We start from the raw sequence: 72089 nt of genomic DNA on the forward strand, positions 1-72089 counted from the left end.
TAAATGATCATTGTTGATGTTTAAACTAAGGTAATATGTGAATTATGTAAATACGCGAGTGAAATTGAATTAGTTAAATAACCTGTGAGAATGGAGTCTTCTCTGTAAAATAATAGAACGGATTTGAGATGCAGTGGTGTGATGTGGGAAGGTGAAGCTTGTGAAATGTTTGAGATGTTGGAACGATAAAGGATTATAATAATTATGGCTGTTGTGATATATTGAATTAGGCTGAATATATAGCCAGATAATAAATAATAAGAAGTGGTGGCTCTCAGATGAATGCGTACTTGAGAACGAGCCAAGATGACAGAAAGAAAGAAAGGAATACAAGATGTTTTTGTAGCCGCAGAGCAAGTCACTCAGCCATTGTCATAGAATGACGGATTTACGATGTAAGGATTTGCACGGTCTGAAGGGAGATTGTGTTGTTTCCAAGAGTCTTAACGTCTACCTGCAAGTCTTCTTTCATTTGCCAGTGCAGTATCGATTCCATGCTAATGATACCTTATGAGTAACGTTGATAATTTTATGATTTTGCGAAGGATGGATTACTCCCCATCTTTAAGTACTAAATTAGCTCGTGATAGGAGTTTCAGATTTTTTCCTCAGAAGCTGAAGTATGTGGGTTTGACTCACGTTGGAACCATGGATTTAACCTGATACTATGGCTTGATTAAGTCATATCTTCAAGATGTATTGTGTGTTATATGTTTGATATTTTTTCTTTGTGATGTGTTTACGTGTTTTATTACTCCCAAAGTGTTTTATGGTGATGGGTTCTATACCAGCGTTAGTTGATTTTTTTTTTTTTTTTGCTAGGGGCTTTACGTCGCACCGACACAGATAGGTCTTATGGCGACGATGGGATAGGAAAGGTCTAGGAGTTGGAAGGAAGCGGCCGTGGCCTTAATTAAGGTACAGCCCCAGCATTTGCCTGGTGTGAAAATGGGAAACCACGGAAAACCATCTTCAGGGCTGCCGATAGTGGGATTCGAACCTACTATCTCCCGGATGCAAGCTCACAGCCGCGCGCCTCTACGCGCACGGCCAACTCGCCCGGTTTAGTTGATTTTACTTTGAATATAATTTGTTAGGTAAACCCAGGATACGCGTATGTGTTCAGTGTAATATGTAATTGTTGTGGTCAAATAGACCATGTGTTTGATATACGGCGATGCAATCTCGTGTGTAAAAGAAAATGTACTAGTGGAATGCATACTTTCCACGACCATGATAGTTAATTAACGATATGATTCAACAAGATAGTGCCATTTTTGATCAGCCTATTAAAATAATAGATGCCATTTAGTATCACTGTTATAGATAAATCCACGTATCAGCGCGTATTAATCAAATGATTGAAGATATGCCAAGCGACAACTACAACTGTGAATAAACTAAAAGGACGCTAAGGCATACTATATATAATTATTGCTTCAGTCTTGATTATTTCTTTGTTTATGTGTTGTAATATGGCATCATCTCGTGTACTTACCGAGTGATTTTATCAGTATAATAAAATGTTTAGCAAATATTCTCAACAAAGATTCTTTTCATTTAATAATATTAGTGTATTCCTCTCAAATTATAGAGAACCCTACTTTCGTAATATTTATATAGTGCCTATTTTCTCTTGCGAACATTCCATTGCCCATATGCTTTCGAACTCTAGCCGTTGACGCAATGAAAGTACGGAGGACGAGACTTCGAGCCCGGAAAATGACTTCCGAAGGTTCTCATCCATCAATTCCATTTATACATCTGTTTGTGAAACCGAATTATATAATAGTTACCCTAATATGCCCGGGATGGGTACAATATGATAATGCAACAGTATTTTGTAAACACGTTAAATGAGTCGAGAGTAACACAACAGCTAAAGTATTTATTTCAGGAATTAGCTCATGCGACCTGCAGAAAGCGTTCACGTTTGAAGTAGCGCTACGCACGACCGCCCCTCGAGCTGGGTCCACTTGTCGAGAGACTGCGCCACTAATCTTCCCTTTCATTCCGTTGATAACAACATAGCACGTCACGAAAATGATGTAGCGTCCATGAATGAAATAATTAATTCCAGAATTAGTGAACTCGTGTCCTCGTCCCGAGGTGGTACAGCTCTATTCAAGCTCACCCCCCCCCCCCAATGAAGGCGTTATGTTGTTTTATCATGCAAATAACAACTTTTCATCATCCTTATCTAAAAAGCAATTTTACTCACATGTGCTAACCATCACGAATAGGACTTTAAAGGAAAAATAATTTGGAAATGTACCTAAATTTTGATAAATCGCCGTTGCGCCCGTGAAAATCTTTATGCGAAAAGTTGTGTGCTAGAATGCGAGAGGGAGCTAACCCACAAGTTGTTAAGAAATGAGTTATTGACATATTTAGTTATTACTATTATACACAATATATGAATAATTATTATCCACTATTACTCTCACACAGCAGAAAATAAATATTTTGGAATATCTCTAAATAGCAATCTTGCAGTGCGAGAGGGAGCTAAGCCACGCGGGTAACATTACGTCAGCTAGTGGTGGCCAATAGCACACGCGCTTGCTGTCACATGTTGCAGTGTTGACGTTATGGATGACTATGACAGATGACTGCTTAGTGATTTAAACTCCAGACACTATTAGAAAATCTTAAATGCGACAAGAAATTCATGTTGAAGTAAAACGATATCTAAATGCATTTTAAAACAAGTAATTGTTGATGAAAATTCGACTGTTGTAAAAGTAACATTTTTTAAAATTTCATTTTTCAGATTTGACTATTTGTGGCTGACATATTTCAGACAAATAATTGAAATTAGAAGGCAATTATGATTTTTCTATATTTTTGGACTGTAAATAATTGACTATGAATGAAAAATGTGATTGTTTATGTGCTCAGTTTCACGTAGTAAAGACAAACGCAAAACTGAAAATATCTCAGTTCCATGTATGTGTACCGTACGTTAGCTACCTCACGCATTCTAGAAATCAATTTTATCTTAGAACTTGAGCCGGTAAGGTTCTATCATTTGAGATTCAGTATTATGCGAGTAATATCAAAGACTTCTCGCTCTTGATGATGTATGTACTGCGGGTCAGTATTTCTCCCACACTATTATCACATAACGGCTTTCGCAGGCGCAACGACGATATAACAAGTTTCATAATTTTTTAAATTGTTTCAAAATTAAGTAAACTTTGTAGATCGCACACTTAGAACAAGACTGTCGTGACAACCAACTTACTATTTTGAGTAAACTGCGATACAATATTTCCAACGTATTTCAAAATTCAGGGTTTTATGATAGACACTAGATTAATTTTACTCACACTTGTGTATCAGTCTGGCATTCGGGAATGTAACTGTTCAGCTTTATTGTAAACAAATGGCCATACAATAAACAATAAACTACAGTTACGACTGTTTTTGTGTTGGTACATTGTTGAAAAGAAGAAGCTACATGTCATATCTTCTTCTTCTTAATCTGTTTACCCTCCAGGGTCGGTTTTTCCCTCGGACTCAATGAGGGATCCCACCTCTACCGCTTCAAGGGCAGTGTCCTGGAGATTCAGACTCTGGGTCGGGGGAAACAACTGGGGAGGATGACCAGTACTTCGCACAGGCGGCCTCACCTGCTATGCTGAACAGGGGCCTTGCGGGGGGAGGGGAAGATTGGAAGGGGCAGACAAGAGAGAGGGAAGGAAGCGGCCGTGGCCTTAAGTTAGGTATCATCCCGGCATTTGCCTGGAGGAGAAGTGGAAAACCACGGAAAACCACTTCCAGGATGGCTGAATTGGGAATCGAACCCACCTCTACTCAGTTGACCTCGCGAGGCTGAGTGGACCCTCTTCCAGCCCTCGTACCATTTTTCAAATTTCGATGCAGAGCCGGGGGTAGTAGCTAATCACACTAACCACTACACCACAGAGGCGGACTACATCAGTCATATATAGTAGGAATACACAGAAGCAAGTTGAGACATCACGCAATAAAAGAAAGTGTTATCAAAGTGAATATTATTGCAATTCAGATGTCCTCAGCACAAAGAGGCTATAAATACATAAACTATAAAATTAAAATAAATAGTATTATAAGAATGTGTTTTATCGTAATGTAGGCCTAACTTAGAACAAGGAATGCAAAGATACTGGTAAAATCTACTTGAAAGAAATGCTCAGTTACTAATAATTAATTTGAACAAAACCCTACTAAACTTGGTGTCTTTATAAACTGTAGCCAGCCCACATCTTCACCAAAGTGCACACTAATCACTAATCACTTTCCTTGTTGGAAAATTATATACTTCATGTGAAACTTGCGGTGGTTGGTAAAAAAGTATTATACTTCCTTCCTTCCTTCCTTCCTTCCTTCCTTCCTTCCTTCCTTCCTTCCTTAATCCGTTTACCCTCCAGAGTTGGTTTATCCCTCGTACTCATCGATGGATCCCACCTCTTCCGCCCCAAGGACAGTGTCATGGAGCGTAAGACTTATGGGTGGGGATACAACTGGAAAGGAGGATCAGTACCTCACTCAGGCGGCCTCACCTGCTATGCTGAACAGGGGCCTTGTGGGAGGGGATGGGAAGATTGGAAGGGATAGACAAGGAAGAGGGAAGGAAGGGGCTGTAGCCTTAAGTTAGGTACCATCCCGGCATTTGTCTGGAAGGGAAGAGGGAAATCGCGGAAAACCACTTAGAGGATCTCTGAGGTGGGAATCGAACACCCTCCCCCTCTACTCATTTGATCTCCCGATGCTGAGTGGACCCCATTCAGTCCTCGTACTACTTTTCAAACTTCGTGGCAGAGCCGGGAATTGAACCCGAGCCTCCGGGGCTGACAGCTAATCACACTAACCACTACACCACAAAGATGGACAAATACACTCTACGTATTATTTTCATCACGTAATGACGTTAGGTCTTTCTTCTTTTCATCCGTGATCGGCAGAAGTGTAGGCAGAAGTAAGTGGGAGTTTTTCAGTTGACCTTCCACCCCCAACCCCACCCCACATTTGACGGCGCCCAATACGAATGTACTTGAACTCTTCACACTTTTGGCCTTTAGTGCAGAGGGTCTCGGTTTCGCTTCTCGGCCGGGTCGAGGACTTTAACCTTCAGTGGTTAATTCCAATGGCTCGGGGGGGGGGGGGGTATTGTGTAGGTACGGTCTTCATAATTAGATTTCATCATAAATGAGACCCCATGCTCACATGCACGCAGGTCGCCTGTACGGCGTCAAGTCGAAACACCTGCTCCAGGCTTCTTCGGAGGCCACACGCCACTGTTCGATAGAGGACAAAATGTCAGTTTTAATGTTGGGAACATTTCTAAGCACAGTAGGGTCCCCATACTACGAAAAACGTAAATTTAAGCAATTTCCTCAATTTTACCGAACGTTGAAGGACTAAAGGGCCCGAAAAGGTTTCAAATTGTGTCATGGATAGCTCTATCAAACTAAAAAGAAATTCGAAAATCCCTCCGGCCTAAATGTAGTTCCGGAAAAACAGCCTAAAATCGCTTCTTTCTTTGTTTACGTTTTGATTAAAATCCTAGCCAAATTAACTTATTTACATAATTCTTTCTGTATGTGTTCCTTGGTTCAATACCCTCAGGCTTTTTTTTTAAGAAATGTCCGCACCGAATGTAGTTAGTTATAAGGGCTTAAGTGAAACTCTGCATTGACTTACATTAGCGCTCGTAGTGATGCTTAAATATAGATAGATAGATGTCTTTATTTTTCTTCCAGATCTACAGCAATGAATCCTTATTGATCTATTAAGGGAGAAAAATAATAATGCCCAACCTAGGCAGCATAAGCTGGCATGTACATATAATAACTCTCGTAAAGTAAACATAACTAACAACAAACAAACGAAAAAGGCAATATAATATAAATAATAAGAATCAAATGGCAATGGTGCAGTGATATCTTTTCAGATATAAAACAAAACCTCAAAAAATCTCAATATTGCTATTAAGAAAAGGTAGAACGAAAACAAATATAACTATTGCAACAAGGTATTCTCATCTGTTGGCAATATGGCAGTAATGGAGAAAGAAACTAAAACTGGCAACGTATTACTGAGCCGAGTACAATGCTGTGACCGACTGTATCTGCACTTTAGACAGAGAGTATGTCACTTCCGGCCGGGTTCGCACTCAGCGCATTCTTTCTTGAGCACTGCCCTCTCTTACATCCTACTTAAGTTGCAAACCTAGCTTCGTATTACCTCCATTGTAGTGCCGGTGTGCAATTTATTCACCTTACGTTGCGTTACTGTTGAGCACTATTCAGCCTCTATTATTTCACAATATTTATTAACTTTAGAAACCAGACAACTCACCACCTTAAATGAAACCATATTCACTCACAGTTAACTAGGACCCTCAACTCATAAGCATGCCATCCCCACATATTAGCGTTATCCTTAACACCTGTCCAATTTACAATCACTCTCTTCCTCATTCACTACGCATTTTACCGCTTGCTAATTTGTCTATTTAATCACTCTTATCATTTAGTCACTCTTGACATAGTTATGCGTAACACACACACACACTCAGCTATTCTCATATGTACAGCACTTTACTTTCTACTGCAAATTTCCTTTTTTGCTTCTTGTCACTATGCCTTCGTCCAATTTGTTCTTTTTACCCCATATCTCTCTTAGGCTCAGACTTCTCCCTTTCGCCAGTGCACCTCTTGCTTCTTCTTCCTGTCTCCCAGCCGTATTTTCACTTGGTTTGTGCGCTCTTGTCACATCTTGAGTTTCCGCCCCCACAATCGCTCCCTGTATCTTCCTTTCTTCTCTCACATGGGACTCCGTGGTCAGCTCCTTAATTAGTTCCCTTGTCACCCTGGTCTCCTTCCTCATCTCATTTACAGATTCTCTGGTTCCTTCTTCGATCGATTTGCAAATCTCATCTGTCAAGTTCATTACTTCTTGGTGCGAGCTTAGATCCAGTGCCTTGTTTTCTTTGGTTCTTTCTTTGCCTCCATGACCGTTTCCGCCCATTTTACTGTCTTTGACTTGCCTTTTTTCCACAGTCTTCCCCACTACCACTTCGTCCTTCCTATTCTCTTCCATTTCTCGTAATTTCTTCGTTGTCCACATTCTTGTCCAAAGTCCATTGGTTACTAATTGTTGGTCCTTAATATATGCTCTCAGCCCTTGTATTTTAGCCCGGACCAAATGCTTCTTCAGAGTGTTTATATTCTTTACCCCTTCTCTTCCCATGTCCCTTTTAATCCAAATTTTTGGATTCCGTATATTATCTGCGCCTCTTAACACTATTTCCGCCATCAGGGTGGAAAACAACTTCAGTTTTATCGGCCTATCACCCCGTTTTTTACCTATCCTTTCTACATCATCAATATCCACTTCACTGAAGTTAATTCTCATCATTTTCTGGATGACTATCACCACTTTGTAGGTTGTCAGCACTTTATCTTCTCCTTTGTCTTCCGGCACTCCATATATAAATAAGCATTTCTTCCTACGTTCTCGGCTACTGTCTCCAATTTCTGCTTTCAGCTTCATCACCTCTTCCTCCATCTCCTTTATTTTTGCTTTGAGTAATATAATTTCTCTCTCGCTGGTTTCCACTTTGTTCATTGTCTCTTCTGCCTTTCCCTGTATCCAACGCCTCATATGTTCAAATTCCTTCACTTGTTCTTTCATCATATTTTTGATCTGTTCAAACGGGCATACTTCTTCCACCACTTCTTTCACCACTCTTCTTATAACCTCCACGTCTTCCCAGTTCATGTTGCCACTGGGGGTTGGGCCGGGGTTAACCTCTACACCTCCTATGGTTAGAAGTACCATAATCACAGCTGCCACCAGTATCATCTCGCTCATCATTCTTGTTTACACTTTACCTCCTTTAATTTTGGCTGTTTCATTCTTCCATCTCCTCTGCCATCTTCCAATAGCTGCACGATATTGATCCACGCCTATCATCTTCCTCTTCCCTCTCGTCTTACTTTTCCACACACCGTTCACACTCCACGCCGGCTCACCCGGCACCTCAACTCAATACGTCTGTCACCGATCGCTGACTAGGTTAGACTGCAGTGATGCTTAAATGAAACCATTCATTGACTCACATTAGCGCTCGTAGTGGTACTTAAATGAAACAATTCATTGACTCACATTAGCGCTCGTAGTGGTAGAAAAAGGTAAACTGCTAATCTAATCGACCGGATAACTATGATTAAGGAAAGGATTGTAAGTTTAGGAATAAATAAAGAATATACTGTGTCTCACACTTTATTATATTTTATTTACCTAAAATTCGTAGCTCATATCCCTAGGATGTTTTCAACAATGAGTTGCTTGCTTGAAGGGCCAGAACTGTGGACATTTTATGTGTTCTTAACTCAAAATTCAATTTTTGGGAGTTATGCCAGTCTTGTTCTCAGGGTGCGACATCATTCTGCTTTTCCTGTAAATATTCGTCCGTGATCGGGAGAGATTATTCTAATCTTATTTTATTCCATTCATGAATTCATTTATTCATACATGATCTTCGTTATATTTCGTGCTCCAAATGTGTATATGTACGTTGGGTATTCAGCCCAGAGGCTGGTTTGATCCTCTACAGCTCCACCAACAGCTGTCATAGATAGCCTAGGTGTCACTGAAGAGGCATACTAGGGGAATGAGGAATGTGGTATTTTCCCGTTGCTTTCCTCACCGAGCCAGAAGTTGCTATTACATATGTCTGTCAAACCCCCTGAAATGCGTGCACCAACCGACCCTATGAGCGATAGTTTCACACCATTCATAACAGGGACTGGCTCCATAAGGAACGGTATTACTAGAATCGCTCATACCTCGCTCACTTTCATATTGTCAAAGCCAAGGATGAGACTGAGACAGGTCAATGAAAGTAATAAATTTATTCTAGCCCATACCATAAGACATAGGGCACTGTACACACTTCATCCTGCCAGCAAAGGCATCGTGCTCCATATACAGGCTGGAAGCGAGTTTATAACCACCTGTCATTCCGCCCAGCGAACTGTATTTCATGCTCCCAATTGCCAGAGCAATGCCTACAATTTAATTAACTAATTGCTCCTGGCCGGGAATTGACTAGTTTCTGTGCTGCTTGCACATAGCAGAAATCCTACCGTTAGCCAAAAGTCGCTGGAAATCTCCAGAATGATATTAAGAACGCCTGGTCGACCTGCGAATAATAAAGTACTATCCAGATCTTCGTACACATTTTTCAAATAATGTATTAATACCTTAATTTACCGTCAAAATAAAATTATAATTTCTGTTTGAATTGTCGACGATTAATCGGGCGGAGTAGCTCAGACGATAGAGTACTGGCCTTCTGAGCTCCAGTTGGCGAGTTATTTCCGAGCTCAGACCACTAGTACTTGACGAAGCTCAAATACGCAATATCGTTTGGTACAAAATTCAGGCACGTCGGCGTCTCCGAAAACCACAAAGGGACGTAACATCAATAACAGTATTGTTACTGACTGGACCGGATACTGCTGCATCTCCTTCTCCAGGATGGCTACCAGCTTGTGAAAGATACAGGCTGCTACTATTTTGTTCAAAGTAAGTCTCATTTTGTAGAATCTGTCCGAAGCCTTGTTAGTTGAATTGTCACCAAGATGTCAAAAAATCTATTTTTTTTATTATGATTTATTTTGCTACTGGATTACCGTCGCACTAACACATCGAAGGTTTTCGGCGACGGGAGGATGGGAAAGCGTTAGATGGGGAAAGTAGGGGCCGTGGCCGTTATTAAGGTAGAGCCCCGGTATTTTCCTGATGTGAACATGGGAAACCAGGAAAATCATCTTCAGGGCTGCCGACGGTGGGATTTGAACCCTCTGTCTCCCGAATGCAAGCTCACAGTTACGCGACCCTAAGCGCACGGCCAACTTGCTCAGGCTAGATCTTTTCAAGCCTGTTCAGACTCATAATTTCACAAAATATAGGCGTTCGAGTAAATTTCTTCGTGGTTCAGTTATCTCTCGTTGTGCATTTCCTTAGGTGATTCATAAAAAAATAATCATTGCTATAAAATAGGAATCTCCTCATTTATTTCGAATAATTATATTCTTTCAGTCTGCTTCTGTGTGTAGTGGTTATTGTGATTGACTGTCACCCCCAGAGGCCCAGGTTCGATTCCCGGCTCTGTCACGAAATTTGAAAAAGTGGCACGAGGGTTGGAATGGGGTCCACTCAGTCTCGTGAAGTCAGCTCCTCTCCAGTTGTATCCGCTACCCAAAGTCTCACGCTCCAGGGCACTGCCCTTGAAGCGGTAGACGAGGAAAGACTCGCTGAGTCTCGTGAGAGTAAAGCCAACCCTGGAGGGTAAACGGATTAAGAAAGAAAGGAAGGAAGGAAGGAAGGAAGGAAGGAAGGAAGGAAGGAAGGAAGGAAGGAAGGAAGGAAGGAAGATTTTGATCCTCTGCAGCTCCGTCATCAGCTGGTATAGATGACTTACATGCCGCTGAAGAGGCGTACTAGATTAATGATTGATGCAGTTTTCCGTTGCTTTCATCATCGAACCATAATTTACTATTTTAAATCAGTCTGCTAAGCCCAGTGATATGCACGTACCAACCGATCCCATGAGTGTCATTCCCACACCATTCATAGCAGGGACTGGGTGCATAAGGAACGGCATTGCTCATACTCAGTCACTGTCAAACTGTCAAAGCCAAGGATGATACAGAAAGAGGTCAATGAAAGTAACACTACGAGACTGTTATATCGACTATACCAGAGTACCTGTGTTCAAACTTTCTCTCCTCTTTCCATGGATTAAACCTGATCAGCTTCTACACTTACGATACCCATTAATCACTCTTCAATATACAACCGCTACTTTCTGATATATAGTTCTGGAATGTGGAATTATTTTCCTCTCATTATTAGAAATTACACGTCTACAGCCTCATTAAGGCAATATTGTCTTGATTTTCTCTTAAATACGTAACTATCTCATGTGCTTGCTAGAGTGAATTCTATGTAAATAACATCGTAAATTCCCTGTGCCTGTACATGACTGTTGTGGCGAAATTTCCGTACAGTTATCCTCTTCAGGTGTAATAATGTCCAGCTGAATATGTTTTACCTTTGGTATCTGTTTGTTTGTCAGTTTGTCTGTCTGTCTGTCTGTCTGTCTGTCTGTCTGTCTGTCTGTTTGTCTGTCTGTCTGTCTGTCTGTCTGTCTGTCTGTCTGTCTGTCTGTCTGTTTGTCCGTTTGCCTATAACTTGAAAACTGCTGGATATATTTCTACCAAACTTCATATTTCGAATCCATCTGTCTTTGGCAAGGCTTTAGTGTCAATTTTGACTGGCAATAGGGAAGGTGCCTGCTATTATAATAAAAGTTCCTCAACTGTAATCTGTCTGGAAGTAGGAAAGGGCGCCTGGCATTGTAACGAAAACTCCCCAAAATCGACTGTGGCCGCGTATTAGGTAATGGGTCCTCCCATTATAATGAAAATTTACCTATTCGATTGCGAATGGTAGTAGGCAAGTGAGCCTGTTGTTATCATCACAACTCCGCAACTCGCACTTTACATTGGAAACAACGTATGGGAACCTCCCCCTGCTGTTTCTGGATAACACTAAGAGACATGCAATTTAAAAAAATCTTATACACTGCATGTACAGTAATTTACTGGATATCCGTATACGATGTAGAATGCCGTATCGAAGCACAGGTACATTTGCTAGTATAAAGATAAATTTGAAATTAAAGAGGACAATTTGGAGCAAATATTAGTTTATGTTGTTGTTTGAGTCATCAGTCCTTAGACTGGGTTGATGCAGCTCTCCATGCCACCCTATCCTGTGCTAACCTTTTAATTTCTACGTAACTATTGCATCCTACATCTGCTCTAATCTGCTTGTCATATTCATACCTTGGTCTACGCCTACCGTTCTTACCACCTACACTTCCTTCAAAAAACAACTGAACAAGTCCTGGGTGTCTTAAGATGTGTCCTATCATTCTATCTCTTCTTCTCGTCAAATTTAGCCAAATCGATCTCCTCTCACCAATTCGATTCAGTATCTCTTCATTCGTGATTCGATCTATCCATCTCACCTTCAGCATTCTTCTGTAACACCACATTTCAAAAGCTTCTATTCACTTTCTTTCTGAGCTAGTTATCGTCCATGTTTCACTTCCATACAATGCCACGCTCCACACGAAAGTCTTCAGAAACATCTTTCTAATTCCGATATCAATCTTTGAAGTGAGCAAATTTCTTTTCTTAAGAAAGCTCTTCCTTGTTTGTGCTAGTCTGCATTTTATGTCCTCCTTACTTCTGCCATCGTTAGTTATTAGTTTATAGGAAGAGGAATTAGGGATTGGAATAGTTTACCAAGGGAGATGTTCGATAATTTTCCAAGTTTTTTGAAATATTTTAAGAAAAGGCTATATGAACAACTGACAAGGAATCTGCCACCTGAGCGACTGCCCTAAATGCAGATCAGTGGTGATTGATTGATTGATTGATTGATTGATTGATTGATTGATTGATTGATTGATTGACGATCGTATCCGTGCTGGTGCGACGTATAAGGAAATAAATAAATAAATAAATAAATAAAGAAAGAAAGAAAGAAGGAAAGAAAGAAAGAAAGAAAGAAAGAAAGAAAGAAAGAAAGAAAGAAAGAAAGAAAGAAACGAGCAGTCGTATAGTAATGAGCAATTAACTAGTATCGTAAGGGTGTAATGCTCATCCTCAGCCGTATTGCTTGATTTCAGTGACCGGATCCACTGCTTCCTGTATCAGACAGCTCCTCAGCTGATCTCATGAAGTTGAGCCCTGTTCCAGCACTCAGACCAGAATTAAAAGAGCTGGACTGGCCGGTGTCCGAATCCAAGTCCTCCGGGTAAGAGTTTTAAAATATGTTTAAATACAAAAATGCTATTTGTTCGGGGCGTCGACCTAGAAAGATCTTTTGCCCCTACTTGTACGACATGTGTGGAACCTGCGTGTAATTTGTAAATGGCGGAAGTGTAAAGCGTTGAATGCTAGGAAAGGAACGTTAAGGACAACACAAACACCCACCCTCCAGGCCAGGGATATTAATCATTTACAATTAAAAGCCCCTGACCCGGCCGGGAATCGAACCCGGGTCCGCCGGGTAACAGGCGGACGCGTAGCCCCCTACACCGCGGGGACGGACAGCGTAAGAGGTAGTCTAGCTACCCCTTCACGATAGAGCATCCATTCTTCTTCTTCTTCTTCTCAGCCTGTCGTAAGAAGCGAGTAAGATGGGCTCTAGGGGCGCTTAACTGGAAGCGTGTGTTTGCGACCACGGGGTCCTTAGCTGAGTCATGGCATTGTTTTCTACTTCCTTGTGCCAGGCTCCTCACTTTCATCTGTCCAAGTCGACCTCCCTTGGCCAACCCTTCTTCTTTTCCGACCCCGGCGCGGCGGTATCAGGTTTTCGAGGCCTAAGGAGTCATTCATTTTCACGTCCTTCGTGGTCTTTTTCCCTCTGACTAGTATTAATAGAGGCTGGTTGCCCAGTTTTACTTTCCCTTACTGGAGTGATCACCACCACCTCTCTTTTTTTTCTTCTTCCTCTAATTCTTATTATTCTTTCCTTCTCCGTTAGATTCGTCTAGGCACCACGTGTCAATTTCAGTACCTCATCAGTCATCACTTGTTCCTTCTTCTTCCAGTGCTCCTTCATCTTCTCACTATGTCTCCTTTTCCTCCCTTCGGATCATTTTGAGCCTGTTTTCTTTCCCTTCCGACCTTGGAACCCTTCCATTTTTAACACTTTCTTTTTATAACTCTCTCTCTCTCTGTTGCTTCTTCTTCTCCTGTATTGTTCCTTTCCAAATCATTCCTGCATTCATGAATCTAGGTTGTTGTTGACTTCTTGTTCCGAAGAAATTTGAAGATCTGTTTGGTTAATCTGTTGTCATCCTAACAGTATAAATGCCCAACAAACATCAACCTTCCGTATATTTTCAGTTATGTTTTCTATGTGCCGATATATTACATCATAACTTCTTGATTTCCAGAGTTTTGTAGTTCTTTTTCTTGCTAGTTGATCTGCGTCGCACCGACACAGATAGGTTTTATGGCGACGAGGGGATAGGGAAGGAAGGGGAAACCACAGAAAACCATCTTCAGGGCTGTTGACAGTGCGGTTCGAACCCACTACCTCCCGGATGAAATTTTGTAGTTCTAGCGGACCGAATATTTTCCGTATAATTCTTCTTTACAGAACTTCTAATTTATTCAGCTTGTAATTCAGTACTAGACATTCACTCGCGTATAGGCATTTCGGTTTGACTGCTGTGTTGTAGTGTTGTATCTTAGGGTTTTTAGATAAACCAGTTTTGTTGTAGATATTCCTTGTTTTACCGTATGCTCGTTCCATCTTGTGTATCCTTTCTCTACAGTGGATTTTTCAAACCATTTTCTTGAATTGTTTCTCCCAAATATCTAAATTTTTATACGTTATTAGACCAATTTCTGTTATTAGAAATTCTGGAGCATTATTATTATTATTATGATTATGACTTTTTTTTGATTCGTTGTGCCCAGCTGTGGAGCGCGTTTGAACTTATTTTGCACAATGTTTCTTCTTCTTTTCTTCCCAATATTTCTTCATTTTTTCACTGTGTTCCTTTCTGCGTGTTTCTGTCCAGCCTGTATTTTTTCTTGTTGGTTTCTCTGCAAATTTATGTTTGTTTACTAAGCTTCTAAATTTCATTCTATCTTGAATGGTTTCGTTCTCAATACCCATTTCTTGTAGATCTTCATGAATTTCTGCTAACCAATTGTTGCGGATTTTCAGGGTTAGAGCTAGATTTAGAATTTTCTTTGTCAGCCTGTTGTTATCCATTCTGTGTAGGTGTCCGTAGAATTTTAGTCGTCTCTTTCTGATGGTATCTGTGATTTTTTCTGTGAATTGAAAAATTTCGTGTGGTTTCTTTTTCATCCAAATTCCATTTTCGAACTTTGGTCCTAGGATTTTTCTGAGAATTTTCCTCTCTTGTTTCTCAATGCTTTTCATTTGTGACCTGCCGCCAATGATCAGTGTCAGAAAACATCTTGAGGCAACCTCTGAGGCTCAATACCTTAGTTGTAACTATGAGATTGACAAAGATCAATCTCCCCATTATCTTCAACTTACTAGCATGATGGTAACGTCAGTTAATGATTATGATTATGATTATTATTATTATTATTATTATTATTATTATTATTATTATTATTATTATTATTATTATTATACATACATACATACATACATACATACATTGTCATTAAATACTGTTATCCCTTTCAGCGTTCAGTCTGCAAGCCTCTGTGAATTTAATAAACATCGCCACAATCCTAGTGCTAGTGGCCTCATTTAGTTCTATACCTCTTATCTTTAAATCGTTAGAAAATGAGACTAACCATCGTCGTCTTGGTCTCCCTCTACTTCTCTTACCCTCCATAACAGAGTCCATTATTCTCCTAGTTAACATATCCTCCTCCATTCGCCTCACATGGCCCCACCACCGAAGCCGGTTTATGCGTACAGCTTCATCCATCGAGTTCATTCCTAAATTAGCCTTTATCTCCTCATTCCGAGTACTCTCTTGCCATTGTTCCCACCTGTTTGTACCAGCAATCATTCTCGCTACTTTCATGTCTGTCACTTCTAACTTATGAATAAGATATCCTGAGTCCACCCAGCTTTCGCTCCCATAAAGCAATTTTGGTCTGAAAACAGACCGATGTAAAGATAGTTTCGTCTGGGAGCTGACTTCCTTCTTACAGAATACTGTTGATTGCAACTGCGAGCTCACTGCATTAGCTTTACTACACCTTGATTCAATCTCACTTACTATATTACCACCCTGGGAGAACATACAACCTAAATACCTGAAATTATCGACCTGTTCTAGCTTTGTATCACCAATCCGACATTCAGTTCTGTTGAATTTCTTACTTACTGACATCAATTTAGTCTTCGAAAGGCTAATTATTATTATTATTATTATTATTATTATTATTATTATTATTATTATTATTATTATTATTATTATTATTATTATTATTATCAGTAATTGAAAGCGAAAGTTTCACATCCCTTGTCGATTTTTTTGGCTGTTAGGTTAAATTCCCTCCCCTCCACCTACCGCTAAACGAATGTGAGGGCAGAGAAAGTGGACGTCCCAGCAGTTGATGTTCTTTAGCAGCCCGTAATACTTATTTAATCTCCCCGAATTCCTTTCGACCCGCAGCCCCGCGCGCCAGTACCGTTATTCTACTGTCTATCCAGCCATGTCCGTCCCATTTCATCTTGTTTGTTTTCCTCTCGCACTTCCGACCAAAGCATTTTTGTGTCTCGCGGTGGGCGCCAAGCAAACATTAGACAAACCGTAGTGAACTCCTTACTGCCGATAAGAAATAAGCTTCTCGTTCATTAGACCACTCCTAGCATTGGAAAGAGCGCGATTTAAATTTAATTAGGCAGACATTGCAACACAGAAAGGAACGTCGTAATGACACCAAAACGAAGGGTCGAGATGCTTGGAATAATCACTTCCGCATGTTGGGTGTGTTCCTAAACTTTTATCTCATTATGGGCCGAAGTTGTTGTTCTCTCATTACTCACTGTCGTGTTTGCTGTCTCGCCATGCACAGAAATATTACCGCAAGCACTTAAAATTAAAAACTGGACGTAATCATATCTGTATCAGATTATCTGCCAGTTATTCTCGCCAAGTAATGCAGAGAGGGCATCATAAATGACATTTCTCTTTTTGGGATGTTGTTGTTGTTGATGATATAACAATTTCGTGTGGGTATTGCTATCCACTGTAAGGCAAACCCTCCGACGAGATTAGGTGACATCTGTCGTCTGTGGGAACCTGAGTGTTTTAGTAGCAGAGTTTAGTGTTACGTGTGGTATAGAAGTTGTAGGACTGTTGAGGGAAACACACAGACAACGAGTCTCCTAGCCAACGAAATGAACCATTCAGATTAACATCCCTGGAGCGTTCTCTCCTGTTTGGGCTTTTCTCTTCTTGCTCCAAGTTATCCTGGACGTTTATACTCTCAGTCAGCTTGCCATTTGTGAATTTTGGATCAAAAATTCTTGTTTTTCCTGCCAATTTAAGGTCGTTTTTGATATCGCCAATCCTATTGATAATGTCTGTTTTTTTTGTGTCCGTAAAATTTTAGTCTGCAATTATTATTTTTTTTTTGCTAGTTGCTTTACGTCGCACTGACACAGATAGGTCTTATGGCGACGATGGGACAGGAAAGGGCTAGGAGTAGGAAGGAAGCGGCCGTGGACTTAATTAAGGTACAGCCCCAGCATTTGCCTGGTGTGAAAATGGGAAACCACTGAAAACCATCTTCAGGGCTGCCGACAGTGGGGTTCGAACCTACTATCTCCCTAATACTGGATACTGGCCACACTTACGCGACTGCAGCTATCAAGCTCGGTCTCTGCAATTTCTAATGTCACTGTGTACGTGTACTTCTTGTTTCTTTTTGAGTCTGTGACAGTTCGCCTGTGAGTTTTGGATCTAGAATTTTACTTCTAATTCTGCGTTCTATTTGACAATATTCAAAACGTCTTAATTATTTTGTTTCCATGTATTTTTGGTGACTGGAGAATTTCAAATTTGGAAACATATTTAACATATGGCGATTCCGTTCCCATATATTTTGATTATCCGCGAATTTCAAATTTGCAAACATTTTTAACGTACTGTATAGTGTATTTTATTTCATGTATTTGGATTATTTGAAAAAGTTTGGTCATTCACGAATTTCACGAATTTCAAACCTATTTAACATATCACATATTTAGGTGATTCGCATAATTCAACTTTGCAAATATTTTCATCGTATGACGTATTTTGTTTCCATGCATTTTGGTAATTCTTTGTTCCATTCCGTTTCTTCGAATGATACCTGGCTCCGCTATTTCTCGCAGGAGTTATATATCTTTCAGTGCTGTTCGATCCGACTCGTTGGCTAAATGGTCAGCGTACTAACCTTCATTGGTTAATTCCAATGGCCCGGGGGCTGGGTGTACGTGCTGTCCCCAACATCCCTGCAACCCGCACACCACACATAACACTATCCTCCACCACAATAACACGCAGTTACCTACACATGGTGCCTTTGCTGGCGGGACCTAGTGTTTGCAGTGCACTATGTATTCTGGTATAGGCTAGAGCAATTTTGTTACTTTCATTGATCTCTCTCTGTCTTATACTTGGCTTTGACAATATGAAAGTGACTGAGGTGTGAGCGATGCTAGTAATGCCATTCCTTTTGCGGCCTGTCCCTGCTATGAATGGTATGAAACTGTTGCTCATAGGGTCGGTTGGTGCATGCATTTCAGTGGGCTTGGCAGACTGATATGTAATAACAACTTCTGGCTCGGTGAGGAAAGCAACGGGAAACTACCTCACTCCTCATTTCCCTAGTACACCTCTTCAGTGATGCCTAGGCCATCTATGACAGCTGATGGCGGAACTGTTGAGGATCCAACCAGCCTTCGGGCTGATGACTAAACATACATACCTACACATGGCAGATGCCGCTCACCCTCATCGGAGGGTCTGCCTTACAAGGGCTGCACTCGGCTAAAAACAGCCACACGAAATTATTTTTATAGTGCTATTCGGATGTCGCGAAGTAATATTTCTAGGCCGTCTGGGAATGCAAGGCAATCTATATCTAATTTCCCCTCTGCCGAATGTGAGATTGGCTGATTCATTTTGAGGATTAACATTTTCGTCTGCAACATTTTTGCATTACTTTCCCAAGTACAGAGTCAGAAAGCAACGCAACGAGTCGGCCACCTTGTCTTACTCTTGTTTTAATTTTGAAGGGTTATGAGATTTCCGCTATGAATTTCACTTTGGATTTCGTGTCTCTTCTTCTTATAATTACTATTCTTCCTCTTGCCTTACGGATGGGCTACAGTGCAGGACAGCAAAGAGAGAGAAGAAACTGCTAGGTTTGACCTCTTTAAAATGTCAGTTCTCCGTTTATAATAAAGCCTGAATTAGAAAGAAAAATAACCGAAACCTATGCATTAGATTTAATCCTAACTGGAGTGGAAGTGGAGAAACTATACTTAGAGTATATGATGGCTGAGAGTAGAATGCACCCGCTCCATACTTTAAATTGGCGCCGACTTTGGAGGTGGGGGTGGGGTGGGGGTGGGGGGGCACTTGCCTCCCCAAAAGTTCCTCCTAGATGTTTAGTCCCCTCAAAAGGTGGAGTTTGATAGTCTTCGGAAGCCGCCAAAACGTTAAATATGGAGAAGATGGTAGATAGTTTTATATCAAGAAATGATATTAGAAAGCGGCATTCCTTCAGAAAACTACATTTCCCAATGGAACTGTACAAGTGGTACGTCTGGTGGTAGAACTTTTCACATCTCGTATCAGTACCATGATGGGATATTTATTAAGAAAATGTGATTATGAAGCAAGTTCTAAATTATTTTACTTGTGATTATTTTCAAAACATTCCTTCAAAATATTTTTTTATGAATCAAGTTCTAAATTATCTTACTTGTGATTATTTTCAAAATACCGAGCTCGATAGCTGCAGTCGCTTAAGTGCGGCCAGTATCCAGTATTCGGGAGATAGTAGGTTCGAACCCCACTGTCGGCAGCCCTGAAAATGGTTTTCCGTGGTTTCCCATTTTCACACCAGGCAAATGCTGGGGCTGTACCTTAATTAAGGCCACGGCCGCTTCCTTCCAACTCCTAGCCCTTCCCTGTCCCATCGTCGCCATAAGACCTATCTGTGTCGGTGCGACGTAAAGCCAATAGCAAAAGAAATGTAAATACATAGCAAAAATAAAATAGAACACACAACTGGTGCGGCCTCCATTTGTTTAGGGTATCGCTAAGAACCTGTATCAATAAATAATTGCATACTGTAGACCCTAGTCATTGGAAGAATTCATGAAACTTTAGACAAGTATCCCGTACTGATTTACTTTGGGTCTTTTCTAGTTCATAAATCAAGTAATTCTGGTGTGGGTCCCATACACTGAAACCGTCCGGCTCCTTGACTGAATGGTCGGAGCAGTGCTCTTCGGTTCGATTCCCGCCAGGGTCGGAAATTTTAACCTTAAATCGTGGTTCGGGGACTGGGTGTTTTTGCTGTTTGCAACATCCCTACACCACGCACAACAATGCCCTCCACTGCAATAACACGCAGTTCCTATATTTACATGGCCGATGCTGCCCACCCTCATCGGAGGGTCTGCCTTACAAGTGCTGCACCAGGCCATAAATAGCCCTACGAAATTATTATTATTATTATTATTATTATTATTATTATTATTATTATTACACTGGAATCGTACTCTAATTGAGGTCTTACCAGTACCAGGAAACGAAACCGGACCTCTGAACCCGGTAGCTAATAACGCTAACCATCTATTTTTGCTATTTGCTTTACGTCGCACCGACACAGATAGGTCTTATGGGTTTGAACCCACTATCTCCCGGATGCGAGCTCACACGGCCAAGTCGCCCGGTACGATAACAATCAGGCTACGGAGGAGGGTATCTTTTTCTAGTGAGACTATAGTAAATGAATGTTATGAATGAATGTATGACTGTTAGTGTGTATGAGTGCAAGTATGATTTAGAGCTGGGTGATGTAAATAGATAATATTAATTATTAAAAAAAGCAATTATAATAAGTTATAGGCTAATATTACTCCTTTAATTTAGGTAGTTTTTAGAGACTGTTAACAAAGCTATTTTTCTAATTCATGTGACTATGTACTGTGTGTTGTAGTTAAGTGTAAGAGAGGGCCGTGAGCCCTAACTTTGCCACATACAAAGGCGTAAAATAAATAAATAAATAAATAAATAAATAAATAAATAAATAAATAAATAAATAAATAAATAAATAAATAAATAAATAAATAAATAAATAAATAAATAAATAAATCTGTTTTCGCATTATCTATCTCTTGTTCGCTATTTTTCATAAGGAAAATAATGTAATGCCGTATCATGGCGCTGGATGAGACATACTGGGATGGTCAAAGGAGGAGTGGGGTCGGTAGACGAGTGTTCCTGTCAATGTGACTTACTTCCTTCTTCGAATTTAACTGAAAAGCTTTCCAGTCTGTTGAACACTCAAATTCATTATGAATATTATAACCTGTAAACAAACACACTATTAAACAAAGAATGACATATTTCGTTTTTAAAAGAACATCATCAGATTCTATCAAGTCACACTCAATATTTGGAAAAGTTAATTTCTGTCTTAACACCTAGGAACTTGAAATTAGGAACTTATCTTAACGAAGTCCTGCTTTGTCCTTACTCGAGCATACAATGCCAGGCGTTTAAAAAACCGTTATTCTTTCATTGGCTTGTATCCAACCACCTGCCAGTCCCCTGACCCTCCATTACGTCACGCCTCTCACACTGGTCAGGTCAACGTAACGCTGCACTTCTCCATCAGTTGCTTTACCCTTAATGTTCGCTTAGTTGTTGCTATCCTTATTATTATTTTTTCTCGTATTACAATTTTTTTGAAATTCTGCAAGGTTTCTTAATGAGCATTTAATGGTCTGCCTATTATAATAGTGGTGATTTATTATTACTTTTTAAATTAGAGAGTTCTTGTACTATGTTATTTAATGATAAATGATGATCTGAAAGATCGTCTCGAGTGGCGAACACGGTGCGTAAATTAAGAAAATTTACTGAGGATAAGAATATCCTAAACCCACATTCCAGGCCTTTATTCGGGTGATCTTCTTGACAAACCGATCTTCGAGTTCATCGCGCACTCTCCAATCCAGCCGATCAAGTCTATTGATACTTGGCTTTTTGCGCCAGTGAGTATTATTTCGTATTAAAATGACCCCGAGTGTTTACAGCTGTACCCTTATTTTGTTGGAAGCTGGAAGTTTGTCGCCAGCTGTTCAGAATTCAGATGTACCTCTGAAGTCACCTTTCCGCCAACAATAGGTACAACAGTTAGTTGTTATTAATTAAAAAGAACCTTCCGCGTGTACTTTTATCGCCTCCGCTAGTCAGCTCCCGAAGAAGTAGCTCTGCTGTAAGATAGCTCTCGTGTTGGTATATTCAATGCATATTAATGGATGAAAGAAGCGTGCGTTATGGAATGCACCCCTCCCCCAGGTTGTCGGTGAGTGGTTAGCGAGTTGAATATCGATCAGGGAGTGGTCACGCTGCCAGCCGCACTCAACTCCCCCGTGATGCACCAAGGCCGTCTGTCTGTCTATCAGTCTGTCCTTCCACGAATGAATGGCTCAATTACTATGTCCAGTGTTTATGCGGCGCTGTATGAAATGTACCCGCAAGTGAGAACACATTCTAGGAAACAATTCGCTTCCATAATGCTCTCCCCAGGGGCTGCCCTTTAGAGTGCACAATGTGGTGATCACAGGGCCGACAGATGTGTGCTTCCACTTAAATAGCGCCAGTCGGGGGCTGCCTGGCCGAGACCGTAAAGGTGTGATCGTTTCGCCAGGAGGGACGTGGGTTCGATTCCCCATCAGCAAGTCGAATAATTTAAGAAACAAGATTTCCAATTCCGCAGGTGCACATGGCTCTGAGGCTCACTCAGCCTACACTAAAATGAGTACGAGATTAATTCTTGGGAGCAAAGACGGCCGGGCATAGAGCTAACCACCCTATCCCACCAAGTGCCGAGGTTACGGATAGTCGAAGGCTGTATTCTCCATCCCTCCCGGGCCTTCATGGCCTCTACGGAGATAACTTTGACTTGACTAAGGCCAGTCTCTTTACTTTCGTCTTTCCTATTTGATCCCACTTCGCCAAATCTTGCCCTTTTCCGACCCTGACAGTATCAAGTTTGTGAAGCCTAATTTCTCATCCCCCTGGTGGTAGAATAACACCCACGGTTCCCCCTGACAGTCGTAAGACCCGAGAAAAATGGGCCCCATGGGCTCTTAACTTGGAAATATGGGTTAGAGCCCACGGGGCTCTTAGCTGAGTCCTGGCATTGCTTCCACTTATTTTCATCTACTCTACCCGACCTCCCTTGATCATCTCTTGTTCTCTCCCGACCGCGACGGTATTACAACACCCGAGGCCTAGGGAGTCTTTCATTTTCACGCTCACCGAGGAAGTGGCCGCGCGACTTGCGTCACGTAGCTATCAACTTGCATTCGGGAGATAGCGGCTTCGAACCCCACTGTCGGCAGACCAGACGGCTTTCCGTGGTTTCTAATTTCCATGCCAGGCAAATGCTTGAGCGGTACCTTAATTAAGGCCACGATCGCTTTCTTCTCACTCCTAGGCCTTCCTTATCCCATTGTTGCCATAATACCTACTCATGTCGGTGCGACGTAAAGCAAATTATTTAAAAACATGAAATTTACGCCCTTCGGGGCCCTTTCCTTTCTTTGGCGAGACCTTCAATTTTCGAAGTGTCGGAATTCTTCCATTGTTTCTCTCTGATTAGCGTTAAGGGGACAGTTTGGAGATAAACATCTATTTTTACATAATGCATGCGTTTTCACGAAACTTTGTGGGAATGTCACCTGAATAAACTTAGGTATATCAGGAAAATTTATTTCATATACAATTAATAATTTTGAAAAATTGAAAATATCTTCTGAAAATTGTTAATTCCATTGTTCATGAAATTTAATTGAGATGGTAATGAAAATTTGGAATTAGGTAGATAATACTTCTTTAAAACCCACTATATATTGATCTTTCTGTACATAATTTATATAAGGAGATATATTGCACTAAAATTTGTGTAAATTTTATGTCCTAACATTTCGGATTCAAAGATCCCTACTACTTTAAAAATTTCTGCTATCAGAAATTCCATTCACAGGTTTGGTAACATAGCTGTGGCACATATACCATACAAATTTTGTTACATTTGACAGAATATTACGGGAGAAAAATGGGAATACATGTAAAATTATAATTGGTGGGAAAATGAAGGCAAAGCAGACGCCACGCCCATTTCTTCTGTGTCCAGACTGGCAAACAGAGCATTATTAAAATGAAAAAAATGTTTGAATTGAACGTAATAACTTCGTAACAAGAAAGAACAAACACAATCCTTTCAATTTCAACCATAAATTGTTTTTCGGCAAAATGTCCAAAATATCGATTTTTATCTCGAGGCTGTTCCCTTAATAGAGGATGGTTGCCTAGTTGTACTTCCTCTTAATTATCAACACCACCACCTCAGTTTCTCAGTTTTCGCCTTGACTAGGCCTGCATTGCCCTTTACTGACATTTTCATTCTACGAAGGTAGAGGTGATCATATATTTATGGGGAGATATAATCACTCACACTTAATTTTTTTTTTGCTAGTTGCTTTACGTCGCGCCGACACAGAGAGGTCTTATGGCGACGATGGGACAGGAAAGGGCTAGGAGTGGGAAGGAAGCGGCCGTGGCCTTAATTAAGGTACAGACCCAGCATTTGCCTAGTGTGAAAATGGGAAACCACTGAAAACCATTTTCAGGGCTGCCGGCAGTGGGGTTAGAACCTACTATCTCCCGAATACTGACACACTTAATTAATATTTGATCAGACATAATTTTAATTATTAGCGAAACATAATCCAACTCCCATTTAGATACACACGGCAAACATTCTTTCTGAGAAAATTGTACCAGCGAGGAACTTATTTCTTTTGAGCGACTGTACATTCATTCCCTCTTAACTCTACTGAAAGGGTAAAGAATGGAAAATTCTCGATCCTTTGAAAGATGTAGGTATTGTCATAGTAAAATGAAACACTCTCTAAGTCTCGCAAACGTATTACCGGCAGGGTCAGAAGGGAGGAAAGGCAGACCGACGTACGTCGGGTATGAAAGATAAATTTAAGGAGGCTGACACAAGAAAGAGGAAACAATGACAGACTCGGTTAGGAACCCCGTGGTCGCTGACCCACACTACCAAGGTCTGAGCACCTAAGAAAGGTCTCGTTTTACTTCTTCTATGACCAAGCTCGATAGCTGCAATCGCTTAAGTGCAGTCAATATCCAGTATTCTGGAGATAGCGGGTTCGAACCCCACTGTCGGCATCCCTGAAGAAGGTTTTCCGTTGTTTCCCATTTTCAAACCAGGCAAATACCGGGGCTTTAATTTAATTCAGGCCAAGGTCGCACCTTCCCACTCCTAGCCCGTTCCTGTCCCATCGTCGCCACCTATCTGTGTGTCGGTGCGACGTAAAGCAACTTTAAAAAAAGAAAATGCTGCTTCTATGGCTAGAATTAAGATTAATTTTTTTTAAAAAATTACACTGAAACGAATGGCTCAGATGGCTGAGGCGCTGGCCTTATGACTCCAACCTAGCAGTTTAGATCCTGGCTCGGTCCGGTGGTAACTGAAGGTGCTCAAATACGTCAGCCACGTATCGGTAGATTTACAGACACATCAAAAAACTCCTGCGGGACAAAAATACGGCATCTCAGCATGTCAAAAAACCGTTAAAAGTACGAGTTAGTGGGACGTAAAACAATAACAATATATTATTAATTTTCAAAATTGCTATAGTCGTTTAATGTTGCACGAACCTCCGGCTCCGTGGCTCTTCGGTTCAGAAGACCCCGAGTTCGATCCCTGGCTAGACCGACTGTTTTATCTGCGTATGATTAATACCCCTAGTTCGGGAACTGGGTGTTTGTGTTCGTATAGACACACTACACTACTAACTACCACAGAAATACTCAATAGTGTATAAATCCATCGATATAGGAAGGGCATCCGGACATAAAACTGAGCCAATTCCACATTGGATGCCAACACCAAGAAATTGTGTTTTAGGCCAGAAAAAACGTATTGGTTTACCGTTGCACAGACACATACAGGTTTTCAGCGATGCTATAATAGAAAAGGGCTAGGATTGGGAAGGAAGAGGCTGTGGCTGTAATTAAGGTGCGCTCCTAGCATATTCCTGGTGTGAGAATGGGCAGCCACAGAAAACCATCTTCAGTACTGTTGACGAAGGGTTCGAATCCTTTCGTCTCTCAAAAACAGTCTAGTAGTGTACACGATCCGTACCGCAGTAATCAAAGTACTCAAGGGATTAACACTTTCCTTGAATAGTTGTGATGAAAGGAAGGAGACTCAGGTAGGAACCCGATAGTCAGCTAGGTATACCGGGTGGCCCACCCGCCCCTTGCGATCTAGCTATACTCAACCCGCCGCGTTTACTACAGTTCTGAAGAACATCGGGCCCTCTCCCCAACCGGGGTAATATAACGAGATGTGTGGTTACGGGCTAGAAAACACCATGAATCGTGAGCACCACAATTAATTCATTCAGTGTACCCAGAATGAATCCGTAAAGCGAGCACAGATACGAAGAACACGTGTTACAACAGGAGGTGCACACAGAGATCGGGAACAAGAATATTATATAGGTTGGGAGCTGCCCGCTGCATCCTAATCCTCGCAACAGCTCACTTGGAAGGGGCTGTTTCTTATTCCCAGTTGCATAGGAGGCGGTAAGGTTGCAATACTTATTAGTTTCCACAGACTGATTTGTTCATGTTGCCATGAAAGGGCCTGTGGTATCGTGACAAATGGTTGGACGAGGCTAGAAACCATGTGACAGGAGTTCAGTTACCTATGACGTTTAACGCAACTACTCGAACCGACAACCTCCGTGGTCGATACCGGAAACGAAAAACAATCGAAGCAATGGAAGCATCGGGGCAGTTCACCGCCAAAGAAATGTCGACTAGTGCCGGGAACGTGTTCGGGAACATGAATAAACCTCTACGTGGTCGCCGTTTTGCGGATTTTGCCGAACTGGACACAGCTGTCAAGGCATGGGTACGCAGCATTCAAAAGAATGGTTTCAGGAAGGTCTGGAGAGACTAACACACCGATGGCAAAAGTGCATGCATTTACAGGGAGATTAAGTTGAGAAGGTGGAAGTAACAACTGATGTGTAATGTACTTCATTTGGGTAGGAAAAAATAAAGTGTAGAACAATGTAGTACGCCCTTGGTACTTAGAATTCTTTCCTACACATTAGGCATGCGGAATACGCCCTGAAGCCGCAGTGAAGTGATGTACTTAGAATTCTTTCTTATGCATTAGGCATACAGAATACGTTATGAAGCCGCAGTGAAGTGATGTACTTAGAATTCTTTCTTATGCATTAGGCATACAGAATACGTTATGAAGCCGCAGTGAAGTGATGTACTTAGAATTCTTTCTTATCCATTAGACATGCAGAATACGCCCTGGAGCCGTAGTGAAGTGATGTACTTAGAATTGCTTCTTTAGCATTAGGCATGCAGAATACGTCCTGAAGTCGTAGTGAAGTGATGTACTTAGAATTCTTTCTTACTCTTTAAGCATGGAGAATACGTCCTGAAGCCGTAGTGAAGTGATGTGCTTAGAATTCTTTCTTACACATTAGGCATGCGGAGTACATCCTGAAGCCGCGGCGAGGCTATTTATTTAGAATTCTTTCTTACGCATTAGGCATGCGGAATACATCCTGAAGCTGCACCGAGGTGATGTACTTACAATTCTTTCTTACACATTAGGCATGCGGAGTATATCCTGAAGCCGCGGCGATGCGATTTACTTAGAATTCCTTCTTACGCAGTAGTATAATTGGATGGTTCGGCCGCCACCGCCACCTCAGGCTCTCGGGAGAGGCCTCCACCTCCCGCGGGAAATTTGAATTTTGGCGGGAGATTTGAATTTGTAAACAAAGCCACGTGCTTTTTGACAGCTGTCATCGACAACAACGCATCGCTAACCTCAGTACTGCCATCTTGACGGGCCTAAACCTCACTAGTGCCAACTTAACCTCACTAGCGTGAGGTAAACAAAGCCACGTGTTTTTTGACAGCCACGTGCTTTTTGACAGACAACAACGCATCGTAAACCTCAGTACTGCTATCTTGATGGACCTAAACCTTAGTGGTACCAACTTAACCTCACTAGCGCGAGGTAAACAAAGCCACGTGCTTTTTGACAGCCACGTGCTGTTTTGACAGCTGTCATCCGCCATCTTTAAACCACAAAGCACTGTGCTGCCCTCTATATCGCAGTAGCTGCAAAATTCGTCACCTGTCATCGGCAGTGCTGCCATCTTGACGGGTCTAAACCTTAGTGCTACCAACTTAACCTCACTAGCGTGAGATAAACAAAGCCACGTGCAGCTGTCATCCACCATCTTTGAGCATCGTGCTGCCCTCTTTAGCTACTTACCTTTGAAATGTGGTACGTTATCCGCCATCTTGCATCGCAAACCTCAGTGCTGCACTCTATGTAGTGGCGGCAAATTCCATGTGCTCTTGTTTGGAAACAAAGCCACGTGCAGCTGTCATCCACCATCTTTGAGCATCGTGCTGCCCTCTTTAGCTACTTACCTTTGAAATTTGGTACGTTATCCGCCATCTTGCATCGCAAACCTCAGTGCTGCGCTCTATGTAGTGGCGGCAAATTCCATGTGCTCTTGTTTGGAAACAAAGCCACGTGCAGCTGTCATCCGCCATCTTTAATCACCGTGCTGCCCTCTTTAGCTACTTACCTTTGAAATGTGGTACGTCACAGCTGTCATCCGCCATCTTGCATCGCAAACCTCAGTGCTGCCCGGTGGCGGCAAATTCCACGTGCTCTTGTTTGGAAACAAACCTATGCGCTTTTTTGTCAGCTATCATCCGCCATCTTTGAGCACCGTGCTGCCCTCTATGTGGTGGTGGTAAATTCTACACGCTTTACAAACCCATGTGCTTTTCTGACAGCTGTCAACCGCCAGAGAGCACCGTGCTGCCCTCTTTATGCCGGTGGCAAATTCTACATGCTTTTTGACAGCTGTCACCCGCAAGAGAGCACCGTGCTGCCATCTTTAGCTAGATACCTGTGGTGGCGGTAAATTCCACGTGCTCTTGTTTAGTAAACAAAGCTACGTGCTTTTTTGACAGCTGTCATCCGCTATCTTTAATCAATAGAGCACTGTGCTGCGGGTAATTTCATCAGCTGTCATCCGCCATCTTTAATCTACACAACACCATGCTGCTCTCTGTAGTAGCGGGCAATTTGAAAAGTTCTGTTAGCTATCATCCGCCATCTTTAATCAAGAGAGCACCGTGCTGCCATCTATGTGGTGGCGGCAAATTCCACGTGCTCTTGTTTAGTAAACAAAGCCACGTGCAGCTGTCATCCGCCATCTTTGAGCACCGTGCTGCGGGCAATTTCGTCAGCTGTCATCCGCCATCTTTAATCTACAGAACACCGTGCTGCCCTCTGTAGTAGCGGGCAATTTGAAAAGTTCTGTTAGCTATCATCCGCCATCTTCGAGCGCCGTGCTGCCCTCTATGTGGTGGCGGCAAATTCCACGTGCTTTACAAACTCACGTGCTTTTTTTGACAGCTACCATCCGCCCTGCTCTCTGTAGTAGCGGGTAATTTGAAAAGTTCTGTTAGCTGTCATCCGCCATCTTTGAGCGCCGAGCTGCCCGGTGGCGGTAAATTCCACGTGCTTTACAAACTCACGCGCAGCTGTCATCCACCATCTTACATCGCAAACCTCAGTGCTACACTCTATGTGGTGGCGGATAATTTAAAAAAGAAAAATTCTACATCAGTCCTCTCTCGACGCTAATTGCACAAGATGGTGGCTATACATGACTCCTTAAAGGTGCTTATGCGAGATGATCGCTATACATAGACGCCCTTGGGATGCTTGCGCAAGATGGCGGTTATACATGGCTCCTTATGAGGGATGCTTGCGCGAGATGGTGGTTGCTCTTATGAGGCGGCTTAAGGATCCTTGGCTAGAGCCTCCCTAAGGATGCTTGCGCAAGATGGCGCATGCAAGATGGTGGCTATACATAGCTCCTTATGAGACAGCCAGTACAACATGTGATCAGAACATTGATTGATGTGTTCAGAACACAAAATAAGTAGAATCGAACACTGTACTCGATACAACATGTGATTAAAACATTGTTTGGTGTGTTCAGAACACTAATCGAACGCTGTACAACATGTTAGGGGATACCTTTGTTTAGATTGAAACATAACAAGACTAGAATTGAACACTGCACATTGATTGATGTGTTCAGAACACAAAATAAGTAGAATCGAACACTGTACTCGATACAACATGTGATTAAAACATTGTTTGGTGTGTTCAGATCACTAAACAAGTAGAATCGAACGCTGTACAACATGTTAGGGGATACCTTTGTTTAGATTGAAACATAACAAGACTAGAATCGAACACTGTACTAGATACAACATGTGATTAAAACATTGTTTGGTGTGTTCAGAACACTAATCGAACGCTGTACAACATGTTAGGGGATACCTTTGTTTAGATTGAAACATAACAAGACTAGAATTGAACACTGCACATTGATTGATGTGTTCAGAACACAAAATAAGTAGAATCGAACACTGTACTCGATACAACATGTGATTAAAACATTGTTTGGTGTGTTCAGATCACTAAACAAGTAGAATCGAACGCTGTACAACATGTTAGGGGATACCTTTGTTTAGATTGAAACATAACAAGACTAGAATTGAACACTGCACTCGATGTCGTTACATGTGATCAGAACAATGATTGATGTGTTCAGATCACTAAACAAGTAGAATCGAACGCTGTACAACATGTTAGGGGATACCTTTGTTTAGATTGAAGCATAGCAAGCCTAGAATCGAACACTGTAAGAACATTGTTTGATGTGTTCAGTACAACTTCAATGATTTACCTAGTGTAAAACACACACACTGTGCACATATCGCATAGCTATCTCGCCTATCACGAAAATCAAAAAAAACACACTGTGCACATATCGCATAGCTAACACTTCAAATGATTTGCTTAGTACGAAAATTTAAAAAAATCTATACCGCGTAGCTAACTCGTTCATCGCACTGCTATTTGATGTGTTCAGTACAACTTCAATGATTTACCTAGTGTAAAACACACACACTGTGCACATATCGCATAGCTATCTCGCCTATCACGAAAATAAAAAAAAACACACTGTGCACATATCGCATAGCTAACACTTCAAATGATTTGCTTAACGCGAAAAAAAAATCTATACCGCGTAGCTAACTCGTTCATCGCACTGCTATTTGATGTGTTCAGTACAACTTCAATGATTTACCTAGTGTAAAACACACACACTGTGCACATATCGCATAGCTATCTCACCTATCACGAAAATAAAAAAAACACACTGTGCACATATCGCATAGCTAACACTTCAAATGATTTGCTTAGTACGAAAATTTAAAAAAAAAATCTATACCGCGTAGCTAACTCGTTCATCGCACTGCTATTTGATGTGTTCAGTACAACTTCAATGATTTACCTAGTGTAAAACACACACACTGTGCACATATCGCATAGCTATCGCGCCTATCACGAAAATCAAAAAAAAAAACCACACTGTGCACATATCGCATAGCTAACACTTCAAATGATTTGCTTAGTACGAAAATTTAAAAAAAAATCTATACCGCGTAGCTAACTCGTTCATCGCACTGCTATTTGATGTGTTCAGTACAACTTCAATGATTTACCTAGTGTAAAACACACACACTGTGCACCTATCGCATAGCTATCTCGCCTATCACGAAAATAAAAAAAAAACACACTGTGCACATATCGCATAGCTAACACTTCAAATGATTTGCTTAGTACGAAAATTTTAAAAAAAATCTATACCGCGTAGCTAACTCGTTCATCGCACTGCTCAGACGCTTAGTAATTGTGAATACACTCATACGAAAATCAAGAAAGCACACTGCGTAGCCAACTCGCTCGGCTCACTCGCTTAGAAATTGCAACACTCACGTATAAGAATGTTCTGAGATACTTACATGTTTTTTAAGGGGGGGGGGGTGAAAGATCATAAATTATATGTACACATGTTGTCTCCTCCAAGTTGTAAGATGAAATAGACGCAGTACTGCGAGTTTCCGCTCTAGCTGGCGAACGGAAGTAGCATGATATCTCAGCAAAAAATAATACGCGTGAGCTTGCAAGTCAGACACAATGATGGATACCGCGATTCAAATCCTAGCAACTTATGCCGTCGGGAAGGGCATCTAGCTAGATCATGTAATGACGATCGCGCAGGCCCCTCGCCTAGCATTTGCAGCTTCCAGTTCGAACCCGCTATCTCCCGAAGTAGTGTGAATGATTGAAGAGTGTTGAGGGTGATTCATTCGTCGGATGGAGGCGTTAAGCTGGCTTCTTCGGTAGGAGAAGGCTATGTCGGGACATCGATTTAAAAATCCTAGTCAGGAGGGGTACGCGATTCAAATCCTAGCAACTTATACCGTCGGGAAGGGCATCCGGCTAGATCATGTAATGACGATCACGCAGGTCCCTCGCCTAGCATTTGCAGCTTCCAGTTCGAACCCGCTATCTTCCGAAGTAGCGAGAATGATTGAAGAGTGTTGAGGGTGATTCATTCGTCGGATGGAGGCGTTAAGCTGGCTTCTTCGGTAGGAGAAGGCTATGTCGGGACATCGATTTAAAAATCCTAGTCAGGAAGGGTACGCGATTCAAATCCTAGCAACTTATACCGTCGGGAAGGGCATCCGGCTAGATCATGTAATGACGATCGCGCAGGCCCCTCGCCTAGCATTTGCAGCTTCCAGTTCGAACCCGCTACCTCCCGAAGTAGCGAGAATGATTGAAGAGTGTTTGAGGGTGATTCATTTGTTGGATGGAGGTGTTAAGCTGGCTTCTTCAGCGGGAGTAGGCTATGTGTCGGTACCGGGATATCTAGTTATAAAACCCGCTACAACAAATTTATCACGTATACTGCGATTTAAAATCCTAGTCAGGAAGGGCAGCCGGTCGTAAAACTATGGTGTGAGGCGGGGTGTGCAAAAAAGCTAGCTATAAGTAAGGGCTGTTGATGGGGACGTTAAATCTTGTGCAGACTCCTTCGAAAATTATTTTTTGAGTACAAGAGTGTTGATGCTGATTCATTTGTCGGATGGAGGCAATAAGCCTTGTGCAGGCTTCTTCAGTGGAGTAGGCTATGTATCGGTACCGGGATATCTAGTTATAAAACCCGCTACAACAAATTTATCACGTATACTGCGATTTAAAATCCTAGTCAGGAAGGGCAGCCGGTCGTATAAAACTATGGTGTGAGGCGGGGTGTGCAAGAAAGCCAGCATTAAGTAAGGGCTCTTGATAGGGGGCGTTAAACCATGTGCAAGCTCCTTCACCAGGAGAAGCCTACATGCCGGTACCGTGCAGGTTCTTTCGATAGGAGTAGGCACTGTGTGTGTTTTAACCTCTCCGTACAATCATGATAGTTTACGTTAGGAACTTTCATAGGCTAAATGCTACACATTCCGTGGCAGAGCCGGGAATCGAACTCGGACCTCCGAGGGTAGCAGCTAACTACTACACCACAGAGGAGTACTATTTCAGAATATTTTACAGCCTTAATTAGTACTGTGTTTTAAGAGCTTACATGGGACTCAGCTAAGAAGACGTTCGCGAGTTACAAGTCGCTTATCAGTGTCCTCGCTCAAGGTTGAGCCGGAAGATACGTGTACAATTTCAGCTAACACATGCATTCCACACAACTCGCTCAGAATGACTGTGCCGATACTTCGAGGACTGTAGAACAAACCCATAGCCTACAGTATGCATGCCTCTCACCCAGTAGTCTCGGGTTCGATTCTCTTGGGAATAAAAATGTGTTTAAATCACATGAATGTGTTGAGTTGTCCTTCCTGATGCAAAACTAGCAGTATCTAACCTCTTACACTATAGTTTGCCGGGCTGAGTGGCTCAGACGGTTAAGGCGCTGGCCTTCTAACCCCAACTTGGTAGGTTCGATCCTGGCTCAGTCCGGTGGTATTTGAAGGTGCTCAAATACGACAGCCCAGTGTCGGTAGATTTACTGGCACGTTAAAGAACTCCTGCGGGACTAAATTCCGGTACCTCGGCGTCTCCGAAGACCTTAAAAGTAGTTAGTGGGACGTAAAACAAATAACATTATTACACTATAGGTGGCTCAGACGGTTAAGGCGCTGGCCTTCTAACCCCAACTTGGTAGGTTCGATCCTGGCTCAGTCCGGTGGTATTTGAAGGTGCTCAAATACGACAGCCCCCGTGTCGGTAGATTTACTGGCACGTTAAAGAACTCCTGCGGGACTAAATTCCGGTACCTCGGCGTCTCTGAAGACCTTAAAAGTAGTTAGTGGGACGTAAAACAAATAACATTATTACACTATAGTTTTCAACCGGTTGCCCTTCCTGACAACTCAGATTAAGAATCTGTTTTGTTTTAAGACTAGTTATCCTTCCTGACGCAAAACTGGTAGTATCTAAGCTCTTACATCATACGCTATTGTTTTCAACCGGTTGCCCTTCCTGACGTCAAAGAACTCGGATTAAGAATCTGTCGAGAATCGGGAGTTTTACTGCTAGATTTTAAATCACGAACTATTGTTTTACTGCTGGATGCCCTTCCTGACTAAGATTTTAAATCGCAAGATTTTTTGTATTAAGACTCAAGTCTTGTTATGTTTCTTTTCGTAATCTGCAAGTCTAAACAAGCATATCGCTGCACACTCTTGCCTTCACGATGCGTGTTCGATAATTGTTTTCAACTAGTTGCCCTTCCTGACGTCAAAGAACTCGGATTAAGAATCTGTCGAGAATCGGGGGTTTTACTGCTAGATGCACTTCTTAGATTTAAAATCACGAACTATTGTTTTACTGCTGGACGCCCTTCCTGACTAGGATTTTAAATCGCAGTATACGTGATAAATTTGTTGTAGCGGGTTTTATAACTAGATATCCCGGTACCGACACATAGCCTACTCCCGCTGAAGAAGCCAGCTTAACACCTCCACCCAACAAATGAATCACCCTCAAACACTCTTCAATCATTCTCGCTACTTCGGGAGATAGCGGGTTCGAACTGGAAGCTGCGATTGCTAGGCGAGGGGCCTGCGCGATCGTCATTACATGATCTAGCCGGATGCCCTTCCCGACGGTATAAGTTGCTAGGATTTGAATCGCGTACCCTTCCTGACTAGGATTTTTAAATCGATGTCCCGACATAGCCTTCTCCTACCGAAGAAGCCAGCTTAACGCCTCCATCCGACGAATGAATCACCCTCAACACTCTTCAATCATTCTCGCTACTTCGGAAGATAGCGGGTTCGAACTGGAAGCTGCAAATGCTAGGCGAGGGACCTGCGTGATCGTCATTACATGATCTAGCCGGATGCCCTTCCCGACGGTATAAGTTGCTAGGATTTGAATCGCGTACCCCTCCTGACTAGGATTTTTAAATCGATGTCCCGACATAGCCTTCTCCTACCGAAGAAGCCAGCTTAACGCCTCCATCCGACGAATGAATCACCCTCAACACTCTTCAATCATTCACACTACTTCGGGAGATAGCGGGTTCGAACTGGAAGCTGCAAATGCTAGGCGAGGGGCCTGCGCGATCGTCATTACATGATCTAGCTAGATGCCCTTCCCGACGGCATAAGTTGCTAGGATTTGAATCGCGGTATCCATCATTGTGTCTGACTTGCAAGCTCACGCGTATTATTTTTTGCTGAGATATCATGCTACTTCCGTTCGCCAGCTAGAGCGGAAACTCGCAGTACTGCGTCTATTTCATCTTACAACTTGGAGGAGACAACATGTGTACATATAATTTATGATCTTTCACCCCCCCCCCCCTTAAAAAACATGTAAGTATCTCAGAACATTCTTATACGTGAGTGTTGCAATTACTAAGCGAGTGAGCCGAGCGAGTTGGCTACGCAGTGTGCTTTCTTGATTTTCGTATGAGTGTATTCACAATTACTAAGCGTCTGAGCAGTGCGATGAACGAGTTAGCTACGCGGTATAGATTTTTTTTAAATTTTCGTACTAAGCAAATCATTTGAAGTGTTAGCTATGCGATATGTGCACAGTGTGTTTTTTTTTTTTTTGATTTTCGTGATAGGCGCGATAGCTATGCGATATGTGCACAGTGTGTGTGTTTTACACTAGGTAAATCATTGAAGTTGTACTGAACACATCAAATAGCAGTGCGATGAACGAGTTAGCTACGCGGTATAGATTTTTTTTAATTTTCGTACTAAGCAAATCATTTGAAGTGTTAGCTATGCGATATGTGCACAGTGTGTTTTTTTTATTTTCGTGATAGGCGCGATAGCTATGCGATATGTGCACAGTGTGTGTGTTTTACACTAGGTAAATCATTGAAGTTGTACTGAACACATCAAATAGCAGTGCGATGAACGAGTTAGCTACGCGGTATAGATTTTTTTTTCGTACTAAGCAAATCATTTGAAGTGTTAGCTATGCGATATGTGCACAGTGTTTTTTTTTTTGATTTTCGTGATAGGCGAGATAGCTATGCGATATGTGCACAGTGTGTGTGTTTTACACTAGGTAAATCATTGAAGTTGTACTGAACACATCAAATAGCAGTGCGATGAACGAGTTAGCTACGCGGTATAGATTTTTTAAAATTTTCGTACTAAGCAAATCATTTGAAGTGTTAGCTATGCGATATGTGCACAGTGTGTTTTTTTTTTTTCGTGATAGGCGAGATAGCTATGCGATATGTGCACAGTGTGTGTGTTTTACACTAGGTAAATCATTGAAGTTGTACTGAACACATCAAACAATGTTCTTACAGTGTTCGATTCTAGGCTTGCTATGCTTCAATCTAAACAAAGGTATCCCCTAACATGTTGTACAGCGTTCGATTCTACTTGTTTAGTGATCTGAACACATCAATCATTGTTCTGATCACATGTAACGACATCGAGTGCAGTGTTCAATTCTAGTCTTGTTATGTTTCAATCTAAACAAAGGTATCCCCTAACATGTTGTACAGCGTTCGATTCTACTTGTTTAGTGATCTGAACACACCAAACAATGTTTTAATCACATGTTGTATCGAGTACAGTGTTCGATTCTACTTATTTTGTGTTCTGAACACATCAATCAATGTGCAGTGTTCAATTCTAGTCTTGTTATGTTTCAATCTAAACAAAGGTATCCCCTAACATGTTGTACAGCGTTCGATTAGTGTTCTGAACACACCAAACAATGTTTTAATCACATGTTGTATCGAGTACAGTGTTCGATTCTACTTATTTTGTGTTCTGAACACATCAATCAATGTTCTGATCACATGTTGTACTGGCTGTCTCATAAGGAGCTATGTATAGCCACCATCTTGCATGCGCCATCTTGCGCAAGCATCCTTAGGGAGGCTCTAGCCAAGGATCCTTAAGCCGCCTCATAAGAGCAACCACCATCTCGCGCAAGCATCCCTCATAAGGAGCCATGTATAACCGCCATCTTGCGCAAGCATCCCAAGGGCGTCTATGTATAGCGATCATCTCGCATAAGCACCTTTAAGGAGTCATGTATAGCCACCATCTTGTGCAATTAGCGTCGAGAGAGGACTGATGTAGAATTTTTCTTTTTTAAATTATCCGCCACCACATAGAGTGTAGCACTGAGGTTTGCGATGTAAGATGGTGGATGACAGCTGCGCGTGAGTTTGTAAAGCACGTGGAATTTACCGCCACCGGGCAGCTCGGCGCTCAAAGATGGCGGATGACAGCTAACAGAACTTTTCAAATTACCCGCTACTACAGAGAGCAGGGCGGATGGTAGCTGTCAAAAAAAGCACGTGAGTTTGTAAAGCACGTGGAATTTGCCGCCACCACATAGAGGGCAGCACGGCGCTCGAAGATGGCGGATGATAGCTAACAGAACTTTTCAAATTGCCCGCTACTACAGAGGGCAGCACGGTGTTCTGTAGATTAAAGATGGCGGATGACAGCTGACGAAATTGCCCGCAGCACGGTGCTCAAAGATGGCGGATGACAGCTGCACGTGGCTTTGTTTACTAAACAAGAGCACGTGGAATTTGCCGCCACCACATAGATGGCAGCACGGTGCTCTCTTGATTAAAGATGGCGGATGATAGCTAACAGAACTTTTCAAATTGCCCGCTACTACAGAGAGCAGCATGGTGTTGTGTAGATTAAAGATGGCGGATGACAGCTGATGAAATTACCCGCAGCACAGTGCTCTATTGATTAAAGATAGCGGATGACAGCTGTCAAAAAAGCACGTAGCTTTGTTTACTAAACAAGAGCACGTGGAATTTACCGCCACCACAGGTATCTAGCTAAAGATGGCAGCACGGTGCTCTCTTGCGGGTGACAGCTGTCAAAAAGCATGTAGAATTTGCCACCGGCATAAAGAGGGCAGCACGGTGCTCTCTGGCGGTTGACAGCTGTCAGAAAAGCACATGGGTTTGTAAAGCGTGTAGAATTTACCACCACCACATAGAGGGCAGCACGGTGCTCAAAGATGGCGGATGATAGCTGACAAAAAAGCGCATAGGTTTGTTTCCAAACAAGAGCACGTGGAATTTGCCGCCACCGGGCAGCACTGAGGTTTGCGATGCAAGATGGCGGATGACAGCTGTGACGTACCACATTTCAAAGGTAAGTAGCTAAAGAGGGCAGCACGGTGATTAAAGATGGCGGATGACAGCTGCACGTGGCTTTGTTTCCAAACAAGAGCACATGGAATTTGCCGCCACTACATAGAGCGCAGCACTGAGGTTTGCGATGCAAGATGGCGGATAACGTACCAAATTTCAAAGGTAAGTAGCTAAAGAGGGCAGCACGATGCTCAAAGATGGTGGATGACAGCTGCACGTGGCTTTGTTTCCAAACAAGAGCACATGGAATTTGCCGCCACTACATAGAGTGCAGCACTGAGGTTTGCGATGCAAGATGGCGGATAACGTACCACATTTCAAAGGTAAGTAGCTAAAGAGGGCAGCACGATGCTCAAAGATGGTGGATGACAGCTGCACGTGGCTTTGTTTATCTCACGCTAGTGAGGTTAAGTTGGTAGCACTAAGGTTTAGACCCGTCAAGATGGCAGCACTGTCGATGACAGGTGACGAATTTTGCAGCTACTGCGATATAGAGGGCAGCACAGTGCTTTGTGGTTTAAAGATGGCGGATGACAGCTGTCAAAACAGCACGTGGCTGTCAAAAAGCACGTGGCTTTGTTTACCTCGCGCTAGTGAGGTTAAGTTGGTACCACTAAGGTTTAGGTCCATCAAGATAGCAGTACTGAGGTTTACGATGCGTTGTTGTCTGTCAAAAAGCACGTGGCTTTGTTTACAAATCTGTCAAAAAGCACGTGGCTGTCAAAAAACACGTGGCTTTGTTTACCTCACGCTAGTGAGGTTAAGTTGGCACTAGTGAGGTTTAGGCCCGTCAAGATGGCAGTACTGAGGTTAGCGATGCGTTGTTGTCGATGACAGCTGTCAAAAAGCACGTGGCTTTGTTTACAAATTCAAATCTCCCGCCAAAATTCAAATTTCCCGCCAAGATTCAAATTTCCCGCGGGAGGTGGAGGCCTCTCCCGAGAGCCGGAGGTGGCGGTGGCGGCCGAACCATCCAATTATACTACTTTACGCATTAGGCATACAGAATAAGTCCTGAAGCCGCAGTGAAGTGACGTAATTAGAATTCTTTCTTACACATTAGGCATGCGGAATACGACCTGAAACGGCAGTGAAGTGACGTAATTAGAATTCTTTCTTACACATTAGGCATGCGGAATACGTACTGAAGCCGCAGTAAGTAAGTAATCTCGTGTCCTCATCCCAAGGTGGTGCACCTCTTTTCAGGTACACCCCCAATGGAGGTGAGCTGCTTGTACGGTACCATTTAAACCACATACCAGCCCTCCTACCATTCTGAACTTTCTGGCAATACCGGGAATCGAACCTGGGCGCCGAAGTCGGCAGCTTATAACACTAACCGTTATGCTACGGAGGCGGAGGCCACAATGACGTAACGTGATTAGAATTGCTTCTTACACATTGCGCATGAACACATCCTGAAGCATGGTACGGCGGGTGATTTAAGCCGAGGGGCAAACGAAGCTACTACCTACCTCACGAACATCGCACTCTAATTCATGCTCCTCTGTCCAACAAATCATTATTAAATCTGAAAGGAAAGTCATATCTTACGAGATGTGAGCATTCACTCCTACCTTCCGAAAGACTATTTGTACTTAACTCCCAAACACTCTATATTGGTCTTTCTTCTTCACAATGAGATATTGAACGGTGTTGTCTCTCGTGTTGTCTAGAAGTTATTTCCGTTCAAAAACTTTCATGTTGACGTAAATATGTCTTACGTCTGGGTGTTATCTGAAAATTTGAGTTACGGAAATTAGCGTGACGGAAGTGTAACCCTAGCAACGGTGCAGGTATTGTCGTAAGGTATGGATGAATCGCCAGACAATGTTACCCAGTAACCATGCAGGCTATGTCTTATGGCGATTAACAGCCGTTGGTGCTGATTATTGTTTTAAGAGGAAGTACAACTGGGCAACTATCCTCTATATAACACTAATCAGAGATGAACAGTGGAAGGGATCCGACACTTCGAAAAATAAACTATCGTCCAAAGAAAGACAAAGACCACGAGAGCCTGAAAATGAAAGACTTCCTACTCCCCGAGTGCTCTAATAGACTACCGTCGGGGTCGGAAAAGAACAAGATTTGACCAAGGGAGGTCGAATAGAATAGATGAAAATGAGGAGCCTAGCACAAGTAAGTGGAAGCAATATCAGGACTCCGCTATGGGCCCCGTGGTCACCAACCCACTCTCCCAATTAAGAGCTACAGGGGCTCCTTTTCGTCGCCCACAAGGGGAAGACCGAGAGTCATATTTACGATCATTTGATTTACACAGGAAAAAGTGGATTCTTTATTTTTGTAACGTTCACAGAATCTAGTTCAGTTCAGTCACCAGTCACCGCTAATTTGCATTTAGGGCAGTCGACCAGGTGAAACATCCCTTATCAATTATTTACCTAGCATTTTCTTAAATGATTTCAAAGAAGTTGGAAATTTATCGAATATCTCCCTTGGTAAATTATTCCAATACCTACCTCCTCTTCATATAAACGAATATTATTTTGCCCCAATTTTTCCTCTTGAATTCCAACTTCATCTCCATATTTTAAAGTTTTCTACTTTTAAAAGCCGGCCTTTGAGAGAATTCATGGATTTGAATGAGATTCTCTCATGTATCGACCAACCAAGCGGTTGTCATGACAAGCAAATCCATCGTCTCAAGGGGAGGTGTCAATGAAAAGTCATACCAATGGCATTTTGAAAATTTCAAGTGTCATTACACAAAGAATAAAATGTCTTAAATTCGTATTGATATTGTACCTGTCCAAGGCTTTAGTACATAAACAAGTTACCGTGGTTCATAAGTATGATATTAGAATGGAGCACCTCCGATGAGCTTCGAACTCAGCCTGGTTATCGAAGTCACACCCTCCCCTACTAGAATGATTCGCTAGCTGAGTCGGTATCGCATTTCAGGTCTGACTGGTGCGTCCGATGGGGCTATAATTTTCTAATAATCTCTATATTAGGGGAATATTAATTATGAGAGGAACACTATTTCATTACTAATGAGAAGAGAAACAATATCTTGTATAACAATTTTACTGTACTAGTGAATCACATCTTATGAACATGGATATGCCATACACCGCACTTTACAAATATTATCTAGATTGATCTTGACGTCGTTAGTCTCTCTCTACACCTCATTAGACGCTAAATTATTTCAAATTCAAAGAAGCTTTTCATCCTGAATTATTTACACTATTTTAAACTTAGAGAGGCGTTTCCTCTCGAATCATTAACACTTATCACTTTGCGCACACGTTTAATTAGTATGGACATACCCTGTTGTAATCCTGTTTAACTGTTGAGAATTAATGTATTCTAATTATATCAAGTTACGATATCCTATGATCGGATGAACTGAAGTAGGCGTATGTTACTTGTGTATATATTCCCAAATCTTTGAAAGTCGTATCACAACACTTCCATAAATTAATCATAGCTGAATATGCAATACAATACACACGCTCGTTTCATTAGGATTTTTATCAATACACATAACACGACATTATTTACACGACGTTGCTACCTGCGGACAAAAAAAAATAAAGCAACTCAAATACCCTAACATCATAGACAGAGTATCATAGCACTTCCTGCAAGAGATGGGCAAGAACAAATACATTTCAAGCACACAGGATGAGTCACAGATGGTACAAATCATCTGTTGCTGGTGGCAATGAGTAGAAGCTTTCACTGTCTCCTGGAATGAACTCAGGATCTTCTGAGAAGGGGTATATATATAACCTGGAATTCCCTGCACGCTGTAAATAATTAAGGAAAGAGAATGGAGGGACCCTTCCTTTAATGCACATTGAAATCTTTGCGACGTTGTTAATATTTAAATTGATGCATATAATCGCTGTGCCGAGAGGAATGAACGATCTACTTGTATTCTGTTCCCCTTTGAATGGAGCAAACACTTTCCTTCGTCCCTTTGACGGGCTGGTAAATCTCCCAGCTGGGAGTCACCCACGACCCACTTCCAACAGCGGCCACTGGGCCCTCTCATACAATTGCTTCACGGCAAATAATCTCGCTTCTTTTCTTTCTTGCCACAATGGCAGCACATTAAACATTGGCTCTAAATCCGGCCGTAATCGTCATCTTCGTAGCACGGTATCCACTTCGCGCAGATTAATAACAGACTCCAGAGGAAACTTTACATTTCTACTTCACAATATACATTAGGGCTACAGCCTGCCTAGCTACCTCGTTCATCCTCTCGGTACCTCGAATACAATGCTATTTATGATGAACACCTGCCACACGGGTCCAAATTACATCACGCACTCACGAGCTAAATAATTCGACGATATATATCCCAATGTCGTGTCTCCATCCGTTGTTTCAGCAGCCTTAATTACTAGTTGGGAGAACTTCTTACCAGGTGTGAAGTGCAAAACAAAAAAAAAAACGTCAGTCACTGAGAGATCTTTGATGACTTATATTTGCTGTAGAGAAAATGATAACTGGAGTCATTTTTACAGAATATTTAAGCCCTCTTTACTCGACAGCGCTTCACACTTAATTAATCCAAGATCCTTAGAATTACGTCATGCATTACCAAAAACCCTTATAAAAACTGAAGTAAAATATGGTTATTCCAAACCATGAAGGTATTCCATAAAAAAACCTAAATAAAATGAAATTGTTATCCCTCTGAAATGGCATATTGGCGATCTACGTTACGTCTACATGCAAATTTATTCTATATTTACAATAGGATATGACTTTCAAAGCTACTAATATTTGGAAATGTACTCATCCTTCTGGATACCACGAACACAGCATTACAGGAGGGCACGCCCATGTATTTACTCTGCCCTCATGACGTCATCAGCGATGTGAAGTCCTTTGATGACCAACTAGCAAGTCACGAACATGGTGGCTTGATCTCGTGCGAAGTTCCAGACGATCTCTGCTACACCAGGCGAAATTCCTGCAGGCAGCTAGATGTCTCGTTCTCTCTGCTACACAAGGCAAAATTCTGGCAGGCAGATAGATGTCTCGTTCACTGCGACGTTCTTGTAGACTCCTTATGTAAATGAGGGGAAGTTATCTCATATGAATGCGTTAGTTTATATTACACATCACAGATTAAATATATGGTTGGGTCTGCTCAGTAACACAAGCATCCAAGCCTAACGTCGTTTGTGTCCCTGAAGCCCGACATTATTCCCTTCTCATCCACCTATCTTTTTAATTGACAGCGCCCTTTTGTCTCTGTCGGTGAATGATGACGAGCGCCAGGGGAATCCTTGAGTTGGATGCCGCGGTCGCGACCCAATATCTGGTAACCATTTAGACGGGTCCTTGTTACGGCGTAGCTACCGTTTTTTCAATTAAGTAGAGCACTTCTCGGTCTCATAATTATTTATACAATTCCCTGATTCAAATGAATGTTTGCACGTAACTATACGTCGAGTATCTTGCGATTTATAAAAGTTATCAGGGGAAAAACAGTTGAACTCGATGATTTGGCAGTGGTGAATGAATGAGGGAAATAGGGCATAATGTTAGTTCTCACGTTGGGTATACTCCCTGAACTCTGCTAGTGACCTAGATTCTCTGTCACGTGATAACGCGTCTCTTTCTGTCTTGCTCGTGGTTGGAGTGAGAAAACTTCGAGTACCAGCACTCCGGCAATGCCTCGCTGCTAATTACCGACAACGAGAGTTGGGTCGCGCGAGCCAGCATACTGCAAATCGCATCGCGGAGCGGGTGGATAAATCCTAACTTGGACAGTTTTTACCGCAGAATGACACGGAAAACGGCATATTTCATCTCCTGGGTATCATGGCATACTATATGTGACGTTGTGAACGGTCACAATATCTTACTGGGAAGTGTCTAAAAACAGTAAAATATTGGTTGACAGTGGAGAGAGTCACGCCACCTTTTTGGTAATGGCATACGTTAGGACTCATGATATGGTATTCCACTAGACTTTCTTCTAATTTTGCATGGACGGTTTTAAAATAGTGTTTTTCCCATCCACATTGTACATGCAGATAATAACACTATACGTATAGAAGTCAGTGACTTGTGTTTACAAAGTCTCAATTGCTGAATTCGGAAAAAGCAATATTTTACTGTTTTTACAGTGAAATTACTTCTTTGTTAATATTTATAACAAAGTGGAGGTCACCTAGAGTGTTTAGGGAGATAAAGAGGTCAAGAATATATAACATACAATCCAGAAAAGAAGAACATGTTCCCGTAGACGTTACGCTAAGAAAGGATACGAACAATTCTACTCCATATGTGTCTAAAGAAAACCATGACGAGGATTATTTACTGAACTTCCAAGTGAGAATGGAAATAATATATCAATACTGGATTTCAATTTATTGATACTGAACCTCTTTGTAAGGCCATAAATTCTGATGCTAATTATCCTCATTATTCGTATAGAAGCCTCAAAATGCCAAGTGAAACCGTTTATGCCGGATTCATAGCAGCACTTCAATTTTATTCTTAATTTCCCAAAACTTACACATTTTGAACTATTTGTGCACTTTTCTCCAAAATAATGTGGTAAGTTTAGTTGAAATTTCGAACACTTACTCAACTATGATAAGCTTTCATTTCTCTATAACCAAGTCTCAGTATTTTAGAAACTTGTTCGATGTCACTATTTTTAACTTTACAACCGTAAGAGAATTTAGTAGTGTAAATATTTAAAAAATCATAACTGTTGTATAGAAAAACCTAGAGAATATTCTTTACATAGACTTTGTCTTGTATATGAGGCAAAACAGAATAAAATATATCATTGTTATATCTTCATTTGTTTCCTCACAAAAGTAAGATATTTTTAATTTCAAAATTCAAGGGACCAAAATACACTCAAAATTGTTCTCAGAATGTTCAAAATAAGATTGAGAAAGTACTGAGATTAAACGCACCAATTTTCATACCAATAGCTTTAAAACTTATTGACTTATTTGAGTTTTAGTTAAGCACTACATTTACATTGACATCTTCCCTTTTACTTTATTTTTTATTTTGTAGCATGTGAAGCCATCTCTTTTCATTTTCGACTCAGTTCACTGTTAGGTTCTTCAATCTGCCGAAGCTAATTTTGAATAATAAACTACCTGCGAAAGAAAACATATGGTAACAGCATTATACCTGAATTATACTGAATTGTATAATACTGAATTATATTATGCAGTTACTCCGACATGACAGCACCACGTCTGAAGTACCCTTAGATTTGTGTCAGTGAGTCCTACAATTATACTGAAAAAACAAATAATTGAAAAGCGTTGAAAAGAAATTTCTTCTTTCGCAAAATGGCACGATCTGTCTAAAATGAAAGGAGTTTTAGGATCTCATCGAACTATTGACTGTAAAACTTCAGAAACAAAACTATAGAAACTACAGATGTATTATGAATCAAATTTAGATAAGCTATCCTAAGGTTTTCTAAAGTTTCAATATCATTGTTCTACAAACAAAAAAGTCACATTTCTGGAGGAAAAAGTGTGTTTATTACAGACATTTTAACGCCGAATTCAAATGTGGTTTTAGTTTTCGTACATCAGGGATAGATGCTCACCTGATACATCGCTACGATTCTCTGGAAAGAAGTCTATATGCGAGTCCATGGAACGTACTTTCAAGGACACATTTCATCCTAAATCTTTATAAGCTTTGATCATTTCTTTCACAAACCCTTTACATTTAGGGTCTCTTTTACTTCCAAGGAAGTTTTGTGTTACTTTAATGAAACATACCCAGAGTCGCTTTTCTTTGTCAGACAAACAGACATATCGAATGGAAATACAAAAGAAGAGAACATTCACAGAAATACTCACTTGGTATATCTGAAGAAGCCAAAGAAATAAATTTTATATTGGTAGAAATCATTGCATCTCTCTGTGATTTTGAGGTTACCATTCCACACTATGTGAACAATAACATCACTGATAAAGAAGCAGAAATAGTGAAGTTAATGTTACCGAGCTCGACAGCTGCAGTCGCTTAAGTGCGGCCAGTATCCAGTATTCGGGAGATAGTAGGTTCGAACCCCACTGTCGGCAGCCCTGAAGATGGTTATCCGTGGTTTCCTATTTTCACACCAGGCAAATGCTGGGGCTGTACCTTATTTAAGGCCACGGCCGGTTCCTTCCCAGTCCTAGCCCTTTCCTGTCCTATCGTCGCCATAAGACGTATCTGTGTCGGTGCGACGTAAAGCCAATAGCAAAAAAAATTACTGTTGCCAACTATTTAATTTCTTTTTATAAAAATACCAAATTTGCTGCAAACGATGATACCACATGTGATATATATATTCAGATTAAAGGAAAACTATCACTGATAGCACAATTCTGATTTCAGGTTTGAATTTAGCAATGTAAATTCCTTTAGAATGGCGTATTTTCATCCCAGAAAGAGAACCTGTATAGAACAGTGTAATTGAGCATTATTCCTATAACCTCCCCTTTAATCTGTCAAGATTATTCGTTATATGAGGACTAGAAAAAATGTCAGAATCGGCCGTCTCTAATCTCTGCTGAATCCTTCTCCTCCTATGTGCAGGGGAATGTTCCTGACTGGAATACGCCAAGTCCCGGGATCAGTTCTCTACCCGTTCCCTCACTTTCACGTAATTTAGAAGCAATGATAAACTTCCTCCCTGACGTGAATACCAATGGTCTGGAGATCAATTCTGATACACCAGATGTTACCTCATTCTCTCTGCCGAGACTGCTTCCTGAATAACACAATAAAGCTCAGCTTTCTGCCTGGAATTTAAAATTCTTGAGAGGAAAACTTTATGGCTTTCTAGATCCCAAGATGCTCTTCAAGAAAAGTGCGATCCACAATTGAACGTTGGAGTAATAAATCAAATGATGAGTGTTATAATACTTTAGGAATCCAATACGTGCGAATACTTCCTGACACAAAAAAGCAAGCGGACTCGAGTACGGAACAATCAACGTCAAACTTTGTATACGAGGTCCCTTGCCACAATCATTCATAGCAAAATATTTCTTATCTTACTCTTCAGTATGAATTTATTTTCCAATAAACTTGCGTAGTTCTGTTATGTTAGGAAGATGAGAAGCAGTGTTTAAGTCAATTTATGGCGAATGTTTTAATTTAAACTCGTTATAAAAGCAAAGCAAAATCATTCTGACTTCATTCCACGTCTTCATTAGGCCTATATATTCCTGAGCAGCGAATTAAACACGATGAGAAACTAATACGCCAACTGCTAGACTCCGATGATGGCTTTAAAAGATCGTGATGAATGTGACAGATATAACTTGAGTATCAGGGATATAACTGACGCGGGCTAAATATGCGCAGGGCACCTCTGATGACCAATGTTTACAATGTTATACGATCATAGTGGAAAAATGTACGAAACCTAAGATGATGTTATTTATTTCAAGTTCAGAATGGCAGAGGGACTGGACGAGTGGTGACTGGAGGAGGTGCGCGCAGTGATCCTTTTTATCTGGGCTGAAATCTCGGAGCCTTTCAATATTCATCAAATGATCCTGTCTGTGAACGGAGAGAATATTATAGTGTCTTGAATTTTCAGAGGGTTTATAAGACTTGGAGCAGATTGATCGTTCATCAACATCAGACTATCGACAGCCCTGAATATGGTTTTCCGTGGTTTTCCATTTTCACACCAGGAAAATGTTGGAGCTGTACCTTAATTAGTAAAGCCACGGGCGCTGCCTTCCCACTCCTAGCCCGTTCCTATCCCATCGTCGCCAGAAGACCTATCTGTATCGGTGCGATGTAAAGCAAATGTAAAAAAATGTCAACATCAGACGCATTCATTAATGCTATTGGTGAAGTCGTACGGGAGAATTCGAACGTAAAGCTGAATCAGTTGGAGGTGCCCTGGAGGGGAAATGGCTCAACGAGCAGGATGCTTCTTTCTGACGTAAGAGAATTAACAAAAAAATCATTTTAAACTGTGACAAATGCTTGAATGTCTTCGATGTGTTCTTCACTGTGAACTATCTCTTCCCGTTCACCTAAAAAGGAAGGGTAGTGAAATTTACCTTTTTACTTGTCCTATTATGTATGTATGTATGTATGTATGTATGTATGTATGTATGTATGTATGTATGTATGTATGTATGTATGTATGTATGTACGAGGGGCGTACTATATTGTTTTACACTTTATTTTTTGTATGTCCGGGTATGGTTCACATTGCACTTTTGACGGTGGTGACGTGTAACTAGTGTCTTGTTCAACCGTTTGGTAGCAGCACACGCACAGAGGCCAACGAATGCACTCGTCATAGGCATTTCATAACAACACTGTCAGCGTAGGAGCAGACAACATGGAAAGCAACCGTCAGGGACAGCGCTATACGACTTGGTTGCAATGGAAAGAAGGCGTGACGACTGCAGAAATTCATCGGCGCTTGGTGGCAGTCTGTGGACCGTCACGGAAAACAGTTTACAACTGGGTGGAAGTTTGGAAAACAGGGAGCACATCAGTGGACAAGGGAACCAGTTCTGGAAGGAATGTGACAGTGTCAACACCACCCAACAAATGGAAACAAATGCATCTCATTTACAGAAATGGAGGCAGCTACGGGAATGAGCCGAAACACCCTGCAACGGATCGTGCACGACCACTTACAGTTGGGGAAAGTGTCATCCACGTGGGTGCCTAGACTCTTGTCTGTAGACGAAGAGCAGAGGCGTGTGGACGTGTACAGAGAACTTTTGCAACGCCATGATCAAGATCTTGCCGATTTCATGTCTAGGCTTGTGACTGGTGATGAGACATGGCTCCATTACCATGAGTGACAAAGAAAACAACAATGGATGCAATGGAAGCATAGGGGAAGTCTACCTCCAAAGAAATGTCGAACAGTGCCAGTGTCAACATGAAGAAACCTCTGCGTAGTCGCCGTTTTGCGGAGTTTGCAGAACTGGACATGGCTGTCAAGGCATGGGTACGCAGTACTCCGAAATAATGGCTTCAGGAAGGTCTAGAGAGACTGACACATCCATGGCAAAGTGCATACAGTTACAAGGAGATTATGTTGAGAAGGTGGACGTAACAACTGACGTGTAATGTACTTCATTTGGGTAGAAAAAAATAAAGTGTAAAACAATATAGTACGCCCTTCGTATGTATGTATGTATGTATGTATATATGTATGTATGTATGTATGTATGTATGTATGTATGTATGTATGTATGTATGTTCTTCTTCTCTTCTTTTGCTCGGCTAAGCTTATGAGAGGAGGTATGGTACACACTACACAGCTCAAAAGGGTCGAGGAAATCTGATGGGTTGCGGGTACATCTTCTCTCTCGTCTATAAGGCATAAAGTAGCAAGATGGGGTAAAATACAAACTACTCTAGAAAAGACAAACACTTGATTGACTTGCTTGAAAAAATTTGCACATTTACCTAATAAACTTGAAAATAAACATTAGTATTACAGCATTGTGACGTACCCACTCGGCCCACAGATGTTTGACAAAATTATAACGTGGCGGGTCACTTTAATATTAAAATAAATAAATTATATATCATTGTTTCTCCATAAACAATATCCCATGGGCGCCAGCCTGCAAGCTTATGGCTTGAAAACGAAAGTTGATAATTAATAATAATAATAATAATAATAATAATAATAATAATAATAATAATAATAATAATAATAATACGTAATGAGACTCAAAAATCTCCCAGGGGTAGGTGACGGGACACAAATCATTAAGTACACTAACTTGGAATTTAAGGATCATTAATAATAATTTCAGAACATACAAATTAAAACAGCTATTTATTAGGATGAAAAACGTGACGTAACGGCGTGTTAACGAAATCTGAACTTACGGAAGCAAAAGAAAAATTGAATGAAATTAACTCTAAGAAAATGAACTGTTGCGCGAAGACTTGCAGTAACTTATGCCTTTAGCTTACCATATGTAGACTCTGTTGTCTTGAAGCTGATGATGGGTGGATCTCTCGTACCGGCTGCCTCATCTGTTGTTGGATTCCAGTCCTACTTATGCTTTTCCTGCCTTTAACACTTCCTACTTTACTCCTTACATCAAGACGTAATGAGCTCTAATTTTAAATGCAAAACCACCATGGGTTACGTTCATGGAGAGAATACACTTGTATTCTTCCGTATTAGGGAACAGTAGCGTAGCTAAATTCATAATAAAAGCTCTCCTTTCCTATACTAGTCAAAACCGGTCTCCCGTTGACTACCTCTCGTCATTGAGATAACAAGTCCCAATGAGAGTAACTTGTGAGTAGTATCCTATGGTACTACTCAGATGCGAAGTGAACTAAGTTAAAATCTTCTCCGATGTGCAGACGTAGAATCGTAGTAAGAGTGTCTTCCAAGAGTGAGAATCAGAATGTCCGAATACAGGTGACAATCTGCTTACGAGTAAGAATAAGACTGCCCTCCCCAGCTCTTGTCTTCGAAGTATATCGGCTCAAAAGTCTCCTTCCATCAGCCATATCACATGGTCCAGTAATATTCGAGGTCTCATCCCTTCTCCTACGTATTGCTGTGAATCCATCACGTTGCTTCATTACGTTCATCCACATAGGCTGAACTTTCCCGCTGAAATAAAGCGTCAGGTAGCGAAGTTCGAAAAGTGGGCGTTTATAATGTATCAACTGTCTCTTCATGAGGTAGAGAGGGTAAGGTCTCTCGTAACCTATATGACGTACTTTTCCTGGAAATGGGCTGAAATTAGCCTACTGACTCTGGTCACCTCACAACGGCTATGGGAAAATTTACTGCAAGGTATTAACATGAATGATGTAGAAATACTTTACCCAATTATTTGTTCGTTCAGAATACGTTATAGCCGCGATACAAAGAAATGAAATGATGACTGAAATGGATGATAAAAACCCTATATATATATATATATACATATTAATTTAAACATTACATATCAGTGATTAAATATATACATCTTATCAATTACTTATATAGTTCAATAATTGAAAACATGCAGTTATGTCCCAAACATCACAGCATGGGTGGATATCATTTACTACAGATCAATAAGAAAGTGATTCCTATTCAACAATGCACAAGATGACACGCGGTATTATCTTATCAACAATGGCCGATTTCAAAAGATCTATAAAATCAACAACAAAGTCTGACAAATAATGCAGGTTGTCGAATACTACAACATGCGAAGTTTAACAATGCGAAATTTAACTCCGGGATATCTGTGGAACGCAGAGAGGGGAAAGAAGGTGTGGGCTTAAATTGGTCTAAATACGATATCAAAAATTAATTTAAAACTTTAAATAAAAGTTTTATTTCTTTCATAATCTCAAATTTAACAAACAATATTTTCAGGGACTGGTAATCAGGTACAAAATAGCAATAGAGGTACAAAATAGAAAACCCAAGGATAGGAGCTTCAGGCTTCAGATTTACAAGTTTCGCAAATGTTGCGTTAGTCAGATGAGGAGAGATATCTCCCAATAGACAGTGTTCAAGCACTTGGCTCCAACAGTAACAATTTACGGCCTTCCAAAGGCATCCCTCAATATTACAGTAAACTTAGAACAGAGCTTACTTGATCTCCAACATTAACCAATTTCTTACTGCCCGCTTAAGGCAACATTACACAAAACCTTACAATCTCTGGCCTCTCTAGGCACAATTTACAATTTTTTATTTTTATTTACACAGGGGTATCTATTACCCAACCTACTGGGCCTTCGTGGATAAAGAACAGGTTAAATTAATAGCCCGAGCACAAACTGAATGGAGGCGTACACTTGCGCTCCTAGAAAATTTAGTATAATATCCTAATTGGGCTCTCCGCCCGATGATACAGGGGCTAATCCCAAGCTACTGAGCTGACTCGAATGAAGGTTAATTTAATGCTTTATGGAATAGAGAAACAGTTACAAAATCGTAGTCACCTCACGATCAATTGAAGGATAACTCGAGAGGGTAAAACACTCTCTATCCCCGATTTACAGTTAAAGACTCTTATGAAGTTTACATAGAAAAGAAGACTATTGCATTTCAAAATGACATGGTTACTGTGACTTCTGAATCAAGCCTCGCATAATTTTCCTTCATCACTAAAATATACTCGTGGTACGATGTAGTAAATTAAAACCCTGGAACTGGCAATGTTAATTCTTGTGGTGGCAGCCATTTTTTGACAAATTTTATTTGTCTAAATAAAATCCAAAATTTCCGCTAGATATGAAATAAATCTACGAAGTTTTATATATCTACGTAAAGCTAATACACTGAAAACTGTCGTGGTGACACGGGATTGCATAAATTTGTTGACTAGAACAATGTACAGTCTGTTCAAAAAGTGTAATTCCTAAATTCAAGCTAATAATAAAACTTTCGATCATATGTACACAAAACTGGAACATGTCACAAAGAAACTGAGGTTGTAAGTATGAATGAAACTGAACTCACGTTTGTTGTCGACATCGAGAACGACAAGAAGTAGACTGTCATGCCATCTGTTGAAGAAATGAGGAAATTACGGCAGGAATACGAAGATGTCGAATATTCGACAGTGCCACTACAGCAGGGAGCAAAGTGTCGAATAATATCTGACAGTTGCCAGTTCTAGGGTTAACAGCTTTTGTTTTTACAATTGGCTTTACGTCGCACCGACACAGATAGGTCTTATGACGACAAGCGGCCGTGGCCTTAATTCAGGTACAGCCCCAGAATTTGCCTGGTGTTAAAATGGGGAAACACATAAAACCATCTTCAGAGCTAACGACAATGGGGTTCGAACCCACTATCACCTGAATTCAAGCTCACAGTGCGTGTCTCCAACCGAACGGCCAACTCGCTCGGTAAATTAACAGCACTGAATAGCACATAATGTCGAAGATCTCACACTTGCATAACCATAATAAAGACGCAACAGAAGTGTGTATATGTGGACATAACTCACAATACAGTATTACTGTAACTTGCGGTATACAGCCCTCTAGGTTTTCCTGACGCGTAGAGCATATTCTACTATTTATTATTTATATTCGAAGACTCTATTACATTCTCTATGCAACCGTAGATTAATCTCCAAGACACTCATTAATTATACACCACATTAAATCTCATTATCAACTTTCGAAGGCCATTACTTACTTCGACGCGTAATGTGTTTTCGTACAATCTAGTAGTAACCACATTCTCCAAAGCAGTATTACCACACTTTGAATTATAAATCGAAGATTTACATCCTACAGTATCCATACAATTGATTTTATATTACAGTAATTAACCTACCAGTATCTTTCCTAAAATCGTAACATCATGAAGAACGCTTAAGGGGAGTTGGAAACCAAACAAATTTAAAAAAGGACTTTTTCCAAATGTTGCCTCATTCAATTATTTGGACTCTGTTGATTAAAATGGTGCATAATTTATTTTAATACAACACATGGAAGCATTTTAAAGAAATATTTTAAAATATCAATGCACAAGTGTCAAACGGGGCAACTTAGACATGTTTCTTTTTGAAAATATTAATATCTTGAACCCTTTAATCTAAAAGGCTGTGATTTTCACTATTCTATTCCTGAATGTTATGCGCAGAGGTTTCCGGCACTGCCATAACAAACATTTCAATAGTTTCGATTAAATAGAGTTGCATTGTAGGCACTGTTGTGAGTAAATGTGTGAGTGTACATTCTGTTTTACTTTGAAATCATATTCTGAAAAATGACCTTTTTTTCACGTATTTGACCCATTATCTCAGGAACTACACTCGATAGGCAGTTCATTGTTTGCAGAGAGTCGTCTTGTGCCACAATACAGTTACTGAACCAGATAAAAGCACTTCACATGTATAGTTTCTGATTTACATATATTTTAATGACATTTTTTGTAAAAATTTGGAACTTATTAAAAAAATTCATAACGTTACAATCGTTTGCTCCAACCATTCCATCCTGGTTCAGTACTTATGGAGAGGGTGTAAATATAAGTAGTAAAAATATCAAAGCTTTAAACTTAATACTTCCTGAGATAACGGGGCATCTTTTCTGTCAAATTAACATTATCAAGATAGGACTTTCCGACTCCTCTTAACTTTGCAACATATCTCTTGGTCTAGTCTGAAGATTCCTAGCTCTTCCACCTAACAACACGTATCATGATAACGCCTATGAAATACTTGGATTTTATTACTGAAAACTTTCTACACAAGTTTATTTTAATATGAGGTTAATAATATGCCTGTCTGGTTTCACTACAATTCACGCCATTATCAATTACAGTAATTCTGAGGTATCACATCTTCCAGGCTATCTCGCATAAGGGGTTTGCCATTAAGACATGTATTAAACCACAAACGCATTATTTTAAACCGAAGATCCTTTGTTTTCTTCCCCAAAATAATTCCTATCCATACTTTAAGTACAAAACAAAGACAAAGACAAAGACAAAGTCACCTCCGTACAGGCCATGAAGCCCTTGGAGGAGTGGAAGGTAAAGGCTTCCACTATTGTTAACCGCGGCACGTGATGGGGGTAGAGTGGTTAGCTCTACGCCCGGCCACCTTTGCCCCCAGGAATTAACCTGGTACTCATTTTTGATGTAGGCTGAGTGAACCTCAGGGCCATATGCATTTTTACGACTTCCTGACGGGGATTCGAACCCACGTCCTTCCGATACTTTAACTACACACGTGTTAATTATCTCACAATGAAAAGGAAAACGAAAGAAACGGAAAAGGAGGAATAATAATGAACGTATTATATAAAAATTGAAGGTTAAGTAAAACTCTCCATTAACTGGTCTTGACTTCACCTCGCCCGCATGCTGGCTAATACATTATCTGATCGGCTGCCTCAGATCAAGTCACATTCATCTTAGCCCCAACCGGGCTTTTTGTGCTTCATATTGTCAATGTGACAGATTTGCATTGTTTTCTTTGGTACCTGAAACTTGAAACACGAGTTCGTTTACAGAAAACCCAACATCAGTGAAAAGCCCTGGTTCGTGCTGTTATTGTTTTTAACTTTTTATAATTTGCTTTACGTCGCACCGACGCAGATCCATCATTTTCTTGGTGTGAAAATGGGAAACAACGGGAAACCATCCTCAGAGCTGCCGACAGTGGGGTTCGAACCCATTATCTCCCGAATGAAAGCTGATGGCTATATGACCCAATCTGCGGGTCTGTGTAAGACATACACATTTTGTCATACTTTCAGCGTAGTTATAAATAACTTAGTTATTAATTACTTATTTACGCAATTACTTAATTACTCATTTTATATTACTTTTTAATTACTTCTTTACATAATCTTTTAAAGATATTTATCAACTGGAGAATAATATTCATATTTTTTCTTGCAAGCATATAATATTGTTGTAATAATATACCAATATCAGTCACCATTGATCTGCATTTAGGGCTGACGTCCAGTCCTTAAATTATTTTAAAAAACAAACCCCACGGCACTTGAAGCCCTTGGAAGGGCCTTGGCCTGCCCAGCGACCGCTGCTCACTCCAAAGGACTGGAGATTACGAGGGGTCGTGTGGTCAACACGACGCACGCCGTTATTCTGGGCTTTCGAGACCGAGGCCGCCATCTCACCGTCAGATGGCTCCTCAATTCTAATCACTTAGGCTGAGAGGACCTCGAACCAGCCCTCAGGTCGAGAGAAAAATACCTGACGTGGCCAGGAATCGAACCCGTGATCTCCGGCCGAGAGGTAGGCACGCTACCCCTACACCATGGCGGCCGGCTTAAATGATTTTAAAGAGGTTAGAAATTTATCAAACTTCTCCCTTGATAAATTATTCCAATCCCAAATTCCTCTTTCTATAAAAGAACATTTGTCCCAAATTTGTCCTCTTAAATTTCAGCTTTGTCTTCATTTTATGATCTTTTCTACTCCTATAATTCCCTATGTGAAAAATATTCTTAAACCAGATAAGAGAAATTATAAAGTCAAAGAGATGAGATATGTATCCAAGTTCAACCTTATTCGTCTACTAATGTCTTTCCAAACCATCTCTACACTGACAGCTCGAAACATTCCGCTTAGTCCAGCGGCTCATCCTCGTACTCTCACAAAGTTTGCAACATTTTCGCAACACTACCTTTTTGTGTGTGTGTGTGTGTCGGAAACCACACAGAACAAATCGTGCTTCTTTCCTTTGGATCTCTTCCAGTTCTCGTATCAAGTAGTCCTACTGATGGTTCAGTACACTAGAACTATACACCAATGAGTTACATATCAGTTGTATTCCCAAAGCAAGTAGATAGTCACAATTAGACATACATGAAACAAGGAGATGCTGGTAATGATCCACCTCGTCTGAGCCACAGAACGAAGCATTAACCGGAAATTCGAAATACACCGCCAGGAAAACAATTTTATATGTATAGATGTATCGCTCTGTAGCTGATGATTGATTCCCCTCATAAACACGGGGGAAAACGTAAGAGTTTATCTTACAATATTAAGTAGAGAAATGTCCGTATCTTAGCTGCTTTAACACTTAGTCGTTTCCTTGTTCTTTTTTCGTAAAAAAAGGATATACTTTGTTCCATTAATTCCTTATGTGAAAAATATTCTTAACCAGATATGGTCTATTATAGAAATTATAAAGTCAAAGAGACGAGATATGTAAATGTGCAGTCGTATACAAGGCCTAACATGCCATAAATTAAGAGTACATGTAACAATATTAAGGAAAATCTCATTGTGCTTCTTCACTATTATGACAATAAAACGATCCAACAGTTTTAAAAAGGAAACGACCAACTTCAGACCTGTGAGTCTAAGTGGCTCGTTTAAGATTTCGAACTTTTTCTTGTCTGAAAATGTAAACTTCATCATAGTCAATCGTTTGATGAGTCTTTCACGGCTCGGTGAACTAGTTCCGTTTATGAGATGTTGGTGCTTAAAAACAATAAAACAGAAGCGTGGAGGCAAATCCGAACGACAACGTTGGTGACCAAGTCTTTCTCAAGCTAAGTTAGAGGACTAATTAATTAGGCGTCCTTAGCCCGAGTTCTATTATGGCAGGATGACCAGTTTCTCCCCACTCCTCTTCCGGCCAATATCACGCGAGCTGCTTAACTTCAGATATCTTACTCCCCCTGTAGGTGGGGGAGGTAGAATAACACCCACGGTATCCCTTGCCAGTCGTGAGAGGAGACTAAAAGGGGCCCCAGGACTCAACTTGGGAGCGTGGGTTGGCGACTATGGGGCCCTTAACTTAGAGCTGGTTCCACTTACGTGTGGCAGGCTCCCCACATTCATCTGTCCTATCCGTCCTCCCTTGGTCAACTCTTATTCTTTTCTGACGCCGACGGTATTAGGTCACGAGTCGATACTTTCATTTTTCGAAATGTCGGGCCCCTTCCGTCTTTTCCCCTCTGATTAGTATCAATAGAGAATGGTTGCCCAGTTGTACTTCATCTTAAAACAGTTATCACCACCACCACTCAGATGGTACGGCATTAACTACAGGGTGTAAGGGAAAGTCATACCTATGTACAGGAAGTTCATCTGCTACAATATGGTACAGGTGTTGACGTCCTGTTCTTGTCCAGAAGGAAAAAAGTCAATGTTTTCCTTTTTTACTTTTCGTCGCACGCTTGGCGAGTACCTGCAAAATTTATACGTACTCACTGCAGACGGGTAACCGCCAGACAACCATGGTGCCTGAATCTATGACATACAAGAGTGTTCCACTATTCTGGCACTCGTTCAGGTATGTTGTGTTTGTCACAACAGGTCGCTTGCCCTTGCTATTGGAGTGATTTACTGCGTACAGAAGCAAGCCACTGTATTACTGGACTGCTCTACATGTTAACGCGCTGTCCGACTTTGATGTTCCTTGCCGTGTGCCGCGCCAATGACAGCTTCAGTAGACTAGGGGGAAATATTGTTTGAATCAAGCCGCGCTGGTGAAAGCCGTGCGGTATTCAATGAAAACTTGAGAATGCTTGATTACAGTTTCTTGTTAAGTCCACGTGGAGTGACGCGCGGTGTTGCGATGTCTTGTCGTCTTGTTTCAGACCGTGCTGGTTCGCTTGAGTAGCAAACTTGAAACAAATGCCGGTTGTTAACCTATAAAGAAGTCCAGTAGAGAGAGAGAGAGAGATGGATGGTTTGAATGATCAGAAGAAATTTTAGGAATAACATAAGAAAAGACACACAGATATAACTTTACATATTCTAATCAAGGCTGTAGCAGTATATTTTATTTATTTGTCTTTAGTAGTGGCGAAGTTACGACTCATGGCCCTGTTTTCCACTTAACCACATCATTGTACAGAAAAAATTATGGAGAGTATTAAATATTTTAAAAGAAACGGATTTGTGATATGAATTCAAAATAAATGCAACATAATAATTATATCATTTGCCAAACTACTAAATGAAATTTAATGAAAATTTGGTTTAAATTAATTTAATGAAAATTTACTAAGTTATGCACACACTCAACATCATTCAATCATCAAGATTCACACCGTTGGTTTATCCATCTAAGAGGTACTTTTTGTAGGAACATTTGAAATAACCTAATGCGTTACTGCTGCGGATGTTATTTGGAATAGAGTTGCGTAATCTAGTTCCCGTCGCAATAAATGAGCGAGTATAGGCAGCTGATCTGCTAATATGAAAAGGAAGAACATGTCACAAGTAAGTAGATGCAGCGTCAGACTCAGCTATAAGACCCGTGTTTGGATTTCAATGTTTTGAAAGTACGAGTCTCTAGAAGCGGCCATCGTCCTTAGCCAACTGATCCACGTTCTTTCTTGCAGCCGTACTTAACAGCTCAGACGGTACCAAGGTACGTAGAATACAAGGTAGGGATCACGAGAGAGGTGCGCAGCAACAAGCAGAGCTGTGACGTCACGCAGGACCCTCGCGTTGAATCTGCTCTGAATGAGGTAGAGGTAGTTTGAATAAGAATCGCTGTGCACGCAGAAGCTAGGTGCTAATTATACACGATAGTAACATATCTGTGGTGTATAAGAAACCGTGTGTGTTTATTTTATGTGATAAAACGTAAAAGGCAGTAATAGGGTACACTTTTAAATATGCTTTATCATGCCATTGCAGGCTGCACAAATCATAACAGGCACGCGAAGGAACGAAACATACACTTTCATGTATTTCCTAAAGCCACTGACCTAAATGAATGGTGACAGGACTAATCAAGACATTAGCGAAACCTATCTTTCTCAGCTTCGGAAGGCTTTATGACCATCCTTCTTAGCCTCAATTGCTTATTAGCCTCAATGCTTCCGAGGCGATAAGAAATTCCATCTGTTCTTCGAATGATTATGAAACATTACGGCCAAATATGTTACATGCTACTGATGAACTCGATCAAAACTCGGATATCGTGTGCCAGTCTACGGTCAGCGTTGAGCCCACAGCATCCTATTATTTACCGGAGGATGAGCAAGGGTTCGTTAAAGCCCTTGAAGAGCTAGTAGAACAGCTCGAGGAAACCAAGGATCGTGATGAGCTGCTTGAAAACTTCACAGGCTATATTGTAGCTTTTAGGGTAAAGAAGAAGAACCTCGATATAGAAAACAATTACGGAGAGAAAACAAGTCAAACTACAAGGGGTGGAAATTAGATTTCAAAAAGAGGTCCATTTTTTTGCAAGATGCTTTACGTCGCACCGACAAAGATAGGTCTTATGGCGACGATTGGACAGGAAAGGGCTAGGAGTGGGAAGGAAGCGTCCGTGGCCTTAATTAAGTTACAGCCCCAGCATTTGTTTGGTGTGAACATGGGAAACCAAGGAAAACCATCTTCAGGGCTGCCGACAGTGGGGGTCGAGCCCACTATCTCCCGAATACTGAATACTGTCCGCACTTAAGCGACTGCAGTTATCAAGCTCGGTAGTTTCAATTTTACCACGGGAAAGAAGTGAAAGAGGGTTCTAACATCATCACAAACCTTACGGATATCCTGAAGAAGGAATTCCCCGAAATTTATGAGTTTGCAAGTTGCTTCGTGAGAAACCGTTCTTTTATTCGAATGGGCGCTTTAAACAAAAGTAAGGCATTCAAGAGACCGGCTTTCAGTTAATAAAATACCGATATAGAAAGAAGGAAAGCAAATAAATTCCATTGATGCTAGGGATAAGTGTGTTTGATATTCTTTTTTTAATATCAGCATTACACTTTGTATATAAAGTACCTGTTTTTTTTATGAAAGGCATTTTATTATGTTTTATATGAAACCAGTGCTAAGAATGTTAATATGCAGGCTCATTAATTTATATGGCCTATCTAATGTTAAAGTGGAATTTGTCGGTGTCTGGCACTTGGAGGAGAACATTATTTACTGTACTGCTTGTGTTGTGGACAGTTTCCTAACATTTGCTGTTTGTATTGTTGATAGTGTATATAGTTTCCCAATATTGCTTGTAACAACGGACATTTTTCTTGCAGTCATCAAGCTTTAATATTCGCGTCTGTAACTGTAACAATTAGAGCCCCTTGTTATTGTTATCATAGGTGTTGAGAACATGAACGTATGGAATGGTCATTCCACGGCGATCACAGACTTAGCATTGTTACAACCTTTTATACAGATCGAAATACTTCAGAAACGCTGCTGGATTCACACTGTATTTGATCTCCCATTATTACTCTACTGCAATAGTGAAGTGCAATGCCTTTTGTGAGGTGATGTTAAAATATCAATGAAGTTCTCTTATCTCTTAACGGGTGGCTAAAACAGAATAGCTTACGGCTGTGTATTAGCCTACCTCATGCAGAACACAAGGCGCTGAGGGTTCACGTGACGTCATCGACGGCCAAGCGTGGTGGGGAGACCTGCGCGCGATCCCTACCTCTTACTCAAACTACCTTGAGACGGTACGAGCGCTGGCCGTCAATCCTTGACACTGCCAGCCCCCCCCCCCCCCTCCTCCTCAAATAATAATGCATAAAGGTCCAATAATACTGCTTTGAAGAATCTCCCATTTAATCACTTCTGGGTCAGAGGACAATTGGAAAGATGAAAAGGAAAAACGCATCACAAGTAAGTAGATGCAATGTCAGATTCACTCCGGTGGTATTTAAAGTTGTTCTAATATGCGAGAACACCTGTGGGAGAAAATGCCGACATCTCGACGTCTCCGAAAATCGCAAATATAGTTAGTGGGACGTGACACATATATTATTAATATTATTAATATAATAATAATAATAATAATTCATTCATCCATTCATTCATTCATTCATTCGTTCATCGATACGGTCATCTGTGGGCTACGTGTACGCAATCTACCTGCCATTCGGTCATGCGGATTCTCCTTTTTCTTTCTTCTGTCGAGATGTTCCTTGCTTCGGCCAGGGTGCATCTCTCACACATGCAAATATTTTCCTAAACGTTGTCCTGTCCTTTATCTCTTCCTCCTCGACACCCACTTCTGCTAGGTCTTTGTGCACTTGTGTAAGCCACCCAGGCGGTGTTTTCCACTTTTCTTATAGAAGGAGTACTTTGTTGGCCAACCTCTCTTGATTCATTCTTTTAATGTGTTCATAAAAGGTCAGTATTCTTTTCCTCATCGTCGTAGTAACTTTTTCGGTGCTTTTATTGAGTTCCTGATTTGATCTCAACCGGAAAGTATGTTGGTCATTTTGCAACTTCATTGGACCAAAGATTTTTCTAAGGAACTTCCTTTCTCTTTTTAATAGGGCTGAGTCTGCCATCCTTGTCAGTGATTCTGCTCCATAAAGGCACTCCGTATTGTCTCAATTTGGCTTGAATGGAAACTGACTTGGATTTGTAGGTGTTATGGCATAGTCTGAAAACTATCTCCATTCACCTCACCCTCTCTTTGAATAAATCCCTTTCATTTCCATTGGGAGTGAGAATTTCTCCCAGGTAATTTTGAACGCGATGGATGATCCCAAATCGAGTTACAATTCTCTCAGCGTCATCTGCTTTGTCCGAGTACATGAATGCTATTTTTTGAAAGGAAATTCTTAATCCTGCTTTGGCCGCAACATTTTGTAGTTATTCAACTTTCTTCTTGGCTGTGGGATGGTTGTCTGTTATCAGAACGACGTCATCTGCGAAGGCTGGACAGTCCAACATGAGGGCATTCTTCCAACAATTTATCTTTACCCCATTCTGAGTTTCATTTTCAGTCATTCTAAATCACCATTTCCTGATGAAGTTTTCTAGGATGCAATTAAAGAGAAGTGGAGAAAGGCTATCTCCTTGCCTTAGGCCTGTTTTAATGTCAAATGGTTTAGAGAGTTCATCCATAAATTTCTTTTGGGGAAAGGTGTCTGCGAGGGTTTGCCGAATTACAGCCAAGGATTTTTCATCAACTCCTAACTCCCGGCGAATGTTCATGAACACTCCACAATCTACAAAATCATACGCCTTATTCAAATCTACAAGGTTATACAGTATTATTATTATTATTATTATTATTATTATTATTATTATTATTATTATTATTAGAGAGAAGGTTAAAGCCGCTGTCGGCACATAAGCTATTCCTGTTGAATAATACCAAAGGCTTAACGTCTTCATCCGACGGACGAATCACCATCGCCTTCACTCTATTGAACAGTTCGGAGAAACTAAGAACTGAACCCAGGTTTCTGGCACGCAATCAAGTCAGTAGGAGTTGCATACCACCATTTCTCCTACCGGGCCGGCCAACAATTTGATGGTAAAAATGTTTCCTACCAACGGCACTCGAACCGGCTAACCATGGTGTCAGACCTTAACGATCATGGCCTGTGGTGAAACTACTCCAACGATTTCAGACAAGTTGAAATCCACTTTTTAGGTTACGCTAATGCTGTTCAGCAGAACATACAAGGAACGCAACCTAAGTAATGTCTTCCACCCTAATCTACACCATTACAGCGAGTGGAATATTTGACCACACACCCTCGTGAAACACGATCTCTACTTTTTCTCCTTCTCACGACCTTCCCCAAGCTGAGGGCTGGGAAAAGTAGGTGACGCTTACGACAGTTCGGGCAATACATAAATCCTTACACTCGCTACAGTTAGTTGCGCTACAGTTAGGGGCGTACCGTTAGGGCGTGTAGACCCCTTGCAAAAACATTATATATAATACTTATAAAATAATATATAATTCTGGTGGGTTTTAACTTATGACTTGATAAATTAGTCAAGTCAAGTAAACACTAGTATTGCGCTTCGCGTAATCGTGTGGGCCCGTGATGCAATATATTAATCAATGCATTTCCTAAGTAATAGCATTAGAGTGCATGATTCATTCACAGATGCGGAGCATGAGTTCATATTCTGTTTTCGAAGGCTTATCGGAGACTGATCGTCCCACGCAATCACGTCCAGTCACGGAATGTATTTAGGTAAATTTAATTTAACCTCCCTATGATGTTATTGATGAATTCACGACAACATTTAGATGTTCCGACCAGGACGGCATCAACTCTAAGCTCGCATGCAAATACAAGACCCAGACTCTGTCACGAAATTTGAAAAATTGTACGAGGGGTGGAACGGGGTCTACTCAGCCTCGGGAGGTCAACTGAGGAGAGAGGTGGGGGTTCGATTCCCACCTCATGCGTCCTTCGAAGTGGTTTTCCGTGGTTTCCCCACTTCTCCTCCAGGAAAATGCTGGGATGGTACTTAACTCAAGGCTACGCCCACTTCCTTCACACTTCTCTTCCTTGTCTATCCTTTTCAGTGTTCCCGTCCTCTCACTAGGGCCCTGTTCAGCAGAACAAGTGAGGCCGCCTGGGCGAGGTACGGGTCCTCATCCTCAGTTTTATCCCCGCCTTTGAGGCAGTAGAGGTTGAATCCCTCGCCGAGTCCGACGGTAAAACCAACATTGGAGGATAAACGGATTGAGAAAGAAAGAAAGATGTTCTAATTACCTACTTGGTTCGAATGCATATGTTGAAAGAGTTTTCTTTCATTTTAAAACAAATGGGATGATAATATTCAGAGACTTTGGTAAAATCAGAACTTCAAGTCTCACTTAATTTTGATCATACGTGTTAGAAATATCATGACTTCTTTAAGGGAGATTCAAAATTATTGAAAATGGACTAAAAGTGAAAATACGGGTTTAAAACTGTTTATGTAGGAAATGAAACAGCGAAATACTGTAATAAAGTTTATGCCTACAATGTAAGTATAACACAGTAAATTATATCTCAGTGTTTTCTTGAGCAAATATCGTTATGTCGTGTCGCCATGACCTGTCCCTTATGGGCATTTCTAAAATCTGGCAACCCTAGTTGGGGCTACCATTTTTTGCTGGTGTATACGAACGGAAAGGATCACTGCTAGTTGTATAGCATCTCACAAAGATACTGCCACAGTAAGAGGAGAGTAGGTACAGTGTGTTCGCAGGAGACGTAAAATAGTTGAGAGAAAATCCACAGTTTGGACAAGCAACTGAACATTGAAAATGTCCCTTCACGAAATGTGGAAAAGGGGACATAGTCGTTTTGTAATCCCGTCGTTTTGGTTGTTCTTGTTGATGAGGCTTGCGTTCCTTCTGCACTTTGATATCGTTTGCAGTATTTGAAGGTCGATTAACAATTGTCTTTGTTGATCTTTCTACTATCACGACATCTTCATCCGAACGACCACTCGGTCCGGTTCATCACTATATTTCACCACTTTAAAGTTTTTCCACTTTTCTAACTTATTATTTGCAACCAAACGACGTTTACGTGTTGGTGGCATAATGGCGCAAGCCATACTCACGTGATTAATTGTTAGATAACATAATCTCAAACCGGAAAATCTTTGATTGACTAACTCTACCACTAGTAACGCTGTTGTCACATCAAACATGGTCCACTTCAAATTGAACTGGAGAGCTTAGTTTTGCGAAATTCGAAAATCTGCACACAATATTTTAAACAGAGGATCAGTCTATTTATTCAAATATTTTTAAATGGACATCGGATGATACTGTGGAACAAATTCATCTTTAAAAGTTGCCCCTTTTATACGGGTTTTTCGTTTGTAACATTTAGACCGGATATGATTTCCAAACTTTTATTTTTCCATTTGATAGAGCTCTCCAAAACACGTGTTTTGACATATTCACCATTTCTCTGCCTTTAATACTTTAGTCACAATTGAGTGAAATAGCTTAACTTTAAGTTTTCGCTTAAGTGCGGCCGTATACTGCGTGATCTAAGAAACATTTTCAATGTTAAAATTTCGACATCGTACATTTTCTCCGGTACACGGAAAAACATAAGAAACATGTGTATGTTTTTTGGCTTAGAAGACGAGAGAACGAGGACAGATTCTTTGGTAGTTCCCCTCTTAGTAGCGCGGGTGTTTTTTAGAGGAAGTGCAACTGGACAGCCATCCTCTATATAACACTAATCAGAGAGGAAAGATGGAAGGGATACGAGACTTCGAAAAATGAAGGTATCGGCCAAATGAAGACAAGGACCATGAAGGGCGTGGAAATGAAAGATTCCCTAGGTTTCGGAACCTAATGGCGTCAGGGTTGAAAAAGAACAACAGTTGACCAAGGGAGGGTCGGATAGGATAGATGAAAGTGAGGAGCCTGGCACAAGAAAGTGGAAGGAATGCCAGAACTCAGCTGAGGGTTCCTGTGGTCACCAACCCACGCTCCAAAGTTGAGAGCTTCTGGGGACCTCTTACGACAGTCAGGGGCTGCTGTGGGTGTTATTCTACTGGCCCCACCCAGAGGGGTTACTCACCGGAGAGACAAAAAGTTCCGATAATTGAAAAGAAAATTGAGCGTATCCAAAAAAAAAGGAATTAAAAAAATGGTAAGGCTCATGAACTGTGAGAAAATGAAAGAGACTATAGACCTCGCAAATATAATACCCTACTAATGTAATTACTAGTATCAGCCAGCCGTGTGCTGTAGAAGCAACAGGTTTGTCTCTTATTCCAAGGCCCTGGGTTCGTTTTTCGGCCAGTTGAAGGATTTTAATTCTGAACTGAGGAGTAGAACGGGGTTCACTCAATACGAATTTTCTCAAGTTCTTAGTTATAGGAAGAAAGTGCACAGTGAGAAGTTGACGCTACTGACCTAGTGTACATAGACGAACACTGGTTGCCAAGGTTACAATGGTTTCGCGAAACTGAGGACACCAATTTCAGATAGACCCCTGCCCGAAAACATATGTGTTAAAATATGGTTTACTAATCTATCTTCTATGCAAGTTACAGTACTTAGTGGGAGGTATTTAGAGAAGGGAAGGTCTCACACAGAGCCCTAAAGCGTTAGAGATGTCATCATTACTTTTGTCCTGAAGAGGACAAGTCAGATTTTATTTCACCATCCGAGTGCTCAGTCACAAGCGATATGTTACTGACTGATGCATAATGTCATGTGTCTTTATTTTTTACAATTTGTTTTATGACACACCGACACATAAAGGTCTTATGCCGACAATGGGACAGGAAAGGGCTAGGAGTGGGAAGGAAGCGGTCGTAGCCTTAATTAAGGTACAGCCCCAGAATTTGCCTGGTGTGAAAATGGGAAACCACGGAAAAGCTTCTTCAGGGCTGCCGACAGTGGGGTTCGAATACTGGATACTGGCCGCATTTAAGCGACTGTAGCTAACGAGCTCGGTTATGTGTCTTTAAATACCGTATTTATCATTATTTTAAAATTTTAATAGATCAATATAGCCTATTGAGTCCTCACGGCTATCTCTGTTGAGAGGCAGCAGTATAACAGGTAATTAACTAACTCAATAGCTGCCTCTGTGGATCCGTGGTAGAGTGTCGGCCTCCGGATCCCAAGATAGCGGGTTCAAACCCGGCAGAGGTAGTCGGATTTTTGAAGGGCGGAAAAAGACCATTCGATACTCCATGTCGTACGATGTCGGCATGTAAAAGATCTCTGGTGACACATTTGGTGTTTACCCGACAAAATTCATTAAAGCTCAGCCATAGACGCCCAAGAGAGATCAGGTTTACTCTGTCTGCCATCTAGTGGGCGTAGAGTAAAGCGGAACGTCGAAATTGACGAGCAGACAGCCAGATGGCGTCAAATCGAAATGTCTGCACACGGTAGCTGAGGCCATACGATTATTATTATTATTATTATTATTATTATTATTATTATTATTATTATTATTATTATTATTATTATTATTATTTATTATTAACTAACTCAATCATCCGATCACTATAATAATTGTTCAACCATTCATCCACACATTACAAGGTACATTTTATTATATATACTAGTGGGATACTGCTTTTGCTGGCATGGTCTTGTGTTTAGCGTGCGCTATATCATCTAGTATGGACTAGAACAAATTTATTACTTTCTTTGACCTGTCTCATTCTCATCCTTGGCTTTGACGATATGAAAATGACTGATATTTATGAGCAATGTTAGTAATATCATTCCTTCCTGTTATGAACTGTGTGAAAATATCGCTTAAAAGGTCGATTGGTACATGCAGAGGGCTTGGCCGATTTATATGTAATACTACTTCTGGCTCGGTGAGGAAAGCACCGAGAAACTACCTCACTCCTCATTTCCCTTGAAAGTCTCTTCAGAGAAGCTTAGGTCATCTACTACAGCTGATAGCAGAACTGTTGATGAGCTAACGAGCCTTCAGGTTGAATACTCTACATGCATACTAGTGGGAGAAAACGGTTCGGAGATGATAGAAATATTAAAAAAAAAAAAAAACCGGGCGAGTTGGCCGTGCGCGTAGAGGCGCGCGGCTGTGAGCTTGCATCCGGGAGATAGTAGGTTCGAATCCCACTATCGGCAGCCCTGAAGATGGTTTTCCGTGGTTTCCCATTTTCACACCAGGCAAATGCTGGGGCTGTACCTTAATTAAGGCCACGGCCGCTTCCTTCCAACTCCTAGGCCTTTCCCATCCCATCGTCGCCATAAGACCTATCTGTGTCGGTGCGACATAAAGCCCCTAGCATAATAATAATAAATATACAAAAAAAATGGCGTATGGCTTTTAGTGCCGGGAGTGTCCGAGGACAAGTTCGGCTCGCCAGATGCAGGTCTTTTGATTTGACTCCCGTAGGCGACCTGCGCGTCATGATGATGATGATGATGAAGACGACACATACACCCAGCCCCCGTGTCAGCGAAATTAACCAATTAAGGTTAAAATTCCCGACCCTGCCAGGAATCGAACCCGGGACCCCTGTGGCCAAAGGCCAGCGCGCTAACCATTTAGCCATGGAGCCGGACAGAAATATACAGGGTGGTTAGAACTGGCCGAGCAAACTCGTCAAGGTGTGAAAGCTTGCATCAAGATTAGCTTAATTATCGTAGGAGTGGATACTCTATCTCCATACCAGGGTTGGGTCATAAGTTATGGCAATTTATTTCCCATGCATAATGCTACCACACAATGGTCTAATGTCCTGGAAAGCTTGACACTCACAGTCCAGTGCATGGGCATAGCACGAGATGGTGTTGCGTTGGCCAGGTACCACGCACAGGGCGATGGGACTGCTGTATCATACCCTACAGCCTGTGTTCCAGTCTATCACCGGGTCAGAGATGTAATGAATGAACCAATATACATATATATAGAAGGACAAACATGTATCATACCCTACAGCCTGTGTTCCAGTCTTTGACCGGGTCAGGGATGTAATGAATGAACCAATATACATATATATAGAAGGACAAACATGTATCATACCCTACAGCCTGTGTTCCAGTCTTTCACCGGGTCAGGGATGTACTGAATGAACCAATATACATATATATAGAAGGACAAACATGTATCATACCCTACAACCTGTGTTCCAGTCTTTGACCGGGTCAGGGATGTAATGAATGAACCAATATACATATATATAGAAGGACAAACATGTATCATACCCTACAGCCTGTGTTCCAGTCTTTCACCGGGTCAGGGATGTAATGAATGAACCAATATACATATATATAGAAGGACAAACATGTATCATACCCTACAACCTGTGTTCCAGTCTTTCACCGGGTCAGGGATGTAATGAATGAACCAATATACATATATATAGAAGGACAAACATGTATCATACCCTACAACCTGTGTTCCAGTCTTTCACCGGGTCAGGGATGTAATGAATGAACCAATATACATATATATAGAAGGACAAACATGTATCATACCCTACAACCTGTGTTCCAGTCTTTGACCGGGTCAGGGATGTAATGAATGAACCAATATACATATATATAGAAGGACAAACATGTATCATACCCTACAACCTGTGTTCCAGTCTTTCACCGGGTCAGGGATGTAATGAATGAACCAATATACATATATATAGAAGGACAAACATGTATCATACCCTACAACCTGTGTTCCAGTCTTTGACTATTATTATGACGGGGTCGTCACTCCCAAAGTGATTTATGAATGACTGATAAATGCTACGAAATGACAATGGAGGCTGTTGCTGGAATGAAAGATGACAGGGAAAACCGGAGTACCCGGAGAAAAACCTGTCCCGCCCCCGCTTTGTCCAGCATAAATCCCACATGGAGTGACCAGGATTTGAACCACGGTATCCAGCGGTGAGAGGCCAACGCGTTGCCGTCTGAGCCACGGAGGCTTTCATTGGCGAAGTTAAAACTTCTTTTATTTTATTTTTTCTTTGCCACATAATTTTTAAAATACAGAAACATTTTTAAATCGAAACAGACTTTCAACGTATTAGGTCGTGTTACATGTAGTACGTGTTGAAGAGATGTTAAGTCATCATCATCATCATCATCTGTTTACCCTCCAGGTTCGGTTTTTCCCTCGGACTTAGCGAGGGATCCCACCTCTACCGCCTCAAGGGCAGTGTCCTGGAGCTTCAGACTCTTGGTCGGGGGATACAACTGGGGAGTATGACCAGTACTTCGCCCAGGCGGCCTCACCTGCTATGCTGAACAGGGGCCTTGTGGAGGGATGGGAAGATTGGAAGGGATAGGCAAGGAAGAGGGAAGGAAGCGGCCGTGGCCTTAACTTAGGTACCATCCCGGCATTCGCCTGGAGGAGAAGTGGGAAACCACGGAAAACCACTTCCAGGATGGCTGAGGTGGGAATCGAACCCACCTCTACTCAGTTGACCTCCCGAGGCTGAGTGGACCCCGTTCCAGCCCTCGTACCACTTTTCAAATTTCGTGGCAGAGCCGGGAATCGAACCCGGGCCTCCGGGGGTGGCAGCTAATCACGCTAACCACTACACCACAGAGGCGGACTGAAGAGATGTTAAGTACAGAACAAAAATGGCCAGCCGGACACCAGTTTCGATTACAATGCGGTCGTGAAAATTCAATATTCATTGACATGCCCCACAACGGGCGACTTAAACGCACTCTACAGTGTGCTAGCAGCAGTGCCAGACCTGTAGCTCAGATCCTTTCAAACAGAACAGATGGTCTAGGCCACCATAGCTCAATTGGTAGCGCAACCGTCGCGAAAACGGGAGGTTGTGGTTTCGGATCCCATTGGTGTCCGGGTGGCCATTTTTGTTCTGTAGTTAACATCTCTTCAACACGTACTACATGTATGTAACACGACCTAATACGTTGAAAGTCTGTTTCGATTAGAATGCGGTCGTGAAAATTCAATATTCAGAAACACTTTTTGTTCTTCCCGATCCAATCCCCTCTTTATTTAATAATTTTACAATTGTGCGGAATTATTCCTCTTTTTCTACTTTTCCTATATACCCACTATCCAGATATTTAGCCCTACGTGAGTCGGTATCACTACATACTCTAAATCAGGGCCTCTCAAACGCCCAAAATCTCACGCGTGCAAATCGAGGTGCAAGAGCTCTGTGCACTGTGCATCGTCCCCGCTCGGCTCGACTCGGACCAACGCTTCGTCTCTGGGCTACTCGGCTAAGCTCGCCTAAGCTCGGCTCTATTCGGCGCAACTCAGCTCGCTACGTAGCAAGTGCGGAAGAGGGAGACAGGGGGAGCGAGCGAGATAGGCGTGAGGAAAGAGAGAGTAAGCGCTATTGCTCCAAATCGAGGAGTGGGGGGTCTGCACTCTGGTCAACCAAGCGAAGTCGTCTTTTGCACCGTGCACAGTGCATGCACCAGGCGCATGCACTCTGAGAGGCCCTGATCTAAATAGATGTGTCTCTTAAAATAACAATTTGACGGTCCATACTATAAAAAGATATAAATTACAACAGGAGATACGATCTTTATAAGTTGAACAACATTTATTTGTTGGTGCGCTGGCTCTGTCATAATCATACCAATTTTAGATTTTCTCAAGTCAGAGCCTTCTCAGGGTGATCCCACACGTCTGTTTCCACGGAGAATGTTTATATTGCATAATTATCGGCTTACTAAAGTCTTTTAACACCTACATTATGCGAGGATCTGACATCACGGAAGTGAGCTAAGGCACTCAGATAAGAGAATATGGTGACAGCGAACAAATATAGACCGAAGTACGTAATACTACAGCGAGGCCTGGGTTAAGATGCGTGGGGAAATCTTGTAACCTGAAGTAATACCCATCTAAGAAGCTCGCAGGCGTGCTGACTTGTTCAGCCGAGAACAGTTCGATAGCGGAACCCTCATACAAATACGTAGGATGTAAAGGTA

Source organism: Anabrus simplex, chromosome 4, assembly GCF_040414725.1.
Source record: "Anabrus simplex isolate iqAnaSimp1 chromosome 4, ASM4041472v1, whole genome shotgun sequence".
Classification (NCBI taxonomy): domain Eukaryota; kingdom Metazoa; phylum Arthropoda; class Insecta; order Orthoptera; family Tettigoniidae; genus Anabrus; species Anabrus simplex.